This window comes from Apteryx rowi, unplaced genomic scaffold, assembly GCF_003343035.1.
Source record: "Apteryx rowi isolate R43461 unplaced genomic scaffold, aptRow1 scaffold_5, whole genome shotgun sequence".
Lineage (NCBI taxonomy): Eukaryota > Metazoa > Chordata > Aves > Apterygiformes > Apterygidae > Apteryx > Apteryx rowi.
Genome location: NW_020450760.1, coordinates 1159892 through 1231581, shown reverse-complemented (window position 1 = coordinate 1231581; position 71690 = coordinate 1159892). Strand labels below are relative to the sequence as shown.

The 71690-nt window shown below is 46.4% G+C and overlaps 1 protein-coding gene across 1 annotated transcript; it reads left to right on the top strand.

Annotated features, from left to right (window-relative positions):
- Nucleotides 1–33532: 33532 nt before the first annotated feature.
- On the top strand, nucleotides 33533–62452 carry EXOC3L4 (exocyst complex component 3 like 4). Its single transcript, XM_026079444.1, has 12 exons — nucleotides 33533–33613; nucleotides 38347–38746; nucleotides 42900–43551; nucleotides 45674–45791; nucleotides 47314–47439; nucleotides 48762–48862; nucleotides 50842–50937; nucleotides 55033–55147; nucleotides 57881–58003; nucleotides 58728–58880; nucleotides 60223–60344; nucleotides 62290–62452. Exons 1-12 carry the CDS (start codon nucleotides 33533–33535, stop codon nucleotides 62450–62452), a joined length of 2250 nt encoding a protein of 749 aa, XP_025935229.1.
- The last annotated feature ends 9238 nt before the right edge of the window (nucleotides 62453–71690 follow it).

Genomic DNA, 71690 nt, shown 5'->3' with positions numbered 1-71690 from the left:
CAGTCTCAGAAACGCTTGTAAGGTAGAAGACCTGGAGAGATCTGGCAGATCCACACACTGTGTGGAGGGGGGTTATGTTGCACTGTGAGTGACATGAGAAGCATGTTATGGTGAGATTTGAACAGCAAGGCTTTTATGGTTTGGTGAATTGCCTCTCTTTCCAGTAGGCTGAGCCAATACCCTGCTCCAGTGAGCTCAAATTAAGGTTGTGCAAATAACTGATTTTTTCAGCTTGGCTCACAAATCAAAATATTTTAAGAAAACAGATTCAGAGCAACCTGAAACACTCATTTTTATTTTCCTTTTGGGCTGATGCAGACTGGTTTGAACCACCCATCCCTTTGCTTCCCTTCAGTGACACTGCAGAAATATTAATGTATGGAAGGATTTGGTTTTGGGATCCTTGAATAAAGAAAAAAAAAAAGAGAGAGAAAGAGAGAAAGAAAGAGGGCTGTCTTCCCCCTCCCTGCAAATAAGTCCTGGAGGGTGCCCTCTCTGTGCTCTTCATGGCACATAGTTGATGTCTTGAGACTCTTGAACACATTAAGATTTTACTGTGCAGATCAGACTCAGGAACACTAGAGCCAGAACTAAACTCACAGAAACATAGAAGGTAATGGTAATCTTGTAGAGTGCCTGGTGAACTGGAGAAATCAAGACTGAACCCACACCTAGAAGTTGGCCCTACTCTCTCTAATCCAAAAACTGATGGATTTGCACTGACTTGACCCAGGAGTCCTTGCAGGGAAGTCGGCAATTACACAAGAGCACGTGGTGTAAGGAGATCAGAACTGGGCCACCTAAGGAAGGGAGCACATTAGTACTGGGCAAGAAACCAACCCAAGTTTCTGCTTTGTAACAAATACCTATTTAAAAATCTCAAGAGCAGACCAGATTTGGAAAGCAAATTTTGCAAGGAAGAATTTTAGAACATTCATTTTGATATAAAAAACAGATTTCAGAACAAGGCATTTCTGAACCATTCCCCATCCCCAGCTATTCCATTTCACTAACATCTGTTTGACTATCAAAATCCTATCAGTTAAAAAAAATATATTCCTGCCAAATATTTCTTTTTTTCTGGTGGGAAATTGTCTATTGGCAATTTTTCAGGCTGGTTTAATGCTATGTTTTATTTGCTGTTCTATATAACGAATCAACAGCACAATTGGGAACCCATGACGAATGCACACCTATGACTTAGTCAACAGGAAGATGTTATTAGAAAGAGGGAAAAACAGGTAAAAGCTTTGTATTAGCAGAAGTTGTGTGTTTTTTTTTTTAATGGAGTTGGAGGATATGGACAACTTGATTTAAAAAAACTAATTAAAACAAAATTCTCTATTTGAGAAAACACCCTTTAATGAACTCGCCCTGGAAAATTTGCTTTAAACAACTCCTTTAAAATATAATTGAGTTTTGCCCTCCTCTGAATGTCTATGAGTATCTTCAGCATGGGAAGAACCAAACTGTTAATTGAGTGCACCAATGAAGCAGTGAAGCAGACTGCACCAAGTGCTGCTACATGTTTAAAAAAAAAAAAAAAGTTTTTCCTCTTCTCTGAAATGGCTTTTCAGTTCTAATTGTTCTGAATTCTATTGGAAAAAACAAGACCAAATACTCACCTCTTTTAGAAAGCTCTTTGAGGTCTCTCAAAGAAGAAAAAGCCCTACAAATGCTATTTTGATTATTTTCAAACAAGTGTGATATCTACCATGTCAGCAGGCCCTCATATCCTCATGAAAGACTGGCTTCAGCTGCAGTTTTCCATCCATGTCGCTTAAGGGTTGAAAAGGGACAGTTTCTTCTCACCATTCAAGTAATGGCAATGGTTGCTTGAAACTAAGGGAACAAAATGTTTTTTTTTCTCCAAAGTCATAGTCTGGTGTGGTAACATGGTGTGGGGAGGAAAAACCTCTTTAATCATTTCCCGTAAAGCTTGATATGTAGTCCAGTTGCAAAAGACCCTTTAGAGGCCCTGTTTAACCCCATGCCCTTCATCACCTCTTCTCCCAAACGCAACTGGAGATGCACGCTCCTGCACGGGCAGCCATCCTGGAGCACCTTTACAGCACCTCCCTTCCCCTCCGGCAGCTTTAATTGCCGTCCATCTTCACTCTGGGTGTTGGGACACCAACAGAACTTACTGTCCCATCTCACCCTGGATCTTCCAGTTCATTGCTCACTGTGTCGGGGACCATTGATGGACCCAACAGCAGCATCGGCTCTGCCCCTGCAGGACTGCTCCCTGCTGGCGAGGGCTCACCCCAACACTGGGAGTGCCTTACGATCTGTTTCTGCTCTGAAGTCTACCATATGCTACAGCAGCACAGTCTGAGTTACAGATAAAGAATTTCAAATTATAGATGGAAGAAAAATATTTAGCAAAGTTATGTAACTAAAGTTCAGAAATAGCCTGTTGCCATCTGGTTGTGCTATTTTGAAGACCAAAAATAACCCTCAAGTCTTTTTAAAGCTAACTATACTGTTTGCAAACTCAGCCAAATTTTTTTTTTATGAAATCTCAAATTTCACATGCTTAATTTACCCCAGGAATTATTTGAACCAGCTTTGCCTGTACACAAACCATATGAAATTATACAACTTCATTCCATGTATGCCATGCATGTTTTAAAAGCACTGTCAGATTCCTATAAAAGTGGGTGCACAATGTCAGGAGACAGAAGAAAAAGTCAAACATGCTATAGATTAATTTTTCCTGAATTTATTTTTGAGTCTATAGCTTTGCGCCTGCAGTTATTTGTGAAATAAAGATTTAAGTAGCTGGCTATGCATGCAGTTAAAATAAAGACGTCTTCACAGCCCCATTTCAGGGAGAAACTGTTTTGGCAACCCATGGCCATGAGACGCAAGCCACCATGTGGGCAGCCCGCTCCCATGCACAGAACAGATCTCGGATAGGAGCACTAGAAACAAATTAGAGCAACTGAGGAGAAATGTGTGAAATGAAGTGCTGCATTCACAGTGTGCTTGATGGTTAAACACCTAGCAATTCAGCCAGTAGGACAACTCAAAAGGTGGGAGCAGTAGCTTTTGGTTTTGAAGAATTCTTTACAGAAATCTCTAGTCTCAGTCCTTGTGGTAGGGCAAATTTTGTGGCAAGAAAGTGTGACACTGAAAAAATGGTTCTGCTGGACTGGACTAAGCTCCTGGTCCCCAACACCTTGTGTCTTGGCTTTCAAAGGGGTCAAACCTTATAAACCAAACTAAATAAAACCAAATAAACTCCCATGAGCCTCAGGTGGGCTCCATCAGAATAACGTACCATGAAAGACCTAACCCTCAGGCAGGCACTGAGACAGGCACTCCCCAAGCAGGGAGCTCCCCACCACAGTCGCACGTACCCAGGCACCGGGCCACCTCAACACCTGCCTACTCACTAGGCTGACCATGCCAGGCTCCAGCCCGTCATCCCTCACCACTGAGAAAAGGAGCAGAAGCAGGGTGAACACACACACTGACGGTGGATACGGGACAGGACATTAGGCAGTGGTTATTTTTACAGCCTTCGCTGCAATTAAAATGCCAGCCTCTAGCCATTATGATTGCTAAAGAAACTGCAATTGGTGTGGCCAGCTTTGCAGAGAGCCTGAAACAGCACCAAGATGTGACCTCCCCCATTAAACAGGATAATTTCCTGGCATTTGCACTATTTGACATGTCAGCACTGGAAGGGAACCATCACTGTGAAACCCACCCAGACTCCCCGCAGCAGGAGAGCGCCCTGAGCTGCAGGGCCTCATCATTAACAAGGTGCCGTGAGGTGAGATTATCCAACCTATGTCATTCCCACATAACCCTCTTAGATCTATATTTAATTATCACTACTAACTATTAAAATTACAAATAAATCCCAAGAAATCATATAGCTGCAATATAATCTCAAAAAAAGTTTAGTATCAGTTTAGTGAGTGACCTGTATGAAAACCTTTAATATTCAATATTGATCGTGTATCATTCTCTAGTATACAGAAAAAAATAAAGCAATGTTTTCAAATGGAGCCTAATTCAATCTGGTTTGAACAGGGGCCCCGAGGCAGGGATGAATGGCAGCACCTACCTGGTGTGTCCCCTGAGCAGTGACCTACCATGGCAGTGCTGAGATTATTACTTCCACAGCCAACGTACCATGGAAAGACTGTTTCCCTTCATCCATTTTTAAGTGTGCTGCCTTTCAGTCACATTACATGAGGCTGATTTTTTCTGATTTGCCTCCTCTACAGGTTGACATTATTCATCTATTTCCTGCATGCTTAGCCTGTTTTCGGACTTGCCTTCTGAGGTAGGGAAACAACCTGGGACACAGGGCAGTCTCCCAGCACAAACCTTCGCCACCTCTGGAGACATCATTTACTTCATTCATGGTCTCCAGAGGCTGGGCCTAGAAGGAAAACCATTGTGAAGCAGACCTGGAATAACCCCATTTACCTTCAGGCAGCTGGTTGAGATGCTTGTTTAGGAAGCACAGTTGCAGAACTGCACACGCAGTTGTAGGCAAACACTGAATATGAGTTATTTAATAGCATGATTATAGTCTTACTCTCTGGGAGTGAGCTGTTAGCTAACAGTCAGGAATTCATAGGGTTGTTTCCTCACTGGAAAAACTGAGGATCCAACTCAGATGTGTCTCTGGTGCAATTCTGTTCATTTATGGCAACTGAGTACAAAGCTTAGTTTTGTCAAGCATGAAAGAATATAAATGGAAAAAGAGCAGTTTTCTTGCTCGCATTTTCCAAAGGTGCTCTTTTCTGTGGTAGCTTACAGCTATCTAAATGGAGGCTGCTGCCCCCCTGCCTTCCCCTGGTCTCAGGCCCCACTTGTGCTGTCCTGCCTGCCCCCAAGTCCACGGTCTGACCAAGTCACAAGGGGTTTGTGAAAGATGCAGAAAGGGTGCCTGGATGCCACGGGAGCATCAGTGGCAGCTATTGGAAACCATGCTCCGTTAGCAAGCCTGGGTTCCCGTCGAGCCTAGCACTGGTTGTCAGCAGGATTCCTTCTTTGGCTTTCTATGTTGTTCAACCACAAGAGGCTATAACCAATTAATCCCTCTGACCTCACACTTGTGATCCCAGAGAAAAGTCCTGCTACTTGCTGCTTCCCCAGGTTTAGGCTCTCACCTGTCTGATTGACTTGCAAGGTTGCTTCTGCTGGTTTGGTCTCTGCCATCCCGTTACAGGGCGTAATTGCACTATGCACTTAGAGGGCAAAGAGGTCTCTGCACTTTCATGAGCTCTACCTCTCTGTGGTTAAAGATCAAAGACCCACTTGACTGTGGCCATTATAAACCCTGCAGTGCAATATTTTTTCCTGCCTCATTTTCCACGTCTCTTTGGCAGTCTAACATCCTGCCCAGTGTTTCCCTGTTATGGCCGCCCAGAGAGCAGGGGTGAGCTATCCACAGCAATGTGCTGTTCCATTTTCTCCCTGGGTTGTCACAGTTAATAAAGTATAAGCATCTTAAATTAATCTTCCAAAGAGCCATTAGCTAGCCTCTGTCAACACTGAATTTCATCCTAGTCCTATTTGGTCTCTAGCTAACCTAAGCATAGAGCTTTGCCAGCTCTGTCCTTACCCTCCTTTGCAGGTCACAAATAAATGCGATGAATATGAGTCTGTGTGACACTCGCTCTCACTCTCCTGCGATCCTGAGCATCACCCACTCGTTCTCACTGTGTGCACAGGTCAGCCATGTTCTCAGCCCTGATCTTCTGAGGGCAATTTCTGCTCACCCTCCCCCCCACCCCCACTAGCCTCTTGTACAGCAACATTTTAGTTAGTTCACTGAATAAGTTTTTTGGCCCACTCTATATGTTTGACATATTATGCTGTTCCAAACCGAAACATGCTGAGGTCAGTCGATAGTTCCAGCTAGAAAAAAAAGCCCACTTTTTAAAAAGATTCCAAAGCTTTACATCAGCATTTCTAAAGAAAAAGCTTCAGAATAGCATTTTTGGTTTGAAAGTGACTTTTTTTTTTGGGGGGGGGGGGGAGAGAAGAGAGGGAGAAAGTCAAAAGGTTAATAACCAAATTGTCAGACAGAAATTTTCGTTCCACAGTCTTTCTCCATATCATGCAGCCTACACAGTACATCACCGTATAGGAGGGAGAGTGAAGAATCTGAGCTTCCCATAAAAAAACAAAAAAAATTTAATCAAAAATTGACAAGGCACTTACATGCTCCTGAAGCACCACCTTCCCAGTAGAGGCTTCATTGCTAGTTGTGGCTATTAAAGCTTTTCTGGGAATATATCTGTCAGCCCAGGACATGGTTTGCCATCAAAACCAGAACAGCAAAGAACTCTGCAAGAAACCCAAATACAAGTCGCTGTCCCAGCTTGGGTAGAGGAAGGATTTGTACCACAGCCTCCCATACAGAAAATCCCCACCATAACCAGTCTGCTGTCTGGGGGCAGGCTCTTCTGAGGCCCACTCCCAGTGCAGATAGGCATGCCGTGCGATGTCCCCTTCCCTTGACTGCTCTGGGGTGCCCAGACCAGAAGCAGAATTGCCCTACACTGCCTCGACAGCCAACAGAGAAAAACTGAGTCACCCCTCAAGGGACCTCTCTCTTCATTGATTATACAAGGCAACTCCTCTACCTCTGAGATCTCAGCCTGGTGCCTGACTCCCGCTTTTTTTCTTCTAGATGAAAGACTCTATATTTGGCTGCACTGGTGTAAACAAATTACTTCTTCAACCTAGTGTACCAAGAGGTTCCACTCAGTGCCGGGTCCTCTTCATTATTTACCACTCCCCCCAGCATCTGTAAACTGTCAAGGTTTTCTTAGCAAGCTATAGAGAATGTTAAATGGGACAGGGCGAAGCTCCAGCCCTACACAACTTTACTCATAATGTAGTTATCAACATGATTTTTCAGAGAATTTTCAACTCAAAGGCAGCAGCAGCCACTATTTGCGATCTCTGACCAGGGAACTGGAGCTTCAGAGAAAGCATCTCTGGAGAAAGTCTCTTCAGACTGCCCTCATGGTGAGGAAGAAGGGTCCCACCCATTGTCTAAACTGTCATTGGGACAGTTTGGGGATTTTTTGCTTATGCTTCCCAAAGTAATGGAATATCTGGAAGGATCCAAGTGTTCAGCCTCCAATCTAAGCATGAAATCTAAGTTGTCCTGGGACTGGTTTGGGAAACGTGGCATATTTGGCAGGCTATACTCATGGAAAAGGTTGCAGGAAAAGTCTAGCTCAAAGCAGGTTTCACATGGTGGGAACTTGAAGTCCCAGGGGGATATTTGGGGAAGATGGGAAAGAGGAGGAGATGCTGACATTTCATTTTCTAACAGTAGAAGCACTGAGAATTAGAGATGTTTTCAATTCTGGGATGCTCCAGGATTCTGCATTCCCTTGCTTACCTCATGCATTTCACTTTGCTTTGCAGCATCTGAAGAGGGCCTCTCATGGGAGTCTGATGGCTTTCTGCTGCCCCCCCCCCTTTTTTTTTTAAGAGTTAGATGGAAGCAGTAGTCTTCCTCACTCATCAGCCAAAAAACTATAGGCAGTTAGCCCTATGAGGGGACAGTAACATGACAAGGAGATTGGAAGGCCAGCTTCTAAGCATGTACCACAGGCTTCTCATTCAAGGAAGCCTCCTATGGCATTCCACAGGACCTCTAGAAACTGAAGAGGAAGAGGAAGAGGTGAGCTCACATCTCAAAGAAGCTCTGGGTTATCTGAGACTGTCCTTGCAGCTTTGGCTGAGCAGGGAGCAGCTGCACAGCCAGTTACCAAACTCCTTGCTCACCTGGGGCTATTAAAAGCTTGAAAGAGGTAAGAACCTTCCTGGAAGCTGTGGTCTTGCAAGTAAAACAACTTGAGGAGGAAAGTTTTTGGGGCTCCTTTCTGGTATCTTGGCATTTACATTGCCTACATGTCAATATGAGAAGGATTTAATTTCTCCTGCTTGGTATGGAGGAAGAAAGCCTGGCTGCTGTTTGTGGTTAGGAGACTCCAGCGAAGTTTCCCAACTGATCAGCAGGCTTTGGGAAAAGGGTTTCTAGACAGGATAGAGAAGCAAAATAGGCTCTTAAGAGAGGGAGCATTCTTGGTTCCCTGTCACTGGCTCCAGCCTGGTGTGTGTGGAGGAAGTTCCCCTGCAGACTGTTTGGTGGCCCTGGCATGGGCATCACGCACACACTGGCTGGGAGCTAATTGCACAGGGCTCATTCAATTGTCTCAGCCTGGACCTCGCCCACAGGCTGGCCGGGAGCCTGGTCCCCAGAGCCTGCTCTGTTTCCTTTGTGAGGACCTTGCCCACAGTCAAGCGAGGAACCCAGTTCCCAAGGCCTGGGTGCAGCTGATTTCGTCTCAGCACAGGCCTCTCCCACATGCTGTCAGGCAACTGTAGGGCAGGCACACTCTGCCTGCCACCTCCCAGAGGCAGCACTACAGCTGTCTGTCCTTCCAGCCACCCTCAGAAAGCCTAACCGCACTCTGCTTCCGAGAAAAGCCTCCACACCCACGAATAACATGATAAACAGTTAACGGACGCAGAAACATTGACTACAAAGGACACCAGAAGTCTTTACTGTGGGCTGGTGGCAATGCTAGAGAGTTTGCCCTGAGCTGTCAAAGACGGGATCTTGTTTGCTGCCACGTGCTCAGGAACTTGGGAACATCCCCGCTCCAATGGCTGCTTAAAAAAAAAGCCTCTTCGGAGACAGCCTTGATATCACTCCTCCTCGAGAGCCGTAGCAAAGCTGGTAGGTAGAGCATGCAGCAGAGTGCCTTGATTGCCTCTGTGAGAGTACATGTTGAAGAAATATGCAAAGGGAAAAAAGTTGGACTCATGCCCTGTTCTGATTCTTTGTGTGTGAGGCTGGAACTGTTTTGTTTTCTACTTTTTCTTATATAAAAAAAAATTAAAAAAAAAAATCAAACATCAAGTTGTGTTTTGGCAGAGGTCTCCTCAGAAGAACTAGAGAAGTGGAGTGGGAGGTTTTGCAGCTTCTAGTGAACAGGGGAGAGGAGGAGGTGTTGAACTGCAAAGATTTTCTCTTCCAACTGTTGGTTAGGAATGGGAGTTAGATAAATGTTAGCTAAATACAGACTGCTTAAAACATTTTGTAGGAAAAGCAGTTCTACTCAAAATTCGTCAGTTTTTACTTGCACTGTCATAATACTATTAGCTCTCCAGTGAAGGAAAAACAAACAGGGTAGACAAGACCTGAATTGCTAATATAAAAACAAGAAACAAAACAATTTTCATATCATCCTCACACAACCAAGATGACGACCAAGTGCCCATTTCTCCTTTGCCTTGCATGTTCTTTACTACTTCTTCCTCCTACCATAAGTGTAAGAGAAAGAAGCACATGGGACTTCCACTTTAAGCACAGTGCATGAACCCTCACTCTCCTCGCACTCCCAGTACACAGGACCCAGGGGGATTTCCAGCCTTGCTAGTGGCAATGGTCTGGGAGATAAAAGCACATAGGTGAGGCAAAATTGTTTTTTCAGCTCTAGACCCTAGATAGAGGACAAGGTTTCCAACTCAACCTGTCAGAAAATATTACCAAGGCAGAGGAAGCAGCTTGCCATCATTTATTTCCAATCTTTGGTTGTCCTCTACTGACCCGTCTTAATCAAACTTTGTCTTGGCCAGAAATCAGGATCTTGAAGAGCAAGCCTGGAGCATTAGACTCATTACAGATAGGTTTCCAGACCGTATCTACGGAGACACCAGCTGGAAAATCAGCTCGAGTCATAGGAGAGATGGAAAGAGTACTGATATGCTCAGCATGAGAGTGCAGATGGCCAGGAGCAGATTGCATCAAACAGGAGAACAAGGAAGCGATGATCATCCCAGGAAGCCCAGCTGGAGCAGGAGGAAGAACTGCCCTGACTCAGAGCCACACTCTGCAAAAAGCCGCAACATGTGCAAGACTCCTGACATGGATTATACTGTTGAAAATCATCCAGCACTATCCCTGAATGACAAAGCACGATGAAGATGATAGAGACAAGTGTTATCATGTCCTCAGAGACTTTGTTATAGCAAGGTTTACAACAGAACACCCTTCAGGGGCAAGGTGGCTGTGCAAGTAAGGCTAGACAAAGATGAAATAAGCAGTATTACTGGGCTGTAAGGAATTGGTCCATGCATTAGAACTAGAGACCACAACTTTGCCAACAAAATCAAGTTATGTTTAAAATAATTCTTACTACTTCCCAAGAAAAGTTTAAAAATACAACATGTACATTCCCAGGTCAACTTTTTTCAACTGTATAGTGTTTGTGTGGGCATAAGGCAGGTCTGGGCAGCATTGCCAGAAAGCCAAATGTTTCCCCTCCCCCCAGTATTTTTTAATTAAAAAAAATAGAACAAACAAACAAGAGAACTTGAACTTCAACCAAACCTCTTATTCACATTGAATCCAGTTCTTGATAATATATGCCAAGCTCACACATATGAATACTGCAAAGTGTATTACGATTTCCTGAGAACAGAGGGGAAAAACAGGGAAAAAGTGTCAGCGTACCATAAGAGAAGTCCTCACGAAAATAAACGGGCTGCTCTGAATGTCCTCACTACCAACAGATAAGAGAAGAAAAATCCTAACAAAAAGTGCATACCAAAGGAACCTGCAAAAGACTGGCTAACGATAAAGACTTATAGGTTGTAACTAACAACAACTTATAGTTGCAACTACAGCGACTCAGTCAAGACTGACATGGAAATATTCTTTCTAGCTATGAAAGACAAAGAATATTAAGCAGACTTTTTATTATGTTAAACAGATATCACTTGAAACAAAACATGCCTTTAATCAGCAGAAAGATTGAATTTGATATTAATCATGAGCAAATATCACCTTAGATGATTTCAAAACAGTTATCGACAAACTAAAGACTCACAGAGCAACAGACCAGGATAAAATTACTACCATTTTTCAAGCAGTTCTGTTAAGAAAGCTTCAAAACACTGCTACATCTCCTCAGATGAGCCTGTGAAAGGAATCTACCCCTAAGAATTNGGGGGAGAAAGAAGTTCAAAATTTCCTAAACAATGAGATTTAAACTACTGTAACAACTGGGATGGAAACATGGTGTTGCCTGTTCCAAGGCAATTCTTTTCGCTTAATAGCACTAAACAGAACCTGCAGTGCTGTCAAGAACAGGCTTCCAATACAGCTTGGGTTTTATTCTATTATTCTTGCACTGACCATATTTTCACATCATTCAAAGGAATGAAAGAATAGCAGCTATGATGTGTCCGTATTATATTAGCTTTCAGAAGATCTTCGACAAAGCAGACAGATATTCTCAGACATCATAGCAGTCACACTGGTCCTGTAGTCACTGAAGGTCCATTTAGCTCTATATCCTGGCTTCAATAGCAGACCACAGCAGACATTTAGAGTAAGAACGCAGGAACGGAGCATGTGTACAGTGATTTTTTTTCCCCCAGTATACTTTCCTCACATTCCCCACCCAAAAATTTTGTGGCTCAAGGGTTTATTGAGCCAGGAGATCATCTTTGTGTTTAGTTGCCTTTAATGGATTTTTCATTTTCCATGTCTATCTACTCATTTTGTGAGCCCAGGTAAGCTTTTGTCAGCTTTAACAGCCCCAGGAATGCAATTCACAGCCGAATTGTGTGTTGTGGAAAAAGCTACCCTTTCCGGCATTTTGAACCAGCCATGTGACAATTACACTTGATGATCCTTAGTTCTTGTACCATAAGAAAAAGTGAGTGATCAACTCATACTCAGCTCTTTCATTGTCTCTCATGACTTCCTACACCTCTCTTACATTCCTCTCATTTATCTCTTTCAGGATGAAGGTTTTGTTCTGCTAGAAATCTTTAGTTATCTAAATCTTCTAGAGCCCTCATACAAATATCAAATGCAATCTCCCTTCATGAATTAAGAAGCGTTCAGTGCTACCATTGGATATAAGAAATAAATGTTCCTCCTTCCCAGAGCTGGAATCAATATTCACTTCTTTAAGAGAACCAACCTTTGGCTTGGGAACTGCAGTTCCAGGTATGGACAGCATGGCCAGAAATGTGGGCTTGTCTAACAATTATCTCCCAAGTACCCTGAGAAACAGAATGCAACAGCATACAGACAGCCTGCTTTGAAGAAGTTAGCAGTAAATGGATATTAAAATCAGAGGAAATAAAAGTCAGTATATCCTAAGATGATACCATCTCCTAGAAATATGATCCCTGAGAATTTCTGGTGGATTTACTTACCTAGGCAACAGCTTTCATAAGTTTGGTGGCTTCATCCACAATATAGTGGATAACACCCTTTTAGAAGATCAGCAAGGAAATTCCAGCACCATCAGCATGAGGCTGCAGCTCTTCAGCAATACTGCACTAAGCATAGGTCAGAGTCTTAGAAGAGAGGTAAGTTTAGCCAACAGCAGTTAAAAAGCTTTTATTATGAATGCCTGCACCAGATGTTTGGAATAAAATGGCCAGACATAATGAAAAATGCTGTAGTCTTACTGTGCAAAAGTCCACCCACAGCTGTACAAACAGCACAGGAGAGGAGAACTTACCCAGGGTACACTCTACAGAAGTTGGACTACAGGATCTCTGAACAAACTATGTTTTAGGCAAACCCCAAAGAAAGTTAACCCAATGTAATCCCTTCAATATGGAAACAACTAAAGCAGTGATCTTCCAAGGGAGTAGTTCATGAAAATCCAAAGAATTGGTCCATTATGGGGCCAGCTGGCAGGGACAAACTTTGCCTCCTGCACCTAGCAAGCGAGACATGCGTCAGAATGACCTCAAGATGGACTGGAACTTACCAGGAGTATCAGGACCAAACTGATCTCAAATATCATGATCCCTGTGATACGAGCAAGGCCCTTAGACACTGCCTGTTTTTTCTGGCTTGCTATAACCTCCTTATTACAGCTTTCAGGCTTTGCCATACCTCAGGCCTGTATCCTGTCTCACAACACTACCATTAGTGATGCGGTAATAAAAAGTCTTAGCTGTTCAAGCTGCTACTTAAACCCATGTAGTCAAAAAGCCTCATTTTATATTAAAAAAGCAGTATATTAAATGTAATCTTAAAAAGCAACCTTTTTGCTTTTGAATAAGTGCATCAACATTACTTTGATTTGCGTCACATGGTATATAGCATTACTCTTAGGAAAGCAAAAGGATACAAGTTTTAAGACATTTTCTATTTGAGGCTTATATAATTTCATAAGGTAACATTGCTAGACAACTTTATGCAATAATTTACAGACTTGTAAGCTTTTTTAATAGCAATCCAAAATTATTGTCTCTTAACGTTCTTTGACTTTAGAGGAGCCTTGCCAGTTTACATCAGCCAGGAAATCTGTTTTGGGCTCATTCACAGAACATCTTAAGAATCTCTGGCAAAACACTGGCTTGAGCAAAAGAGGAAGAAGTTACTCAGAGTGAAATGAACTCAAAAGTAAACATATAGACAGCAATAAGAAAAATTCAAGGGTAATCCAGTTTTCATGGGGAGGGGCAGGCATCAAAGTGCCCACAACTTGACATTTCAGCCTCCTTGTGTCTGTTGACACACACAGACAAAATTGTCTGCAAATAGCCCTGGGACTGACAGTTTCTTCGTCAGTGCAACGGGTCCATTGTAGCAGCCTGAATGGGACATAAATCAAAATGGTTCCAGCACCAAAAACAGATTGTTATTTTTTTTTTTCCTCTGAATGATGTGACCTTGCTCTAAAATAAGTAGATAGCGCACTTGGTCTGGCATTTCTTACTCATAGCAGCACAGTGGCAGAAACCTACTATGGCCACATCTCCACTGTTGGTTTTACAGATCTTCGGGAGAGAGGAAAATAATTGTACAGGGCTCTAGAGCACAACTTACCTGAAGGGAGACCTCAAAGCCCAGTTATAAAAACCTGAGGCTTTCTTACATGGTCTGACATGAAGGAAGCAAGCAGACCTGCGAGGGGAGCAGCAAAGCCACCCTCGCAGCAGTCATTGCAGCACACTAGCAAGTCTACAGCAAGCTTCAAGTGAGGAACTACAGCTCAGACCCAGCCAGGTTTGAAGCACTTCTGTGCATCAAGTACAGTAGTTCCAGTATTGTCAGCCCCAGGAGTATAAAAATCATAAGTTCTCAGAGAATCAGCAGATTAAAGAAAAACATAGGCTCCTCCTAGTCTTGCCTAATAACTTCAGGCCCCCTCCAACTTCAGGTTACTGCAGGGAAGATGTCTTCCCTGCTGGAGAAGCTCCTGCCACACCTCTGCCCCAGCAAGGCTATCCACAGACCAGGAGGCCAAGGCACAGCTCAGCCTGGAGTCACTTTCTCAAGTGACTCTTTGCTCCAGCTGCCCTGTCACACATGAGAGCTTTAGCAGCTTCATACACTTGTGCACACCCACACTTAATCTCTGTCCACCCTCCCTCCAGCTTCCCCTGCTCCTCAAGAGGGTCTTTGCCTGACCTCCAAGGTGAGGACCTTTTGGTAAGGGCCTTCCTTTAACCCAGCACTGCCAGCCCATAAAGGGGAGAGCAGATAAACCCATTGCTTACAGCAGATGAGACCCAAGTACACCCACTCCATGCTCCTCCTGCCAGTAGGATGCATGCCTGCTGGGGCTGCAACAGCCCCAGGAGAGATGCAAGAAATCCTCTTCCCCAGGAGCCTGCATGGGTTTCACAGGGGCAGTCCTGGAGTATCCTAAGGGCCTTCCAGCTTCTCCCCCTCAGAAATCAGAGCAAATCATTCACCAGGGGGTGGGGTAGGGCTGGGCTCTCTCCCAAACCACACATTCAAGACGTCACAGGTGCCTCTTTGGCTAGTTTGCTTTAGCAATGCTGCACACAGCTGTGGAGAAAATAGCAGGCTCTGCACTGATCATAATTAATGAGTTTTGTTAGATTGCATGCTTCAGCTGGAAATCATCAGCTGATCAGCAACATTTATTTACCATTAATGTCAATTAAAAAATAACCCTAAGAAGCTCTCAGTGACACAGAGAAAATCCTGGAGGTATTTCACCCGTTCTGTATCACTCCTCACTCTCCAAAAATAATGTGGCTTTAATGAGCCCTCTTCAGCGGGGCCCTTGGTTGCCTGCTCTCAGTTTATATTGTGGCATTTTAAGGGTGTCCCTTGCAATGAGAACAACGATTTCTTGTTGGGAAGAAATGAGGTGTGAAGTCCCTCAGCAGGGTTGTTTCACAGGTTACCTGCACAGCAGAGACCTCTGTCAGCAAATCAAGGCCTTCTGCTCATCATAGCCAGCCTCCATCCCAGAGGCCAGAAACATCACTGCCTTGTGTGACAGCTTTGGACACGTCTGTGTTACACAGCCTGTTCCCTGCTTTGTGAGATGGAATAAATCACTAAACAGAGAGAGTCAAACTTCCTTTGTTTGCCTCCCACATCGCTGCTTTGAATCACCATCTGGATGGTGTGTCGTGCCTCTTAGTGCTGTAATGACACACCGAGCCGGGAACCTAAACCGGGATCACTGAGAAGCATTCACAAGTGGCGGGAGGAGGCACCATTACTCAAATGAGTCATAATTTAAGATTTTTTTTCCCTTGAATTACTATGTGATCCTCGCAAAGTAAATATAAAGAATTTTCTCTGTCTCTTTTTTTTTAAGCCCACGTTTTTCCCAGAGAGACCAAGCCCCCACAGTCGACCGTCTCCCAGGCACATACTGAGACTGCGCTGGAGGTACCGCAGGTTGCTCCTCTCTTCTGCTAGGCTCTTCCTGTAACGATGCAGCTGGACTGGAGGCTCTCCGCATGCAACCAAAGATAATCCACAAGTAACGCAGTGCCGCAAAGTGCACAGCAGTCGTGAGAGGCTGGAGCATCTCACAGGTGCTGCCACTGCCGCTGGTAAGGAGTCAAACGCCTGAGGTTTTGAAATAGATGCGGGCTGCAAATGGAGACTGACAGCCTTGCATTTGCAAATCTCATTCAGAAACACTGAAGCAACTCTCACAAAACCCTTCTTGCCTCAGACTTTCATTGAAGACTGGAAAAAGAAACAGAGGTGGGAAGGAGAGTTCACACAGTCACTGCTATTGCCTTTTGCTAGCCTGTTTCTCCAAAACAGATAGAAAAGATAAAGGGAGCTCTATGGGGAAGAGATTTGCACTGAATAGTATTTCTGAGTCGCTGATCAGTGAAGAAAACAGAGGGCCTCAGAGCTTCTTGCTTACTTTAAAGAAAAAACTGCTTTTAGGCAAAGCAGTTACTTAAAGTACAATATCTTTTTATTATGCCATTGAGGACTTGATACTAATGCTTACAAACTTTTCTTTGATGAGATTATCACTCAGCTGTTTTAAACAGCTTTGTCTGATACAAGAATCCTTAAACCAGACACCCCTCTCATTTAAAAGATGACTGCAGGGAGGAGAGGGGCCAAACTGTGGAAATGCACCACAAAGTCTCAGGGGTGAGACCCTCCTCCCCAACATGAGGGCTGGGATGAGTTGCCCCTTGGGAGATCCCCAGCCCTGTGACTGCAGGAGCTGGCACATCTCTGGACTGGGGCCAAGCGCAGCCAAGGTGGGAGGTGAGCAGGGAGCCCCAGAGGTAACTGCCTCTCAAGGCATGTAGAAATGCAATAGTGCAAGGCTACCTGAGCTGGGTTTCATTAGCTGTTAGCTAGGCTATTTATAGGAACAGAGTTTACTAATTTAAAAGTAACTGGGAAATCTCTGCATTCGCTGTGCTCTCTTTGGGACTGCAACACAGATGCACTACTAGCAAGAGGTAGCTGTGTTAAGGTAATAACAGTCTCAGGCTGTGAGTGAGGTTGGGATGTAGGAAGATATCATTTCTTTTATTATACCAGCTGATATGTTGGAAAAACTGGACAAACTCTCACCCAGAAAGAGTCTGTGTATGCTACAGCTTGTCTTTTTCAGCTGTGTTAATTTATCTGACAGGGGATGGAGGGTCCAGAGGTTGTTGAGCGCACTTGCCATTTGGTACTGCTTTAGCTGTGTTGAATTAAAACAGTGTCTCTAAAGCAGTATAACCCATTCATCAGGTAACTCTATGTATGATATAAAGGTGTCTTTTGATATAATTTTTTCCTGAACATTGAAGGACACGTTCCCTGTCTTGTACAGTAGAGGAACTGGGGGCACCAAGTGAAACTTGTAGCAGGAAGCTTCAAAAGAAAGCAAAAGTGGTTCTTCAGACATCGGGTGACCAACATGTGGAACATTTTGCTGCATGACGTTTTGGATGCTGAACATGCACACACATTCAAGCGGGACAAGTTAATGGAAAAGAAATCCCCTGAGGGTTTCTACACGCACACTACAAACCACATTTAGCTCAGGAAGCCCCTGAGTTGAAAAAGGTTGAAAGTTAGAGGAGTATCTCACATGTTTGCTTTCTTCTTACTCTCTTCTCTAGGCACCTGTTAATGACTACTCTCAGAGACAGGATGCTGGGCTGGTTGGATCTCTGGTCATATTCTGCATGGCCACATTTATACTCTTTTAAAATAAGCCACGCTGATCTAAACCATCTTTACACCTATATGACAGTGTGTGTTCATTGGGATCAAAATAAACTACGTGGGACCTGTGTAAAGGAAAGGCTGAAGAATACGGATATTAAAAACAAGAAGTGCAAAGACCCAGCTCCCAAGAACAGTCACACCATGGAGAGCAAAGCTTTCTCTGGATGATTCCCTCTGCTCCAATGCGGAGGGCGGCAGCTCTCCCCTCACCAGTCCCTGAATGAGACTCATATGTGGGAACATAAAAGTATTAACTAGAAAAGGAACAAGTCCCTTTTGGGCTGTGGGCCCGTCGTTCCCCACTCTGCACAGGCAGGCTTGTTTGTTTGCACAGTGAATTTTGTACTTGTTTCTCTTGGAGTACTGAATCCAGGGGAGAGAAGCAGAGGGGCGGACTGATGCACCGAGCCCAACCATACAGCTATTCCTCAGCCATAAACGCTGTCAAAATAAAGTATCAAGCTGCTTTTTTGCATATTTTGAAAATGGGTAACAACAAGCATTTTCCATGTTCTGTCTCCTGTCTTGCTCCTGCTTACTAAATACAGCTACACTCTCCCTGTCTGGGCACTTACCCCATATGGAGCACTAGAAGGAGCATCACTCGGTCCATGCCCCCTCAAGGGGCCTATCCTGCCCAGGGATGACAGACCCTGCTTGGCCATCCCCCCACCGGCAGGAAACAGGCCAGGAGTGGGGGTTACAGGGGGCTGCTGTGCCAGAGGCAGCCTCACTGGGATAATGGGCTGCCTGGAGCATCCCTACGGGGATCCCAGCATACCCCCAGCAGCCAGGGAGGGGAAAGAGGCATCCGAGCAAGCACTTCACTCCCCATCTGCCTGGGCATGGGAGACACGGAGCGGCCAGCCCAGGGGTGAACAGCATGTCCCTGGTTCCTGCCAAACCGCCCTGAGTCCGGACAAAAACAGCAGGAGGCAGTGGGGGAAGAAACCCCACGGGTAAGCTACGAGTGTGCTCAGGTCTCAGACCACTGATCCTCTTTAGAGACAGCTCATCAAAACTAAAGAATGATGGTATTTAAGTGCTAACCAGTGCCTGGGCAGGGGGACATGGTCAAGTAAGGCTGACCTGCAGGGTGTAGTGGAGGAAGCCAGAAAATGCATATTCTAGTGTCAGAGTTGCACAGGTTTGTCCCTGCATTGTGATGAGTCTCACCAAGACCACTAACTGTGAGTGAAGGCACACGGTGCTCAGCACGTCCTGGGATCAGGCTGCTTCACGCAAAGAGATGAAAACCACTCAGCAATAGGCAGTCAGTCACAAGAAAGCATCTTCCTGGGGGCTGTTGACATTATTATTCTAGATCAAGAAGCAAATCCTACGTGTTAGTTACTTAGTAGATGAAGTTACCATGCCAACTCATATGCTACCTTTTTTTTTATTATTATTATTATTGCAAGAGTAGGCAGCGCTCCCTTGAGATTTCACAAAAGGGGAGGAAAAATGTCAAAGTGCCAAGAATATAACGGAATTTCTAGTCTCAACCCTCTTCCCCATAGATCTGTTTTTCAGCGCACATCCCTCTCCTTTTCATGGCAACAGCGAGCCTAAGCCAAGAGATTCTCTGAATGGTAATTTAATGGGCAACCCACAATATTGTGGTGCTACGCTTCAGTAATCCACAGCTCTCTGCCCCCGCTTTGCACACTTTTCAGGGAACTAATGCAAGGTACTGGTGCTAAATGTAGTCTTCTCCCAACCTCTCCTTGACTTCTCTGCACTTCTTTCTTTGCTCACTGTTTCTTTCCTGTCTTCCCATCTATCTTCTTTTCCTCTGCTGGAAAGCATTTTATTTTAGCTAGCTACCTTAATTTGTTTCTCCTTTGTCTTTGCTTTTTTTTCTTCTCAAGACATGCTATATTCCTGCCTTCTCCCTTATTTGATTCTGCCCCTTCTGATCTCCCTTACCTTCAAGTGCCCCCTGCTAACACAAGGACCCCACAGTGGAGCAGACATAAGTGCCTGTGGCACGATGCCGGGATGTGGTTGGTTGTCCATATCATTAACAATTTCAGATAAGCACAAGTTCAACATAAACACAAGAAAGCCTTTGTCTGCCAAAACAGGAGTGCTGCTGTGCCCAGCCTTGTTGGCTGCTGTAGGCAGAGCTGAAAGTCTGCCTAAATTTCGTGCACTTTGCTTTTTCCTTTGGGACTAAAAGCTACCCAGCTTCAAGAAGTGGGGGATGTTGCAGCCTCTTCTGGGGGAGATCAGGTCACGCTGGAAGTATGAAAAGAGAAGGGTTGCTAGGAAGAGGTTCGAGGAACAGAGTCAGGCTCTACACCCTGCCAAAGGAGAGACCCAAAATTTCATGTCCGCTAGGGTGGGTATGGGGGTGTAAACCCCCAGTGGTCGTACCAGTGTGGTGGCATAACTCGACCTACCGCAGGGTTGGCTCACATCTGTGGCCCAACTCCCACATTGCTTATCAGCTGCTTGGTCCTTAGGTAGCCCCAAAATAACACTCACTTACTGCAAGACCAGGGAGCACTGGGGACTTACATGCACAGAAGGGCAGAGGATGGGGCAGGTGCAAGGCGGTTCCCTTAGAAGTGGATGCCTGACTATGTGCAGTTTGCCCCTCCTGAGTAAACACTCAAAACATCTTGGCTTTTTACAGGTTATTAATAGCCAGCTCTCTGCAGCTCAGCCACCCCTGGTCCGGCCTCTGCTCATCCTCCCTGCTCTGCACCCGGACCCTGCGGGGCCAGGAGGTGGCACAGCCCACAGATGTGATGCTCACTGGCCCCGGCAGCACAGATGCCTGCATGCTGCCAAGCCACCTTGCTCCCCCAGCCATTCCCTTCCCAAGATAAAGCAGATAGTGAGGGGCACTGTGCATCCCTTTCCAGGGCCCGTGGGAGCACTGGGCTCCCCAGGAAACACAGAGTGGGCTGCCGTGGTGGTGCAGTGCTGTGTCCGTTGCATGGTCCTGTGCTCCAACATCTGTGAGGGCTGGCCTGCCCTGGGGCAGAGGCTGCAGTGCTACATTAATGCATCGTCCGGGCTGTGGGGACGGAGCGTCCGCTTGTTATTCTCTGGGAACAGGGCAGGGTGTGACCTTCAGCTTCCCACACCTCTTCTGGGAAGCTGTGTACGAGCTTGTCAGTTGAGGATCACAGCTTTTAAGAGTCTATGGAAAAAAAGGTACATTCAGATAAATGCAGTCACTCCTGGCATTGCCTCCTGGCATCAGCCCTTGAGTTTTTGGCACAGCTCTCAGCTGGAACGGTGCAGGAGTGACTTGTGCCCATACACTTGACTGTTCGTTGTGTCAACATTGCCGTTTATTTGGAAGACACACAGTGACGAGAAGGAAAGGAAGCAGGCGCAGATGCTCTCCGGCTGCAGGTGAGTGATGGGGTGAGCTGGCAAGCTGCTAGCGCTTGCCATGGCAGGGGGGTCTGCGGGGGGTCTGCACACTCGCCATCACAGTAGGAGACATGGCCAGAGGGACGCCAGCCACTGCATTCAGTTCTTCATCCGGACTCACATCCCTTGTTGTATGAGGTCATTTGAATCCAGGATATACCTTCATTGCCTATGAGCTAGCGCTACCTCATAATAAGGAAAAGAACAGATACCTGCACACATTTTGAATCCCATTTTCCTGAAGTTCTCCATGTAAACCAAAAAACAGAGGCACAGACCTTTGTACCAAGTAAAGGTTCCTTTAGGACTTGCCTTGCAGCATTTTACGCTGCTTATCTACTCACAGTCCTGGTCAATTAAGTTCAAGGATGTGATGTGGGTCATGACTCAACAGCTGGCTGCAGGCAGCACCAAACAGGATACATTAATTTTTCCTGGTCAACTTCCAAGGCCAAGTCCCAGCTCTTATCTTATTAACTATCTTGGCTCTTGACCATTGTATTCGAACGTGATCAAGTTTAATGAAGACCAGCCATCCAAAGGCACTCCTCAGTTTTTCACAGATGGTGTAGCAGGTAAAGGTGAACAGTTAAACGCAGTTCTGATATTACTCTGTGTATGCTGATGCTTGGCTTTTGTGCTCAGGTTTCACAGATCTGTTTGACCTTTTCTGTTAAATTTGGACCCTACAACATCCACACATGAAAGCCTGATTTAATGATGCATAATGGGGCTTCCAAATAGTGCCCAGTGGTAGCCAGTTCTGCTCCCAGTGAGGTTGGTGGGCTTGAGATGAATCCTAACTCACTTCACACCATCTGCTCCCCCCAAAACGTAAGAGAAATTTTAGAAGTAGCAAGCTCAAGCAGGAGCAATCCTTAGACTTTGGAGAGGTTACTCACAGGAACAGGGACTATTCCTATGTTTTAATGCTGTTGAAGGGGTGGAGAGAGGGAAGCTGCAGTTCTAGAAATTACACAAGTGCAATTACTGATTTGCCTGTAATGACCCAAATTGTGGTTTGTGGGGGGGGTTATTTTCATCTCTGCACAGTGTCTTAGCATGGTGGGTAGTACAATGCAAGGCAGTGTGTAGTAAATCTGAAACTGTACGGTACTTGCACTGAATAACTCAGAGCTCATAATCACAGCTTGGCAAGAGGATGAATTGCATTTCAAAATGTGATGTTGAAAAAAATAACAACAAAAAACGAGAGAAGTTTAATAGGGAAATTTGAAAAGGCTTGTTGGTTATATTCTTTCAGTCAATAATATAGTAGAAAGAAGTGTTTAATAGGTCAAAGAAGAGGAAAAAAATGATGTTCCTCTGTGATGTGGTACAAAGATAATCACCATGAGGCCAAACATTTTTCAGCATCAATTTAGCAGATGAAGCCAGAGAGAAAATTAAAATGCAGGAGATAAATGTGCAATAGCCTCAGAAGCAATACAAACCTGGCTTCTTTGTTTATCCTTTGATTTTTATCAGGCTGAGGAAGGCATTTGTATTTGGATTTTAAATGGGATGCACCAATTCAATTGCTATTTTGAAGAAATACAGAGGGAGGATTCATACTCCTTTCTCCCTTAGTGTCATGTTTTCCCATCCTTATTCTCCCTTTCCAATAAAAGAACTCTCAAATGGCTGATTAGAAAACAAAGAATTCAGGAAAATGAAAGGATGGTCTTGGAGTTTTGTTAGTTAAAACAAATTTGCGTTTATTTACTGAAGCTATGTTCTGGAGATTTGCTACAAATGGCCTAAAACCAAGTTTTCTGCTTAAGAGAGAGCTGAAACCTGATTCAGGTCAGAATTGCATGGTTTCAGCACCTATGGATTCCTACAAAAACTAAATTGTGTGGAAAAGTAAAACAAGAAACTCTGAGAGGGAATGTAGTCTCTTTCCATGTACATGCCAGGGCTGTGGGGGGTGTTCTCAGGAATAGTCAGCCTGCTGATGGAAGTGATCTAAGCCACCTGGAAGCCACTCCTAGGTTTGGGCTAGATTCTCCAAATAGCTTCAGCTGGGGGGAAAAACAGTATTATTTTAGGGCTGGGCTTGGTGAAGTTGCTAGAGGGGTAGTCTCTGTTTTTGGGTGGTGTTTGGGGGAAAGGGGCATTCAGTCTCCCTGTGGAGACATGATGCCCTGGTGGTGCTGAGCTTTCATCCACCAAGAGGTGCCAGGGAGACAGACCAGGGAGCAGCCTGCAGGAGAAAGGGTGACCTCACTCTCTCCTAGCACTGTTTTTTTGTGAATGAAGCCACTTTAGGCAGGCTGAGCAATGCTCCCCGAAGAGTGACCCATAGCAAAGCCAAACTCAGCCATGGCACAAGTGAAGGAGACGATGGCATTGGGAGCTTCATCCATAGCCCAGCTTTCCAACAGATCCTTAGCTCCCAGGGGGTGAATTTGGTTCAGTCATAGGAGAGATTTGAACCAGAGTTTTCTCCATACCAAGGCTATGTTGTGGCTTGTATGGAGTGCATCCTCAAAACTGTGTTGATGGTGTCAGGTCAAATTAAACCACATCTGGCAAAAAAAGAAGAAAGGCTGACAAGGTTTCCCCAGCTCTAGGAGGTGGTACAGACTGATGCAGGTTGCTCGACCTTGGCCACGCAGCAATGTGTTGAGGGCCATGCCATCCCCGCCAGCAGTGCATGGAGGAGCCTGTGCACTGCAGTAGGACATCCTGGCCATGCTGGCTCTGCAGAGGGGGGGCAAAGGGGTCCAGGGCAGGCTGTCAAGCTCTGCTCTGGGCAAGCGCTGGAGTCTGTTCTCAGCTGTCAGGATGTAAGGACCCTGGGTAGGTGGCCTCGTGAGGCTTCTGTGCTGCTCCCCCTACCTGAGTGCTGGATTTCCTCCCCTTCCAGGGGACAAAGAAGAAAGCTGGGCCATAAACCTGTTCCCATGACATTTTTTTTTTTAATTCCTGCAGAACTTTCTGGGAAGGGACAGGCTGAGTTCCAGACCCCGGGAAAAGTAGAAGATTTCTCACCAATGTAAATTGGAGAGGAAAATCAAAATGATTTTCACGCTTTGGTCCTTCTCGCCCTGCCAGCCCTAAAGCATTGCAGAAGGAAGAAAACAGACAGAAACGGGTAGGAGGGCAAAGCATTCACTGCAAGAGCTCATATGAAGGGATATTTGAGAGTCTGTGGTTGTTTGCTGTTCACACACATGCATGTATGTGAATTGCATACCCGTCTATGTGCATGTGCATGCACACATACACACGCACAGAGGTTAAAATCACAGCACACACTGGGATGACACAGTGGCACCTCAAGATATGTGGCACCCCAGCCCCAAATGACAAACAAGCCAGTGCGAGGCTGAGCCAGGCTCTTTTTCCATCCAATGGCTCCTCTGAAGGCCTTTTGCTCAAATACAAACATATGGGCTCTTACACATATGGTAGTGAAGACCGAGCTGGTAATCACTCAGCTCGCAGGGTAGGGAAGGTGAGATGCAGGCTTCCTCATGCTGACGCTCCCTCCCCGCTCCCTCCTGGCAATGCCAGCATGGTCCAGGTGAGAGGAGAGGCTGCGTGTTTCTCATTCATCGTGTACCGTTTTAGTTTCGGTAACTAAGCTGTTCAGCAAGGGGTGAGGAGAGGCCAGGTGTGTGACAGAGACAAGTAAGCTCTCAGTAAAAGCTGAAGCCTCTGTTTTCAAAGTTGGAAGAAAGTTTTGTCTCTGTAGGTCCAAAGCTGCCAGAGTTTTGATACTGGATCAGATAAAAGCAATTAAGAAGATCATTTACTTTCTGGGTTTGGCTCCAACGTAGGGAGGCTTTTGCAGGAGCACCTTGGGAGACAGACGATGTTACCCACACACCCAACGGCAGCTCTGGCACCCCGGGGGCACAAACCCGCCGCTGAGGTGAATACAAAGCCAAACAATATCTCCTCCTTTCACCTCAGATAAGTCACAGATTCATGCTAATGCATGTAAAAATTCAGACCCAGAGTGAGCACCAGGCTCCGCCAGGCTGCCAGCCCCACTGCTGCAGCTGGTTGTCTGAGGGCTCTGCACCCTCCTGCAGGTGCAAGGTTGTGATGTTTCCCCAAGAGTTCGTCCAAGGCCACAAAAAGCTGGTTCCCAAGGAGGGGTCTGTATCTCCGGTCCTGGGCTTTATGTTTGCCCTGCGAGCTCGGCTCCTGCCACATCCAGCTAAGCCGCTCCTCAGACCAGGGCTGCTCCAGCAGCCCGCAGGATGGCAGGTGCTGTTAGCATCACTGGCAGCCACTATTTCTTTCTTACGCTTTTTTTATACCCATTTTTCTGCCAGAGACAGAGGGAGGAGGGGCAAAAATCCGCCAGCGCATGTGAATGATGCATTGTGTCCCCATCACCACTTTAAATCAAATTAAACTCTACAAAAAAAAGCTGCATTTTTATAACAGCACCTGTTATGCTACCGCAATTAGGGCTCCATTATAGCCCCACACATAAAGAGGTTTGAAAACATGGCTGTATAAATTCCCTCTGACTAAAAAAAAAAAAATTGGCAGTCAGCTGGTCCGTTTTGAAAGGGTTCATTATAAACACAACCGACAGATGCCTCTCAGGGCAGAGTACTTTGGGGGTGCTAAAATTATATACCTGAGCCACTCAAATATGAAGGTCAAATTCAGCCAGGGGTGAGCAAGAGCCGTTCCCGCTGGCTTCCTCGGGAGCTGCATGCACTTTGGTCACTCTCTGGAGGGATTCTGGCACCGTTTAATACTAGTCTGCACTTTTCCATAGGGATTATACGGAGCGTTGAAGAAAAGAAAGGACAAACTCCTTGGACTGGTCTACAACAGCATAATTAAACTGACTCCTGTCAACCGGAGGAGTTGTATGGCATTTTGCATCAGCAGAAAGGGTTTACAAATGCTCTAATAACCGCTTAGAACAGACAGCCTTCAGCAGTTTTAATAACCAGATAAAGCTTAACCAGTTCACTCCAAACAAAATAATGTCATGATTTCGGTATTATCCCGATGCAGACAAGCCAACAAGGTCCAACCAGCCTCCCTGTAATCGCCGCGCAGACTCTTTGCTGGCCAGGCAGAAATGATGCAGGACTCGCCACGAATTATGGGAAAGACGGAAACAGGTTGATGGATTGCAGCTGAAATACTTTAGGGCAATCCAACCGGAGAGAGCGGCCGGACTTTGACGGCTGCCCTGAACGTGGCTCAGTTGTAACCCCTGCCACTCTCTCGCCTCGGTGAGGCTCCTCTGCCATCGCAGGCCAGCAGCCCTTGCCGCCGCAGATTGCTAAGGGAATAATCTGCACCGACAAGCCCCTGCAGGCATTCATTGACACAATAGATTGTAACAGTTTCAAAAGATTTATGGATTTAGGGTTTATGGAGTCATTGATATGTGAATTAAGCACTGACTGACTGAGACTAACTCTTCAAAAGGAGTCATTATAATCTCTATAGAAATATAATGATTTCAGTGACAACATCTTCAGTGAAACTTCAAAAACACTTATTTAAAAAAAAATTAAGTACAAAAATATATATTTAAATAAAGTGCTAGTTCTCAGTTTTTTCCCAGCCTCCAAAGGTAAGGAAATATCAGCATTCAAGTGGTTCAGTCCTGGGGACAGACGTTCAGGCTTCACCTGCGCCCACCGGTGATGGGAGAAAACTGTGGACTTGTGCTGTTACATCGATAAGAGCCAGCCTGTACCTTTCTCCCTTCTCCATCAAACCAAGCCTGATATTAACTTGGAAAAAAAGTTTGGTCAGGAAAAAGAAGAGGCCTATGAGATTTCTTACAAGCTACTTTAAAGCTCTACTGTTTTTTTTTTTTTTTTCCCAAGGTCGTTATGCTTATGAGTACCCTGAAGCAACCTGGCAAGTTCCCGGGGGGAGCTCAGGGGACAGGGAGGGCTGGCGCCTGTGAGACCTGGGACGGGGAACCACCTACCCTCCCTTCGCCTCACTCTGAGGCAAGGACTCTGCTGCTCTGGTTTTTCAGATCTGCTTTCTGAAAGGTGCTGAATGCTGCCATTATAGGCATGAAGCAGCGAGGGCCTGAATTTATCCAATCCATTGTTTTCCCTTTTTTTAATAAAAACAAGACTACAGAGCCAGGCTGCAAATCCTGTATGACCCTATATCCTTGGGAATACAAGGAAATATTAATCTGGTATTGGTAGCCAATTTTCAAGCACAATAGGCTGGAAATTTTGGTGCAATAAAGCAAACCTTTACAATCAGAAAGGAAAAGCTCTTGCAGGCGATGACTTCCCCAGCTCTGCAGCAGGGGCAGCACAGAGCACTCCCAGCGCTCAAGCTTTGGCCCTTAATGACACATTAGCAACACTAGCCATCTAGCTGTGGTGACATACGCAGCAGGCAGGTGCCTTTGCTCCCAACCCGGTTTGCTCTTAGCCACCCGATTTAAATAACAGAGTGGTCTGATTTTGCTGGAATTGCTAAGCACAGACTGCTGGCCTAGGGGGAGCAATGACTCTGCAGCCACCTCAGGGTAAAAAACCTCTAGTGCCAAGTGCAAGGCCCCATCTCTGGGCGATGGCACTGCTTATCTGCCCCAGCACTGGTGGATGTCAGGTTAAATCCCACCGAAGCCACTGAGGTTGCACCACAGTGGAAAGCCACAGCGTTAAGCCGGTATTTTTACAACCCATAGGCCAGCACAATAATTTAGGTAATATCTGCAGACACTGTAATGCACAAAGTGCTTCTGCTCTTAGAGCTGTGTTGGCAGCTCCTGTGATGAAGGTGACGAAGGCACTTTGCTCAGTGGGATAGCAGAATCTTTTTGGAATCAATAAATGTACATGTAAATCTTGAGGATGCTCCACGGGCAGGGCCATGGACTCCAACCTCGGCCTTGCTGACCTGCGCTGAAGGTTAATGGCTAACAGCAGCAGAACAGGAATCGCTGGGTTTTGTGCCTCCATGACAAGCAATTACGGTCCAGTTACTCATCCTCTTGCCGCTACTTAAAAACAAACATAAGAAAATGCTCTGCAGACAGCACCACGATGTGTCTCTGATGGACCAGCTGCATGTCACTACGAGCAGAGCTGCTTTGTGGGGGACGTGAGGGGGCAGATGCACCTCTGTCCGAGCGCGGCATCCCATCCCATGTCCGGGCCGCATGGCACCGCTGCCTGGGGGAGGCGTGGGAAAAGCTGGGCAGTGCCTGTTCTCATTCACCTTCTCAGCAGTGTCAGCGCTTGCTGGCTTTTTGAAGAGGAGGAAATAGACTGTTTGTTCTTCATAAAACTAGGCTTGGCAAGTCCTTGCCATGCTGGTAAAACTTGCTTGCCAAGTTTTTTAATGGCCACAGACCCAGGTGAGGTTAAGAGGGGCCATCGGCTGGCAGCCATCCCCCTCTGCAGTTTTCCAGGAATTGAGTAGGGAGGGGAGGGTGGAACCGAGCTCTTTTTTTAATGCGATATATTTGGAAAATGTAGAAACACTCCTCCATTTGGCCACTGTTCGGTAACCGTACAAGAGTGGGAGATGCAATATTTACACTGCTTGGGAGGGTCCAGGCTTTTGCGCAGATAAGCAGTCTTCCACCTACGCAGACAAAAGCCAGAAACCTGTGTGGGCTCCCAACGTCCCGCGGGGACGGGGGGTCACCCCGCCAGCACATTGCTAGTGAGAAACGCCCATCCCAGCCTTGTGCTCCGTGATCCTGGCTGCTCCAGGCCAGGTGCTGGTCTTGGAGCGGATGGTGGCTGCAGGGTTTGTAGGTGAAAAGGCCAGAACTGGGCAACTGCAGAAACCTCATGCATGTAACGGCAAAGCTAAAAGAAGAAGGTTAGGCTGGGTGATGATTGGGGCTCATCCCAGCCAGAAAGGGTTTTTGTGCTTTTTCTCATCCATTCCCTGGCGTTTCCAGAGACGTCAGCACTCAGCTTTCTCTCATGCTGTGCTCACGGAGACCTATTTCAGATCATTCCTGGGAGAAGGGAAAGCAGATGTTGGTGTTGGTCCTTGAAAGGTGCCTAAGAAGGGTTACCACAGCACTAGGAGCTCTCATGAAAAATCCTCCTCGCCTACCTTTTTGGGACAAAACGAGTATACATTTGTTTTTTTCCTCAAAAGCAGCTGAGATGTAATGTTTATTAGCCATGGTGGCCTGCTTCCATGGCTGTAGAGAAACTGTACAAGCCCCCTGTCGCACCCCCCATGCCCCCGTGGTGGCTGTCAGCACCCTCCCCTCCCTGGCAGTGCTCTCATGCTTTGCAGAAATGCATCTTTCAAACACCTCTGCTCAAGCCTGGAGCCAGAATCCCCTTTTCAAAATCCAATCTCCAAATCACAAAATTGCCTCTTTCCTGCTAAAAGACTTTTCGGTTGAACAGTCTGCTGTCCCCCATCTCCCCCCCCCCAAAAAAAAAAAAAAAAACAGGAAGAAAAACATTGCAGGTGAACCAAAAAATCTCACTTGACTGCAAACCACCCCCTGCAGGAGGCAATATTTACATAGGCACACACAGCCTGAAGCATGCCGCTGTCTCATCCATCACCAGTGAAGCTGTTATGAATATCAGGCTGGCTTCTCCGCGGGAATAAATCACTGCAGCTCCAGGGTCTTCTCTACCTGCGCCGGCTGCAATTTCAGCCCCTGCACTTCACTCAGGGTAGACGAAATGCGCAGCAAGGGGGTGGGTGGCAGCACATCCAGCTAAGCCATGTCTGCAGGCGCTCTGAGCAGCCGGGAGAGCAGGCTGCCCTGAGTCCTGGCACGGGGCAGCGCTCCCCCGTGCCCTCAGCATCGGGTTTTTCTCCCAGCCCTTGGGCCTGAGGGAAGTGTCAGAGCAGTAGAGGGATGCAGGAGCTGTGCAGGGCACCAGGCCCAGCGCTGATCTCCCTGTGTCACCCTCCCTGTCCTTCATCCTCGGCCAATGATCGCTGCGCTTCCAGGGCCGTTTCCAAGCGCTCAACGTACATCAGCTGCAAGAAAAGAAGTAAGCAGAATACAACCAGATGGCAATAAACGAGTAATAAATGTGGAGAGCGGGAGAGGGAGTAAATAAGCCCCAGGCCAAATTTTCAGAAGGATGAGGACATAAAGAAGTAGTGTGAAAGGTTTACAGAGATTAGTGGACACAGGCCACCACTGGCAGGTATTGGCCAGAAACATCACCGCAATTTTGGACTGCAACTGCCCATCACACTGTGGCCGAGAGAATAAGAAACCCCTAGAAATATTCTCATAGATAGAGATCATCCAACACAGGTCATCCAGCACAGCTAGAGTCATCCACAGGCTGGGTCAGTTCATAAAGGAGGGTAAATTGAACTCCTCCGTTTCATGGATGGGGAACCTGAGGCATGGGGCACAGTAGGTCTGAGGAGTCTGCAAACGTGCTCCAACCAGAAGGTTTGCCCGGCGCGGGGCAGGTGTGGGCTGGCGAGCCGCATGCATGGGGCGCACGGGCTCCTCTAACACCGGCACTGGCCTCCTCTGCTTTCTCGAGCTTTCTGCAACCTTTTATCAGCGCTGTTCTTTCCCCCTTTCTCCAGCGAGAGGAGAAGGTCTACAGCTTTGTTTCCAGGTCATCTATCCTGCTGCACAATGAAGTTCAAGAGCACTTGTTAGCACTTGTCAGGATTTTCTTTGTTATTAGCACAGGACTGGCTTAAATTATGTCCTCCATTTTCATTTGGGATTGGAGCTCTGCAATTTCACCTGTGCTTGGCTTTCTACAGGGAAGCATTTCCCCTGATGCCAGTGGGACTGCTGCAAGCCAGCCCTGGCAGTTGCAGCTGAGTCGTGCAATGGATTTTTTTTTTTTTTTTTTTAAGTTTCAGTTTTGGGAGTCAGCTAAACACATGAGACTATGAGCTTTCTTCCCTGAATAGCTTCACAGTTCCAGAAAGAAAGCTTGGTAATGTGACCTGTGAGAATCTGCAAGCTTTAAAAAACAGAGGAAAAGGAAATGTAGGAAGTGTTCCCCACAATGTTCAACCTCATTTCATAGTGAAAGAAAACTTTCATATGATTGTAAGCTGCACTTTCGTGAGCAAATGTGCCTGAACACTTGTTGCCCCACCCCGCACCCATAACTTTTGTGGTTTTTGGTCATTTTCAGTGTCCCCGAACCCTGGGGTTTGCTGGCGTTGAGCAGGGGCTGGACTGCCTCCAGCTGCTGCTTTGGCTTCCTCCATGGGGCCAAGGGAGCTGGTCCCAGGGACCTCCATGGGGTCACTGCCCCTACAGGCACAGCAGCCAGGAGCTGTCCATCCCAACTGCTCCTCACAGATGCTTGTCCAAATCCACCTTAAAGTTCTGCAGTGATGCAGGTTCGACAGGCGGAAAACCACTGTCCTCTCCCCATTGCCAATGGAGGACAATTTATTCCCTGTCTTTTTTCAGCAGACCTCTACGGAGCTGAAACCTGTTGTGTGTCTTCTCTTCTGAAAACTTAAACCACCTCAGCTCTTTCAATTTCTCTTCCCAGGGCACATTTTCTAGATGCTTGTAAAGCTAGTCTGACTACCTGCATGACCGCAAATTTTTCTGTGAAATAAAACACTTGCCGTTCCTCTCCAGTCCCGTTTATAATATTTTTTATGAACTTGCAGTTTTGAAAAACTCTGCAAAAGCCAAGTGGATAAGCACACTTGCACATGGGATCATTTCACTGTTGCAAGGCTCAAAAATCATCAAGGGTAAAAGGATTTACTTCTATCTTGCTTGCGCAGCACATTAAGAAACACCAACAAGTTAGAGATTCTTGAAGCTTCAGTTAGGCCTTCCTTTCAGCCGGGCAGACCTTTTGGACACATCAACACACTACCACCCAAAGAAACTCAAAATATTACAGACCAGGCAGGAACCTAGTATTTATCTCTGTGAGCAGCCCTGGGCCAGGGAAGAGGGGATCCAAAAGGCATGTGAAAACGCACTCTGCGTTGCCAGCTGGCTCTAACAGCACCCCTGGAGGGACTGTGGTTGCAAGTAAGCCATCAGCAAGTGATAATTAGAGATTAGTAGCAACCATTTTTTAGATGACCAGACTTCTTAGCCTTCTCTTCCAATAATCTCAATAAAAAAAACTTTGTTTTAAGGAGGATCAGTTACATTTTCATTGAAAACTCACCCCAGCTATACACTTGAGTCCAGATTTGCTGGAATAAGGGGTAATCCACCATGTGAGGAGGAGCTGGCTTTGCACTGCAGGGAGATTTCAGTGCTTTTGATCCCGTGAGCCCTGCCACGGCAGGACAGCTGATAAGGGCTCTGCTTGTGGCCAGCATGGGTTACCCAGCAGGGCTGGTGTGGGTACTGCCCTGCACAGCCCACAGCAAGCTCTTCCAGAGCGGTCCTGCATCACCACGGCAGGACCAGCAGCAGGTGGATCTCTTGAGTGTTGGATCCCCTTAACACATTGAGCTACAAAGGGTGGCGGGGAAGCAGCTGTGAGCCATTGCTACTGCGGGATTGGAAACTGCTGAGTGAGATGCAGGAGAGACAGCTGGGGACATCTCCAGGTGCACCTCCTCTGCTCACGGATCTGGGACACAAGAGAGCACCCACTGGGACTGACCTCGTCCTGTGCTGGGCTCGCTCGCTGGCTTTGGGGAGAGGGCAGCAAAGAGGAGGCGCGGGTGCACCGAGTGCCAGGGGTAGGAGAGCACAAGTCGTGGCCGTGGGAACCCTTTCCATGGCCGTGCTACGGGAAGCAGGAAGAAATGTGCTTGACTCAAGGATGGATTTGCTGCGAGAAGGAAAAAAGAAAACTCACTTTCCTTGTAAACTGAGCAAACTGGATCTGGAATCAGGCTGGGTTGTCATGGAAACCCCCAAGGCCCACTCGATTGTCACTTTTTGCAACAGCACCATACTTTGTAACAGGAAAGCCATAAGTGTTTGAAAGCCTGTGAAGTGGGAGCTCGGGTTGTGTTTACAAAGCCCTTCAGAAAGTGCACAAAGAACCTCTGTTCTGCCCCAGTCCTGGCCAGGCTCCCACCCTCTGCCAACATTTCCAGAAATATCCAGGTATTTAGGGACATGCAGCTTGCATTTCATTCTCTGTTTCCTGCCTAAAGCCTGGATCTCTCCCACCACAGCAGCATCCCCATCATCCTAGCATCTGGACATCAGCAATTCCTCACTGTTAGCAGCTATCAGTGATTGAGCTAATTGTGATAAGCTAGAGTGAAAATACTTTGATACCTCTGCATGATGAAGTAAGAGTCAGAATAAAGGAGCCAAGTTCATACAGCCAAGCAGCTGAGAACAAGTCTGGTTTTCCGTGAAAACCATGCTACATGTTACTTATGGGATGTAGCTTGCAAGTACTGGCTGCTAGATTGTGGCAGCTGCTTCCCACAAGATCCCTGGCCTGGCTGCATTGGTGCTTTCACCGGATTTGCTAGCTCTGTCTGACTCATTAGTTCTCAGTTTATTTTTGCCTCCTTTTCTTTGAGCTATCTTGGTGGGAAGGGCCCCGTTAAGCCTGGTCACTCCAACCTGCTGCAAGAGGCTGCTTACCTTGGGCTGGGAGCATCAATATCTGAACCTCCAGACACACTGATGCTTAATCTGTTCTCATGACTGTGCCTGGAGGCCCAAAAGGAAATTAGGCTGGTGCTGCTGGGTGGAAGGTAATTTCACAGCGCTTCTTCCAGATGGCAAGATCTTTTGGGGAACATGTGTTCCTGTTGACTGCAGGGCCGAGCAACAGTATCAAGAGCTGTGTGTTGGCTGAGGTATGAAGGCTGGCACAGCCAGGATGTTGTGCTGCTCTTGCTATATCAATAGGTGGATTAGCAATTGCTGAAGAGGAGACAACCTGAAGCATCACCTGGGGAGAAGAGCTGATGGCCATCGAAGATTTGCTTTTCCTTTCAGTTCACTCATCTACTTCAAAATAAGAGCATAGCTGTGAGCTCAACAGCAGAGGACTGCACCTTTCTCATGACTGGGAGGTGAGGAAGAGTCTCACAGGTCTGCTAAACCTTGCAGGGGTAGCTTGAATGCGCCATGGCTCATTGGGGATGGGGTGGTATCCATGTGGTACCCATTGTACCCATGGCACTAAGGACTATGAGCTCTTCAGTGCAAAGTCCTCTGAACACTCACCAGCTCCGCTGTGGGACTGCTGATAGAAAATGTGTATAAAAAGAAAGGGCTGTTAATGAAGGCTTGTAAGGAAGCAAGACTTCTCAAGCAATTTTTTCTCTGGGTGCTATGGAGAGTAGGAAGGGATAAATATGTTACAGCATAACCAGGCTTCACCTTTTTGTTGACCCTTACAACAATCTGTTTTTTCCTTTGAAGTCCCAGCTCCTGGAGTTAGATTTCGGAGACCCTCAAATTTCACTTTTAAACAACATTAACCCTCACAGCTAGCTTGAGCGTTATGACCTTCTACCAAAGCTGATGGCAAATGGAAAATAACTCCATACCATAGTAAATTTTTAAACTCTTATGACTTTCTGGGGCCAAACTCATGGAGTCAGTATTGCTACAGCCCCTGAAGGTATTTCCAGGAGTGGGTGGTTTGAGAGCTGGTGGCAGGGGAGAGCAATGATGTAAGCCGTGGGGTGCAGAGCTCCCCCAGGGCTTGTTTTTTTTAGCAGGCCCACATGCCCTGCCACTGGTCATGTTTTAAGAGTAGTTGGCGGCTCCCAGGAAGCCTGGGTCAGCCGGCACCAGCACCGTGGCAAGGCAGACCTGCTGCAGCAGACGAGTGGGATGGCCACTGGGCTGGGGTGAGCCTGGCAGTGCACAGCAAAGCCCAGTAAATGGCTGGTGGGGGAGGAAATTAGAGACCTGGCTGGAAAGAGGATTGTTTGGATTTTGTGTCGCATGGGGCTTTCCACACCGTGGCATGCCCTCTGGTTATGCGCACACCAGCATGCCCCTTTGTAAAAGGCTACCTGCCCTCTGTGCACGTTGTCACCTTGCCAAGGTAGCTGAAGCATAACCAATAGCAATTTTCCTTAGCACAGCAGGGGTGTCTCCTATTTAAATATGGCTTTGAAAAGCTTGGTGCTGGGCCCTGCAGCCTGGGGCCATGCAGCTGAGGGAGACTGCTGGGCAGGAGCTCCTCTGCACCTCAGTGTGAGCACCCCAGGAGATGCTCTGCCCAGTCCCTGATTCACCATCAGGGGGTCTTCCCACCTATCTACTCTTTGTTCCTCCTTGTTTCTCCTTATCATAATTATTCCCATCCCACATGATTTCTATCTCCTGGACATAAAGCTCTCCTAGCCTAAGGTAAGTTTTTAAGTCAATTGTTCTTCTCTGTGCAGCACAAAGTCCAAACTCCACAGGATTTTATCAAACTGTCGTATTAAACCTTTACTAGACCTTCCCCCCTCCCCTCTCACACAGATAGGTGAGGTGTTGGCAGGCTCATAGAGCAAACACGCTCATTGTCTTTGGCACTATGGTTACGTGGCACCTCCTGATTTACCCTTCTTGCTTTACGCTGGTGCCTCTGCTAACTGGAAGTGTGCCATCTCCCCAGCCTGGTGCTCAGGCACACAGGCACTGCAGGCTCCCAAGGGTTAGATCACTTAAACGGCCCAGTAACCAGCCAAGTGACTGTGTTTAACGCAGTTTAAACCTTCCAGGCACCTGCATATTTTTGTTCCTCTGCTTTGAATTCCCTCTGATGTGCCCAAATGCTCCTGGGATGGAAGAATCCATGGCCATCATCCCTGTAGAAATAAGTGCCACCAGACAAGTACAGAGAGGAGAGGTGAATATGTAACAGCAGGACGCACAGTGCTCCTGGTTCCTTACCCAAGTCTGTCAACCATTACATAGACCAAGCTGTCCGTGACCTCTGGAAATGGGGCAGAACGGTGTTGATGGGAGTTGAAATGTAGCAGTTTCCATGCGGCAGCTCTAAGCTGCTTTTGAACCCTCGTATTCAAACCCTGCTGGGCTTCACACCATGCGGGGCAAAACCAGGTGCCAAATTTCTTCTCCCTGAGGCTGAACTGGGACTGCTGAGCTGCAGCAATGGGGCTCAGTGTCCGACTGAGGAGGAGCGCAGCTTGTCGCTGTGCACTTCTATCCGTCAAAGCCCCCCATTTCACCTTCAGTGCTGAGGTTACCTTGCCGTCTATATGGTAAATAATTAACCTGAATTCTTGGAACTTGCCTGCTATTTTTCCCCTGCCTCTTCCCTTCCTTTAAATGCCCAGGTCATAACGAAAGTGAAAGAGTGCCTGAGCCTCTGTGGGGAACAAAGAGGGAAAGCTGCTGGAGAAGAGGAGTGGATGGGCCCTTCTTCCATCTCCAACAAACCCTTTTTCAGAAGGCCAGGAAGGATGGAGGGAGGCTCCCTGCCCAGAGAGAGATCCTCTGAGGGTGCTGGTGTGCAGCCAGGGGCTCCTGCGAGCTGAGACAGGTGAGTTTGTGTCGGAGCCACTTGGCTGGGCTTCCCTGCAAACCGGGGCAGCCTTTCTGCCAGCAAGCATGCTCAGGAGGGACTTCTACTCAGCCGACCACCACCTGACGGCTCTCGTAGGACTTCAGAGGGCTCTGTGCCCGGCAGAGGTTTGGGAAACCTGAGCTGGACTATGCAGTGCCCCTGGATTTCTTGCACAATTTCAGTTTCTCAGTTTCTGTGGCTCATGTCTGGTTTATTCTGGCTTCCTGCGGAGAGGATCGGTTTGGTCATCACCTGGGTCTGTATCTCCTCTTCCCTTGTCCTGTGGGTTAATTCCTCCTTCTCTGACTTCCTCCCTCAAATAACTTACATGCTTAATTGCTGCTCTTGTTCCACTCAGGCCACACACCCACTGTACAGAATTTGAACTAGTAAATCAGTCCCTTTCCTACTGAAATCCTTGGAAAATGGGGTGCCCTTCTCTCCATTCCCACACTGCTGTATGGGCTGTGGTGAGGTGGGCTCCTGAGGAAGGCAAGCCAAGAGATAAGAATAATTCAGTATTTCCTCTGAGAAGCTGCGATGCAGGATCTGAGCCCCATTGTGCAAGGAGCTCATCAAACTGATGGGAAACCACAGTCTTTGCAGTTTATAACCTAGGGAATAAATGTGCACAAGAGGGTAAAAATCTGGCCAAACTCTGATCAGGGAAGGCTGAGATGTATTTCCAGAGTCCCAGCATGTCTGTTCACTATAATCATATTTCAATCCCCTGCTCCTGCAAGCTGGACAGACCTGAAACAGGCGGTTCCTGGGTGACCTCAAGGAATAGCTGTTTCTAATGATTCAAACTGATTGCTGAGCTGCCTTGAGCTCACTGTGGGGAAATGGCATTTACCATCGTTAGAGCTCTGCAATGCGCAATGTTCCCCAGACCGGGCTATGTTAGCTGGTGACCTGGTTTCAGCTCTGTGCAAGGGAGGGGAAGGGAGGCAAAACCTTTCCCACTGCCCCCTTCCCAGACACCCAGGCCAGAGTTCAGGGTGGGGAGGGAGCTAGTCTGTTTACAGCAGACAAGGAGCTGAACAAGTGTAGGGGAACCAACTCCCACCTAGGTGCTTACTGAGGCACAGTCATTTTTAGAAATCTGAATGCATGCACCTCTGCAGGGAAGCACTGGGCTCCTAGGTGCACAGGGCCCTGTGGCATCCCCCACTGCTCGTGCAGGGGCTTTCTTGGCCCTCGAGATAGCCATTCACAGCATTACATGATGGAGCAATCTGAAGAAAGGAGCGAGGCAACACTGGGGCCTGTTAACACAATGTTGGGAAGTTGTTTGCAATATCCTTGGTGTGGACAAGGGTCTGTGAAACTCTGCAACAAAGACTCAGGCTGTTGCCAGGGTCTCCTCTCTTTGCCCTTGAAGTGCTCTGAGGTAGGATGAGTGATATGAACCTTTGCTGCATCGTGCAGCCTCCCTCACTGTAACCATGACGATTCAGAGTGCAGAGATTGCTTTGATTTGGGGTGGAAGGGGCTAGAGGCGAACAGGGAGGCTTTGCTCAGCCCCCTGCATCAGTGCAGTGCAATGGCCACGGTGGACCGTCCACCCTGTGAGCCCCGTTCCAGCAGCTGCAGGTCAGGGCTGGCCTCGGGCAGAAGCAGCAGCACAGCCCAAAGTTGCCATGTCTGCATTAGAAAGTGGGAACACCCCAGTGGGTTACCTATCCCAAGTAGGGTTATCCTTATTACATGGCTTGAAATCCGTCTGGAAGGAAGATAGCAAAAACATGTGTTGTTACCAACAGAAATGGTATTGTTTTAATTGATTTCAGCATCCCTGACCTTCAGTGATTCCTTGATGCTGAAGAAACAGCTGGTCACTAGCCTGATTTAAGGAGGTGGACTAGAGCCTTCCAGAGCTAAAAGCAGGCCAGCACCTAGTTTCTGTGGGTAGAGATACCTATAACAGACTTGCTCTGTCCTTGGATTAAGCAGGATGGACAAAGACTTTCAGTCCAAGACCAACTTTGGAGACACAGTAATAGTCTATTAGGTTTCTCTCATCTAATTCTGCTGTTTTGTTCATTTTAGTCATTACCATCAACATTTTTGGAAAACCTGTTGTTGAAAGACAAGATGAATAGAAATAAGGAGTTACATCCAACAAGTGTAACATCAGAACCAGCCTCTCCAACAAACAGTACCGGGAAGGAAAAGATGGATGTTGCTTCAGAATTGAATAGCCCGACTTCGCACAGCCATGACATAGGGATCTTTGAAAGAGGAATTAAAACAATGTTAAGCATCCGGAAGTCAAAACAAAACCTGAACAAAGATAAAGAAAAGGAATCTACTGGCACTTTGAGAGGCATGCGTCTTTCTTTTAGATTCACCAAGAGCTATGAGCAGGACAAAACCACGATCTGTAACGACATGGAGGAGATTGGAGAGAAGATAGAATTAGAGCCCATTAAAGGAAAACCTCTTTCAGGTAAGAAGAGAAAACAACAATGCGATTTTCTTGGCAGGACAAATGCAACCTCCAAGCAGTTTACACTTTGCAAGTTTGGGCCCAACAGAGGTGCTAAAGAAATGAGCATCCCGTTAGAGACACTTGGTCTCAGCCTGAGTGCAGGTCACCTGTCATTGAACAGGCTGTTCTGTGGCCTCCACTGTTAATTTAACTGTATCAGTCAGCCTACCTGCAATCAGCATATCAACAAGTCAGTCCACATATGTATCAGTCACCAATCTGCTGAGCCCAGTTTGGGAACTTTTGGTCTGAGAAGAAGAAACTGTGCAGAAGTGCAATGCGGACTATTCCTATACTATAGCTGGCATTGCACTTCTGGATAGTTTCTGCTCTTCAGCTGTCAGACTGATGGTCTCCAGACTGTACTGTATAGGTTATTGCAAGGCCTTGATAAATTGTCCTGTTAAGTCATGTTTTTAAATAAAAAATAAGGATGATATGCACAAGGACTGGCTGTGAGAAATGCAGTGAATCAACCATATTCACAGAACCAAAATGACTGGGGGCCACTGTTGCTGAATACAGACTATTTTGTAAATAAGTATTGTCAATTAGTCTAGTTGGATTTGGGAGGAAGGGCTCCTCCATGACGGGAAATTATTTGGTTGTTTGGATGTGATCTGGGCCAGCTCAGAACCTTGCTTCCTAATCTGAGACACTGACTTGCAAAGGGACCTCCACAGGTGCTTTTGCTCTCTTACACTTTCTTTCCATCTATTCCTCTCACGACAGTGGTGTTGCAAGTATTGTTTTCTCCCCCTTCCCCCAAGCTGGCTCACTGTCATACATTTTGTCAGCATTAGATAATGGGTCATGGTCAAATCATAATAACTACTATCAGCTTAGCTCTCACCTTTCCCCAGGTGTGAACAGAGTGCAATGCCTTTGAACCTGATTTGAGCAATGTTCTCATCTGCTTTTTCAAGGCAGAGGTATTACATTGCATTCAGGAGACAGACTGAGATGAGTCAATATGGCTTGACCTTTCATCAGCCTAAATTCCTAGAGAAGAAAAGCTCTGGGTCTACTGTGTAGCATGCCATGGGGAATAGATAGAAGGGCTGATGTTATCCCATTGCTATAACACGTTCCTCTGCACCGTAAAGTTATTTACAGCTTCACACTGATACCCTGTGAGGTCAGTAAGCTGGATCTGAGCCCATCTCTTCAGCTTTGCTAGTCCGTTCAAAAGGTCATAGATCAGGAGCAATACAAAATGGTAGGAGAAACTCTTTTTAATCTCCTGCAATACACAAGCTGGTGAATTGCACGAGTAAGACCTGTCCTGTGCCCAATAACTAGTGATTGGCCTAGACTAGAACAACTCTTTCAGAAACACATCCCATCCTGAGATAAATATGGTGAGTGATGGAGACTCCACCATATGCCCCATTAAGCTATATAATGGTTAATTACTTTTCAATTGTTTTTCTTCAATTACCAGCTGGCTGATCTTGTATTGCTAAGTTAAAGATCCATTTAGCACCCAATATCACCTCCTTGAATAATTATCCTAGATGGTGATTAAATGGCATTTTCACTTTGATATGCTGAACAGAATGTATTCCTTTAGTCTCTCATTGTAAGCACTTGGGCAAAAACAGGTTTTGTATTTATTTATCTAGAAGAGATTAAGTTAATTGGTACAATCTCCCTTCCCTCTGAGTGTAGTGCAGCTGTAGCACCATATAGGCACTCACAAACTCTGTGCATTATATGCTACATCAATAGTTGGGTTATTTGGTGTTTTTCAGTCTTCATAAGGATACCCCCACACTGCACAGATTATCTGGTGCATTGGGTATAAAATCTGTGTGCAGATAAGCCCAAAGGCATACATTCTGGGTTATGAACCATTCCTTCATCTCTTCTTTGAGTGCTCTCCAACCTTTCCATATCATTTTGTGTGGGCACACCAGAAACTGTGGCCACACATGCCTAAATAATACCCCTTCCCTCCTCTTTAAGATTTGTTTTACACACAGTATCATGGTTGGATCTCCTGATCAGAGTATCTGTTACCGTGCAGGAGATGGTGAGGGCTGCCTGTGGCCTCTCAGAAGCTAACAGTGCTCTTGGATTCCCTCAACCCACAGCAAATACCTCTTACATTACTGGCAAAGGGGCTGTTGATCTTGCTGTGGCAAGGTTTTGGAAAAGAAATGGAAAACTCAGTAGTTCTCAGCCACTTTGGGGGTTTGAGGTGCTTCTCCCCCAGCCTCAGCCAACAACCAGCCAATACCCTTTAGTTCAACCCCTGCCAGCACTGCAGCCTGAGGAGACACAACACCAGCTCCAGCACAACCCATCACTCTTTGAAGGCTGATGTGGGGGGGGGGGATTTATCAAGGCAAACCAAACAAAGGAAGTGCCCAGGCCCCACGTGAGACCTGAGTGCCAGGAAAAAGCACACGTGTTTGGATCCCCCCTCCCAGTGCACACACCTTCCCAGACCATGCAGGGACAGCAGTGTCCACCGCTTGGAAAACAAATGCTGCCGGTGAGAGGCAGCACCTGGCATTTGTCTGTAGGTTTATACTCAGGCTGGAAATGATCAGCTCACAAGATCCAGAACTGCCCTAGGCCAGTGAACTCCACATACCATGCAAACTTTGATATTTCTCCGTTTCCTCCACTGGCTTCCTGGGTGTTGCATTCCTGACACCTCAGGGACTTCCTGAAACCGTGGCTGCTCCCACATTGCCTCCTCAATGTCCTCCCACATAGGGGCACCGATTGCTTTTCCATTCCCACCTTCCCCTCTTTCTGCTTCCCAAGACATGGCTTCTTTATGCCATGCTCCCCTTTTTCTTCATGCACGGAGATGCCTGGGCCTTGGGCCCCATCCCAGAGCCCCTTCTCTCTCCCCAGCCAAGGGGAGATTGCAGATGGCAATAACTGCAGAACTGAGAAGCTGTGGCTTCTGATCCTCCAGCCCCTCTTTTTGGTTGAGAGGGGGCTAAGGGCCATAGCCATTTAAAGACATCCCAAAATGTCTGGAACAGATAAGAGGCATCTTTCAGAAGCTATCTGCTGTGCTAGGCACGGGCTGGAAAAGCCCTTTCCAGCCCATTTGCTGGAAAATCACTAATCTAATCAGTGATTTGGGCCCTGGGCTGGAAAGGGCAGCCAGTCACATATGGGCCAGTCACTGGTTTGTTGCCTCAGCTCAAGGAAGCGCTTGAGCAATTTGGCCCCTGCATCTCAAGGAGTCCTTGTAATACAAATCACTAGTGATAATCTCTGTAGTAATCCAGGAGCCAGTTAGTCATGACTTGACTCAGGGATGTCTTTCAGAAGAACTCAGAATAGATAAGGTAGAGGGCACAAAATCAGGACAGGAGGGGAGCCCTGGGTTTGCCCAAGGTTACGTCTGAAATATGAATGTTCCCAGAATGTATCAGAAGCATCCCCACAGCAGCATCTGCTTTCCCAGAGCCTTGGTCTCTGTAGAGGATGTCCTGGTGGGTAGATTGGGAGCTCAGAAGGCCCGAGGGGGGACATGTGCTGCTGTGCTCCCTCCAGCTGGACCCCTGACCACCCTTCCTGCCTTCTCCAGCAACATGCAGAATTGCTCTTGCAGCCAGAGAAAGCAGGGGCCCGGCTGTTCTGGAGTCACTGTTGCAGGAGCACTACTGTGCAAGGCACTCTGGTATGCTGAGAAACGAGCATCACAGCTAACAGAAAACCCCGCTGTGAAGGTATATCAGCATCTGCCTCGGCTGCCAGTTCCACCTCAGTCGCAAACTAAAAGAGGGACAGAGCCAGACTCAGTTTTATGCAGCCCGAGACCTCAATGCCCTCTGTGCAGCCCTCATCAGACATTGCTTGAGGTTTTCCTTCAGGGCTATGGGGTTTTTTTATTTAGTATTTCCTATCTCCCAAACCAGTTATTTAAAGACATATGGCTTTGACTTTGCAGTGATTGTATTTCCACTGCTTTCTTCTTCTGTGTCCAAGAGGACTTGGAAATACCAGAGAGGATCAGTCCTGCATGCACTGCTGGGATCTGCCTACTCAGACCAGTCCTGCAAGCCCCCCTGTTGGGGATCTTCTGTTGTTACAGGCCTGTCAAGCATCTAATATCTACTTTGCCCTCTTTTTTCTGCAGTAATGGAAATAAATGAACTTATTCAAAACCGGCAACTTTTGGAAGCATTCGCAAGCATCAAGCACTTGGAAGATGAGGTGATAGCTGAAAGGGATGCTGACAAATACAAAGATAACCCCCAAGAGTTTGCCAGGAAATCCAAGGATGTGGATTTGCTTTATAATTCCATCACGAGTACAATCCAGTCCATCGTGGTAGGAACACTGGAGCATCCCACTGTAGAGGAGACCATGCTGGCATCCTTGGTGACTTTAATTGCCAATGAAGAAGCAGCTCATCCTAATCCAAGCAACACCGCTGGTCCTGGGTCAGACTTGCTTGGCACACCCAGAAAGTGGAGGGAGGAGTGGAGGGAAGCTATCAACGAGAGCGCTAGAAAGAGAGTCATGAGCATACCCATGGCATCAAAGGAAGAAGAGAGTTCTTGGCTTGATCTCCACTTGGGTTTCCTCAGGAAAAACCTGAGTGAAGATTTACTGAAAGTCAAGTTTGCAGTAAAGAAGTGTTATCCAGAGGACTATAGGGTGTGTAACACATACGTGGAGGCTTTTCACAAGGCCATTGCTTCCCACTTGCAAGATCTCTCCCAGAGACCCTTGGAATTCAATGAGCTCTACGCCTTGCTCGACTGGGTTGCTAACACCTACCTGAGGTAAGCTGCTGTTACGCACTTCACTGTCTTTGCCACATCCAGAGAATAACAGGGCCGCAGGATGCTTTGAAAGCACGTAGTTATTTTTGGTTTCCTGTGTGAGCAAAAGAGATGCAATCACTTATACAGCAGAGCCTGATAACTAACCTACTAATGGATGGGGACAAAAGTTTGTGGATAAAACTTGCGTTTCACAGATCTCAGTTACCCCGTTTCTCCCTCCCTCTCTAACTTGCTCTTCTCAAAAACCAGGAAGCTCCCCTTTCAAGTGCTGCATTGCAACTCTAATAATTCCTGCTCCCTCTGTGGAAATGTTTTGCAAGGTACAACAGCTGCTCGGTGACTTTTCCAGGCACAGTAAGTGGCCTGTGGGGGAGCCCTCCCTCCTTCCTGTTTCATTAAAACAGTGATGTATTTGGAAACAAGCCACTTTACCCCCACCCCCTGTGTTCACTGTTCAAGTCAACTTGAGGAGGTGCCAAAGCATCACTATATGAAATTAGCCACATTAAAACAAAGATTCTGGCTCAGATGTGCCCACTAGTTGAATGGCATATAAGTATTTTAGGACCTCTTAAAGCTGCCTGTAATTCAGTGGTGACCAAAATATTCTAGCAGCTGGACGGACAAACACATCAAAAATCAGGGCACTCTGAGTGTAAAGGCAGGAAATTTTCACAATAGAAAAAAACTTGTGATGCTGGACATTGCCTCCTTTTAGAGCCAAAGGAAACACCTAAGAGAGGCACCTGTAGAAGATCCAGATGTTGTGTGTCCTCAATTGTTCCCTGGTCACTTGTATTTAATTGCTAAGGCCTACACCGCAGCCCCAGCCCCAAAGAGCTCACAGAGAAAAATCCAGCAGAAATACACAGTGGGGAGGGAAGGAGAGAGACAACATGCACAGGAGGTGGGTTCATTCATAAGCACATGAGAACAACCATGTCAGGCCAAAATCACGTCCAGCCCTGCAGCTGGTCTCCGGGAATGGCCCAAACCAGATGCCTAAGGAAGGGACAAGCACAAACCAGGCAACACCCCTCAGCAGGATGAGCTTTTTTCTGCTGAGCTACCACTCTGCACCTGCCTGACCTTGTACAGTACAATCCTCATTTACCTTGGATCCAAACCTAACCACGTACTGGGTAGTGGTTTGAAGATGGGAACCCTGTGGGTGGCTAAGTGAAAGAACAGGCTGTTTACAGGATACTGCCTTTGCAGCTCTCTTCCTTGCTAACCAGGTGACTGCTTGCAATTTATGTCCCACATTAATCAAATTCATGAATATTTTCCTTTTTCTCCTCTCCACATTTATCACACTGAAAGATGCAATGCTTCTGTAGTCCGTGGACAGATTGCGGGGTAGCACATGCTATCAATTGTACAGGCTAATAGCAGGTTTCTTGCTATAGAGTGAGAAACACAAGCATTCCCTCCCTTCCCCTGCCTCCCCACTAATCAGCTGTCCTGATTTCATGGTAATCCAGAGGAAAGTGAGTGGTGAAGTCGCGTGTCAGCTGAGCGCGCTTGGGAGTCAGACTCCGTAGCTGAACGTCCACCCACCACTTCCATATGTGGGGGAAACGCTGCGCTGCAATTCCCCGTGTCCCAAGCACGTGCGTGCTTACCAGACGCTGCCCTTCGCACTCTGACCTCCTCCAGGATCTCGCCTTGTTATGGATAACACAGAGGGAAAAATAATAGACTAACAAAAGCTGTGATGTGATACAAGAGCAGAGCAAGGGAGACTGGCTATCTCCAAAGCAGCACACTGTTGGAGGAATTACCCTGAAAGGCATTTCACGAGCTCATAGTCAAATGAATCAGCTTCATGTTGTTTATTTAAAAAAGTAAATTCTCATAGCACTTTTCATGTCCAAACAACTCAGAAGTCTCATGATTTCTAAGGTGGGCTGGAACCTTAGATCATTTTGATTTTGAATAATTAGGATTTTGAATAGCGAGGAAAGATTTTCTTGTTAAAGCTTGAAAACAAGCATCACAGTTTAAGCTTTAAGTATATTTCTCACAGCTTAATAATTATGTAGCTCATGCCACATGAATATTCCATCAGTTTACTCACACTCCAAGGCAAATAATTTGTTCATTTGAATCTTTCCAGTGAACTCCTCCTAGGTCACCCTGATCTCAAACCAGAAGTTAAAACAGAAAACCTCTCCCTGTTGTTAACACCAGCTGATTGGGATAAACTGAAAAACAACTACATTAATTCTGTAAAGGTAAGATTTTTGACCTTGTTATCACATGTCTGTCACACAGGAGACAGGAACTCCAGCCTGTGAGACAGAGGTTTCTGATCTCTGTATTGTGATTTCTAGTCCTGTGAGATGTTGAGCCCTGTCAGCGCCCACTGGTGTGGAGCACTCAGCGTTGGGAAGGATGACTTTTTAATCAAAAGCAGAGAAGTCCTGAACACTGAGTTTTGGACCAAAGCAACCATCTAAATGCTGGGCCTGAACCTGATAGTTACAGGCACAGAGACCCAAAGTAACTGTACCAGGCTCATACAGTATGATTTAGGTCTACCAAAAGTTCAGAGCTGTGCTTCATCAGATTAAACACAAAGAGGATATCTGTAGCAAAATATTGTTAAGTTAGAAATATTAACTGCTAGTTTTAGAGCGTGTAAGATTCTTTGGCACATCTGAACCATACGTGTGCTATGGGCAGACAATTTTGTGTACAGCTGGGCATCTCTCCACCAGAGAACGTCCCCGTGGTTCAGGGCCTTCGAGGAAGCCCCATCAGCAGATGTCTTTCTGCCTGTCCTTGGCTGGGACTCTGGGTAAGCCTCTCTGAGGACCATGCCCAGCAGCTGTATTTGCTTCCTGACACTGCAAAGCCTAGCTACTTTCCTGGGTCCTTGAAGGGCTCAGACTTATTTTTGAAAATCATTTCTGAAACAAGGCACTTTTCAAGGTGAGCCCAAGATATCCAGACCAATAAAATTGGTATTGCTCCATCATGCTAGTAAGGAGCATTTTATTTCACCAGCAACAAGACTGATTTATCATCTGGGACTGAACAGTGCTCCCACTTACACAAGTAGCTGTAGAGCCAGAAAGGACTGGTTGGGTCTTTTATCCTGACCTTGTGCATAATGCCTGCTGGAGTAATTTGCAATCACGCAACGAAACAGCTGACTGAGCCAGAGTGTAGCTGTAGACAGGCAGTCCAGATCTGCTGAAGTAAATTACTCTGAGGATTAAATACCTTCCCTGCAAAGGAATAGCACACATTTCCCTGTCAGGGAAGTTATTCTCCCTTGATTTGGGAGCAACGCCTTCTCACACAGTACAGCTCTCCTAATTTTTCCCTTAGATCCCGTGTAGTCCAAAAGCATCTGGAACAAGACCTTTGATTCTGCTTATCTTTTTGCACTGCACACGTGAGTCTTGCCTGTGTGTCAGTTAAGCAAAATGCAGGATGCCGGCTCCATGCCTATAATTTTGGACATGCTGCAGGCCCTCATTTGCCTCCCATGGAGCAGTCAGCACGGGGAAGCCCAGAGGAAAGGAAAAATCCTTGGTTACAACGTGCCGAACTCACATCAGAGAGCATGTGGCCCACAAAGAGCCTGGGGGAGGCCAAGGGTACTTTGCACTGCCACGATCCGGTCATCCAAGGACTCCCCTGCGGACCCACTTCTGCTTTCCCATACACTGTTTTACATGGCGTAGCCTTACTCATGCTTGGTTTTTATCCTGAGCAGCATATTTTCTTCCTACGTTTAACATTTAGGGGAAAATCAAAAGCTATTTTGGAAACATCCTGAAACTGGAGATCACAGAAAAGTGGGAGAAGGAAGTTCAGCCGGAAGTGGAGGAAAACCTATACAACTCATCACTGTCCCTTGATATTCAAACGGTATGTAATTAGCTTGTGTAAAGTGTACGGTTCTCTTTGATTCCAAGGAAACTGAAACGTTATCTTCTGGTATGTAGGTACTGCCTCCTGTGATAATTTATGTTAGTCACGCACTCATAGAATACATTAGCAGAGAAAATGCTGTTTATTACAACTTTTAGCTCTACCGTTTGCCTTCTAGCTGCAAATTAAACCTGCTGTCAATTGTGTCAGCAACATAATAGGCAACTGATTTTAGAGTCTTTAAATCTCTTTGATTAGAAAGAAGAAAGAAAGAAAAAAAGACAGAAAGAAAAGGTTTGTTAGAAAAGCCCCTTCACTGAAAGAGCGCTTTGTCCCAGGGCGGTGGCAGCCTCAGAAAGGCCGTAGGCAGTGACAGCCACTCCAACTTAAAGAGTACAAAAAAACAAAAGCTCCTGCTAGCTTTAGGGACTACAGGGTAATAAATCCAGGAGGGGTTTGGATTCATTTTCCTCACTTTTCAAAGGGTTGAGTCATTTCAATTAAATAATACCAAAAAAAAAAGAGGGAAAAAAAGAAAGAAAGAAAATCAGAGAGTTTTGCCTGCTGCCATGACTCATTTTCCATAGATGAATATTATACGATTTTTGATCACTAAGAAGGCAAATCTGAATTGGATTAGCGGATGGGTAGGATGTCACAGGAAGCGCTAGAGCGAGATCGTAACTGGCCCAGCTTTTCAGCGGCAGACGAAGCAGTGTGGACGGGATTGGGAAGGGCCAGGGCGGACAAGCTGCAGAAGAGCAGGGGGGAAGAGGTCCGGACACCAGCAAGATTTCGGGGATCCCTCATGGGATCGCTGCAGAGCTCCTGAGCAGGGGCGGCAAGGCCACGAGTGGTTGTGCAGGACCCCACTGGGATGATGGTTATAGCTGCCCACAGCACAGGTGCCTGGAAGAGAGAGGGTACAGCTCCCCCTCATTCGCCCCAGCTACCCCCTAGGTGTTATTTTGGGGATTGTGCCCTCCTGCAAATCTCCAGAAAGAGAACAACCTCATCAGGGCAGCTCAGGGCTCCAGTCGACAATGCTTATAACTCATGCTCAGACAGCACAAAGCTACTGGTACATTAGACATGAATGATTATGCCACAAATCAGTTTGTGCCTCTTGGCCCATTTTGGATTATTATTTTTAAAACTGCCAGAGAATAATGAAAAACGTCTGGCAACAAGTCTGCTTTTCCTCCTTTGTTAGGCGAGTCATTAATGTTTTTATTAACCAAAGCTGCATGAGATCATTGCAAAGGAGGCTTCTCCCATGCTTGTGCCATTCACTGGAGTTTTGCCTTGCCCTTTTCTAGATCATTGCAGAGCACATGAAGGCATCCAGAGCAATCAGCAGAAGCCTGGAAATGAAAACGCTTGAGCTCTGCCTGGCAGAACTGCATGAATTCATACCAAGGTCATCACTGCTCTGGTCAACACATTCCTTCCAAATGAGTACCATGTTTGTGAGAAAAACAGGGTAAAGGTCCACACACTGGGCCAAATGCTGGCATCGGGCAGGCATGGGTCTGCTCCTAGGAGAATTAGAGATCACAATAAGCCCAATAATGAGCAAGCTGCAAAACAACTTAGAGTCATAAACAGACCCGGTTGGGAGTCTTGCGAGTTGCAAAGTTTGGTGCCAGAGCTCCAGGAAGAAGCTGCTGGCTGGAGAGGGATTTCTGCCACATCTGCTCAGGACACTCACTGTGCTGGACACTGGTCACTCATCGTGCCAGCCATGAGCAAGCAGCACTTGATGGGGACACAGGCCCAGGCACTGCTTTGGTGACAGCATTGACTAAATATCCCCTTCTGAGGCTGCTGGTTTAGGAGGCAAGTCCTGTCTGTAGGGTTATCATCTCATGGATCCCATGACTATAGGCAGAGAAATGGCTGATCAGACCTTCGTCATTACCTCACTGTTACACCCAGGTCCAGAACACAAATCATGTATCGAGGCTGCCTTCTGAATCTTTTTAAAATTTACTCAGTTCCAGAAGGACACAGTACCCTGCCTCTTTGCTGAAATAATATTTTTCTGCTTGGGAGCAGTCCCTGAGTTATGGTTCCAGACCTTAAACCTTGTCACATGCTTTAGGGATGCTCCCAGGAAAGGTTTTTAGCTCATAGATGAAATAGTCCTTTCCTCATCTTGGGACAGCTGCAAGCTACCTCCTCCACAGCTGCTTGGTTGTGTTTCAAGGGGAGTCGTACCCACTCTCTGGAGCAGCACTTTGGAGAAAAGAAAGGACATTCAGCATGAATCAACTCCAAAGTGAGACTAAAAATAATTCTGCATTAACCTTTGAAATTTCACACCTCCGGAAGGCGCTGAGTGGGTAGTTTGCTAATAGACGTTTTACAGAATTGAGTGTGGGGGAGCATGAACGCTGCTTTCTGAGAACGTGAAGTAGTGGAATGACAGGTATTTAAGATATGTGAAAGGCAATGCTTTCCCGTTTGAAAGCTCATCTTTAATATCGCGACTAGCTAAGCTTGTCTCCAGGATCCTGGGTAAACAGGGCCATTCAAACTAGCTATTTGGCTTTGAAGCCTTCTTGATTTTTTAGAAGAAATGCGGTACTTGCTGATGTTGCTTTCTTTTCTTTTTGTATAACAAAATTGGTGTAAAGTACAAGCCTTCTACAAGGGCAGCAAAAGCATCCAGGTGGAAGGGTCACTGAAACTTAAGCTTTCTCTTAAACAACAAAGGCAAAAGCAAGTGGCTAAGGCCAGCCTGAGCAGATTGCTTTGGATCGATAGAGAAACTGAGCACCAGAGACTCAAAAAACCCCTGCCAGAGCAGGCACCCTCCTGCAGTCTGTATGGACCTGACTGTAAGATGGCTGTCAAAACCATAAAAGCTGCAGTACACAGAAAACAGATACCTAATATATCATGCTAAGAATAAAGGGGGAAAGTGTAGGTGTGTTGCCTCATTCATATTCATCTTCTGTTGTAAAAGGAGCCCTGAGTTAAATCTCTTCATTGTGTGCTTAAGAGGGCATGTATTATGTTGCCCCAAAAGCCAGAGAAATGACTGGCCAAATTTATGAGACTGAGTATCACTAATGCGCTTAATCGCTTAGAGTGAAGAAAGTCACAAATTTCACCCAGGAACTTTCATGTATAAAGATTACTGGAATCTCTCCAAAACTGTGCTGCTTACACATTCAAGTGAGCACATACTAAACCAATAATTATCTACTATATATTCCCCTCTAATGCACATGCATGTTAAGACAACTGAAAAAAATATCTGCATACACAGAGGACAGATTGGGCCAGCAGTGAATGTCTTTTGACATTCCCATGTACACAGAATATGAATAATTCTGTTCTGGCTTGTTTCTGGTGCTACCGCAGTTAGTCTTACCTGCATTTCTGTTGCAGATTTGGGGAGGAATTTATGGAGTGGAACACTTCCCGAGACAGTCCAATATTTGCGCCCTATTTTGCTGCCTACATCAACAGCTTCCATGACCTGGTGTAAGTCTGCTCTTCCCTCGTTAAGCTGCTGTGTTTCTGGGAGGGATTTGGGTGGGTTTCAGTGTATCACAAGGAAAAACCAAACAGTGCCATGCTGGAGTCAACAGAAAAGAACGTCCTTTGGTGTAATTGCAGGGAAAGAAATGAGTTATACCAAGGATGGATTTGGCTTTTTAGGAATGGGTCTGCATTGCTGGTCAAGTGCAGATCAGAGCTCATTTTCTAGTCCACCCTTATCTCCCACTGGTGGTATTTAGGCAGCACAGACTCAGGGACAAGCGTATACAAATGGGACTGAACGTGGCCCAAGCCCTCATACATGCCAAGTGGCTTGGGTCTGAAATGTGCCCTGCAGCCCCATCTGCCAGCAATACCCCAAGCTCATGTATTCTTAGGTGCAGTGTGGATGCTTTGGGCAATCTGTGGTGCGGACAGGAAGCGTGGGGACTGTTGGATGCTGCATGCACATGCTCTGTCTCTAGCCCATGCTTCACCTCACGGTGGGGATGTCCCCTAAGAGATTCAGAGTTAAAAAAAAAAAAAATGGGGGGAATAAGAATGAAGAAACAGAAGCAGGGAAGGATATGGTGCTTGAATGAAAGCTTTCGACTCATTTTCAGCCTGTCTTTTTCAGCTTCAGAGGGAATTCTTTCATCTCTTGTTTTTGAGATGAGCAATATAAAACCAGCAGCACAGTCTCGCTGCTGCTTTTGACACTGGTCTGGAGGAAATTCTGTGAAAGCACTCAACCTGAAAATAAACCCTTGCCATAACTGCTGGCAGTAGCAATTTCTAGGGCTTTACATACGTTAAGAATTAGCTATTTAACGCCGTGCTTTCAAAAGGCTTCTGATACATGGGTATGCCCACCAGCTCTATCTAGCTAGAGTGTCTACTTCCAGGAGAGGGCGCTCTCCTCATATGGAGGAAGGTACCAGGCAGTGAGCGTCCAGGGGTCTGGTCCTTCAGCCTAGTACTGTGGCACAAGGCAACCCTGCAGCTTCCAGCCCCACAGCTGCCGCTGCCCAGGGTCTGCCGGCACAGCTGCCACGGCCCTTCGGTGCCAGTGCCATGAGGAACTGGGGACACTGATATTGTACCTGCCCTAGGAAGACGTTGTGCAGAGACATCAGGACACAGCCCACTGAGACTACCTGGGTAGCTTTGCACCAGCCCTGTCTACAGCTACAAATGGTTTGTGCAAAACCTGCCCCAGAGGACCTTCAAAAACAGGGCCAACGTTGTATCCCCATTTACCCAATGCCTCAGAAAAGGCTCCAGTCCCACCATCCCAGAGGTGACAAAAGATGGGGGCACATCAAATCCCAGCAGGTCTGTGTGATGTCCCTGGGACCACAACAGGTCAGGAGGTTTCCCACGGGCTGCAGGTGGTAGCTGGGCTGTAAGAGAGGTAAGGACCAAGCCCAGGGGTGCTTCGGCTTCTGGGGCAGTCCCTGCCATGCAGATGTGCTGCTTCGGTGGCCAACCTGGCCAGCAAACGTGCTGCTAGTGCATGGGAGCACATGCTGCTCTGGGCCCCAGGAAATGGTTTGTCATTGAGCCTCTGAAAAAGGTGGTCATCTCCACTCAGGAGGTGCTTGCTCCCGGGGGTGAGCCAGCACCTCCCTGGGGGGGGTCTGCAGCCAGTGACCCAGCCCCAGGACTGGCCCACCAGAAGGACCAGCCTTTGGCCTCTCAGTCCCAGCTGGGCTGGAGAGCAGGGGGTGGCACCCTGGCCAGCCCCTCTCTGGCAACCCTCGGCCATCCCTCCTCTTTCTGCCCTGATTGAAAATGTTATCTCCAGCTTACGGCCCTGCATTGCTGCCTGGCACCACCAGTGACAAGGGGATATATGCCGTATATTGGTCAGGCTGGTGCAGAGGGTTTTGTGTTGCGGCTGTTCCTGTTCCCGCAGGGTATTGTTGCTCCAACCCTCAGTAAGCACTACCATCAGAAAGTCTCTAGATGGCACGGTCTCTCCAGAAATGCTGTTCTCTCCCCGCTGTCACTGAGCAGCTGACCCCAGCATTTTTCTCTGTCCAAGTCCTGCCTCCTTAGGAAGTTGCTCTCTAATTCCCTGCTGAGGAGTTGTAAGGTGGCAAAGGGAGAAGCCAACACAAGGCATGGAGTTGACAGGTACTCCTGTGCTCAATTAGCTCCATGGGTTTATTCCTGCATCGAATTAAATATAACAACTGTGGTGTTGGGTTACTGGGATGGGACAAGCAAGACCACACACCTAGCTGCCCCACAGCATGATTTTAGGGATGCTGGATGCAAACTTCAGGTGTTCAGCATTAGCATGGCTTTAGTTATGGATTTGAGCACCCAGCTTGGGACAAGAGGTTTGTTTTTGCATGTTTTGAAGTCAATTGATTCAGCTGGGAGTAGAGCAAGGCCTTTCCTCTGCAAAGCAGAAACAGAAAGGAGTATCCAAACCCCCTGCTCAGCCTGTGTCTGCACTAGCCTCTTCCCGACAAAATGCTCTCTCACCATCACCTTTCCATTTTCCCCAGGAGAACTGATAGAGGGCAGGAATTTCCTGACAAAACCCTTTTATCAGAAAGCACTTGTTTGTGAAATTCAAACCTTTATGCAGGAACTTTAGCTCCAGTGAAACTGTAATCAAGAAAGACCCCGGGAACTGTGAGCCCCCACACAACTGGACCAGGAACCAGCAGCTCCCATATGGCCCAGCTGCCGTGTCCTCTGAGATGGGCACCTGGGTTTGGGTTGGTTTCCACACAAAGCTTCACAAGATCAGAAGTCCTCCCAGGTGCCCAGTAGGAGAACAACTGAAATCATGGATACATGCATAGGATGGGGAAACTGTGTGCCTGTTTCAACTAGAAATTAGAATTTCTTTGGGATTTCTTCACTTGTTCTTTGGAGATCGTACTTAATAGACCTTAAGTTTCTCATTCCTTGGTTAATCCAACTACTCCAATTGGTGTTAATCCACCAAGAGTATGGAAAATTTTTATGCTTCACATTTCTCTCTAATTTTGGAGCAGTTTAGTTAATCTGGGCAGTCTCAGCACTGAGCATGTAAACTAGTAACCAAGCAGCAACAGGGAACTGTAGTAACAGTGCTCTGTAGTAACTGTTTATGGAGACACTGATACCTCGCAGTATATGTGGTACCTCCAAGGGAGCGGAGCCTTCTTCCGCAGGGAGATCTCACGCGGAGAGAGGGTGCACACTGAGCTACACTGCCAAGCCCAGGCTGGGATGGCACAAGCAGGGACGTGTTGGGGAGTGAATCAGTCTACCAGCAAGATAACGCAGGGGCTGAGGTCCCCAGGAAAGCCGCACCTGACAGGCTGAAAGCGCAGGTTTGCATGGGCAGAAGCCCCGATAGCAGCTTGCAGCGTGGTCTTTGGGATCTCTGCTGCTTGGATGCTGCTGCCTCAGTGGAGCGTGTTACAGAAGAACAACGACATAAAGTGAGAACAGTCAGGAGCCTGTAAATGCCCTGACAGTCTATACATATTGCCGAGGATTTCATTAATTACTCAGAACTTGTATTTTTTTCCTCATTGGACAGTGTGAAACCTTCCAGAACTACACACTTTTCCTAGGCACCTCCATGAATTTCCACCCCTAGAATTCACCATTCACGTCACTGCCGATAAGATACTGAATAGAGTGAGTCAGCCTGCCTCTTGGGCAGGGGAGTTTAACAGTTTTTTTTCCCTTCACTGGCTTCATTTACTTGTCTTTTACACCGTAAGTCCGTTGGTGCAGGGACCTTTCTCAGGCGTTTGGAGAACATTTAGCAGAAGTGTTACTGCAAGTAAAAAAGTAACAGGCCTGAGTTATTACTCCTCATGGTTGAACTGCCCTATCTGATGAGGAAATAGGTGTTTTCTTGAGCACAGTTATTCAGTTCTGAGTCATTTTCAGTGCACAGGATTGTGTAAAAAGAGTCATTATTTGGACCCATGAAATCTTGCAAGAGGAAGTACAGGCGATATGCAAGTTTGTACTAAAAATACCCAAGATACCAATCTGGCTAAATTGCTTACAGCAGGATAATAGTTCACTTTCTAACATTAAATCAGCGGTGTTCTCTCTCTCTCTCTCTCTCTCTAGGTCAGGCTTACAAACAGTGTTTAAAGTCAACACTGAGGAACTGCAAAATGTTTTGGCAGCTTTGACAAAGAACTTCAGAAACAATTTTTTAAATAAATTAAGAACGAAAACACAGGTAAGAGGATCTTGGCCAGCTTATTCCCTAAACATAAGCAGTATGTGCAGCACCACTGCAGAAACAGAGGGCTATTGGCCCTTTCTTGTCTCTCCAACTAGACCTCATTTTACAGTGTATGAAATTATGGTATCTTCAAAATGCATCATGCTAACTTCAGTACAGATCCTCCTTAATCCAAAGTCACACTTCCAGTATCCTGGGAGTTTTTCACTATAAACAGTGATATATTAGTCAAGCTGTTTATTTTAGCATAACAGCAACCGAAAGAAAAGTATATTTAGTGGCTTCCGGCATCTTGGCCAAACCAGTGGGGGGAAACTTCACCTCTAGTGAAGCACCAGGGAAATCAATTTCGGTGAGACATTTTTCCTTCCATCAAAAGATTTGGATTTTTTAGGACTTCTGATTTCTGTTATTTATTCATAGATCTGCCACCATGGTCTGTTATTAACTCCTGCCCAGAAGCTATATGACAGCCTCTTCAGATAGAATAGAGTTTATATTCTGGTAGAGAGATTTTTCCAGTATGTTTTCATGGTGAAAAAAGGACTAATTCTTTCATCATGAGGAAGATAAAACTCTGGTATCAGCTGGGCTGGGCAAACTTGTGGTAAGAGACCTAAAAGGCAAGGTGTTATGATGCAGTTTGTGCTTCCCAAGTGCTATAGACAAGGCTTCCCACGCTCAGCCAGCTGGGGGTCCACCAGCTCTAGCTAGGACAGCAAGAAAGACGGGGGAAATTAAGGTTTTGGTGCCACCTCTTTTAACTAGTTCTAACTCACTTTCTAAATCACCAAGCATGACTTTCAGAAGCAGAAACAGTCATGCAAGAGCCCTGCTCTGATCTAAGCTAAGCCCCTTGGCCAAAGGGACTTTCCATTGACTCCAGTGTTTTGAATCGGAGCCTAAGGGGCAGGCACAGAAGGAGTCGAGCCAAGGCATTGGGCAAGAGGGCTGCAACACTGTGAGAGCTGAGAGGCAAAGCACTTATAAATGGTCTTTCAGAAGGCTGGCAGCACTGTGCAAAGGCATGGGTGGGAAATAATTGGGAAGATTGCAAGGAGCACAGACAGGATTGACAGCAATCCTGAGAGCTAAGCTGAGAAAAGTACAAAGGAGATATGCCAGAGAAGGGATATTTTGAACGTAATCCCTAGGACAATCCCTTTTGGTTCCAGCAGAAGTCTTTACCAAATGATGGTGTGTTTCAACATGGAGGCAGTTTAATTCTAAAGAGTCAGCAAGCAAAAGAAGTCCAGCAGTCAATGCACATACTTGATCAGAGTAGCTTGTACCCAGGGTACATGTGAAAAGGTGCAGTCACTCCCAGGTCATCACTGACCAAAAAGTGCCAAGTTGGGGATGTTCCCAGTTGCCACTTCCGCCCCACAACATCAGAGCAATGAGCAGAAGGAAAATCCATGTGAGACCTCGCTCAGATGCTCAGATCTGCAGGGAGAAGGGAGAGACCCCTGCAAGTCCCATGAGAACAGGAGCTTGTTTTCCTGGTGGAGAAGGCTGGAGGGATGGTAGATTACTGGGATAATTTTTGACATGTTCAATACCATATAACATTTCATGTCCATAGCTGTTGCAAACCAGTGTGCCACTACAGACCTCATATATGGCTGCAAGCCACAACCTGCTCTACCCATGCCTGGATTTCCCCCAATTAACATTCACATCTATTTCTTCATCCATATGGTATGGATACAAGTTTATTTGCCTAAAAAAATCTAGTTGGTAGATTACAAGAAATGAGCTGTCCCAAGTAAGCCTTTAATCCAACAAAGTTTTAGTGAAAGCCTGCTAACCAGAATGCTCAGCACTGGCCTTGTTAGCTAGCCTGCTGTTATCATACCTCGCTGAAAAGTAGCTGTGTGTAACTCCCAGTGAGGAGTAAGACAGATTTGTTAAGATATTTAGGTTTAAGATCTCTTTGATATTTAGAACAAGACTGTTAAGATATTTAGATTTAAGATATTTTATAAATATGCAAGGAGATGGCTAGCATCAGAACACCATCTAGGCTTTTGCATGAAACAGCACTTGGACCTGAGATTACAGCGCGTCTCCTCCTTGGGTGGGTGTCCGGTTAATCCTAAAGTGTCTCCTGCTCCATGGAACAGCCCCAGTAGGAGTGATGCTTCCCATGCCTGCACCAGGGCACTCGTGCAGAAAGCAGAGATGTTGGTCTGAATTCCCTCGCATAAAGAGAGAAATCAAACCCGGCTCCCTGCACTCTTGTTAGGCATCAGAAACAGAGAGCTGCTGCTTGAAAGCTCTCATCTCTCAAGCTGTTACGAAGAAAACATTAACCATTATTGCTCTGCGTGCGGATTGGGTGCACATTTAGTGCTCTGACTATGTGTCTTGGCTCAAGCTCCTCAGAGCAAGCAGGCAGACGGGTACTTCTGGCTAGTAGATTAGTTAGAGGCATGGCCAATGATCTTTGTCAAGGAGATCAAAGGCTCCCAGGGAATTTGGGCATCTCCTGACTTAGGCAGGTGTTTTTCAGGGTCACAGTTAGGATTTAGCTGCTTGGTTTTTACCTAGGTCCCACCTTCTAGTCAAATGGCCTATTAGGATCCAGCCATTAATCATTTTGGGGAATCCCTCATGTGACCTTGTGTGTGTGCCTGGACACCAGGGCTTTCTCTGGGTCTCATTAAACAGCATTAACAATAGTCTGAATATTACCAGTGACATCAGTTAATTGGTCTTTTTCAGCCACTCTTTAAGAAAATCCTCACCAAAGATTGGATTTTAGCTACTGAGAAGCCGGATTTGCTAGCGTCCACCGTGTCACAGTTCTCCGAACACCTACAGCACACGAAGGAGCCTGTTGGGCAGGTAGGAGGCTGTTCCAGTGCCCCGTGCACAGCACAGCAAACCAAGATCCTGCTGCGAGAGAAGTCATAGTTTCACTGCCAGGCTGCAGCCTGGCCTGGAAATGCTCCTCATCAACAACAGCAGCTATTTATAAAAGTGTGGACTGTTGACACCAGTATTATCTTACTTTCACATGAGAATAAATAACATCCTTGTTTTCTGTAGTTTAAATAGGGGAACTGGTTTCATTAAAGAGGAACAAAAAGCTTCTGTGAACATTACCGCTGAGCTTTGTAGTTCCATAAATTGCAGGCTTATATGCTTATATACCTTTATGTGTTCCTTCCACATCTGTACAGTTGTGAAATAAATGGGTATGTAACAATAGCTCTATATTTAAAATCTGCAAGCATCATCAAAACCTACTATTAAAAAGTCCCAAATATCCCCTTTTACTAGGGGGGACCCAAATTGCCAACATCTAATTGTGGGCCATTTCCGGGAAAAGTCATTTCATGGTTTCCCTGTGCTCATTGCCTTAGTCCTGTGCCTCGAAAGTGGGGACATGGCTCCCATGCTAAGCCATTTGGCACTGGCCTTGTGCAGCGTGTGCTGGCCAGTGCACAACATTCGTGCATCTCCTTTACACCCACTGCTGTTACTCAAGACTTGAGGGCTTCCCCTGCCCTCTCTCTCTGCCATAAACTTCCCTGAGATTTGTTACAAGTTTTGCTTTTTTAAACAGGAACTTCTATGTGACATTCATAAGTACGTGGTGCGGGAATACATCACGCAGGTCATCAAACCAAGACGGAAAATGAAAAGAGAGACGCGGCAACAAGTGAGCGAAAGGATGAACCAGGAAGCCAAAATCCTTAATAATATGCTCATAGATCAGGTATGTGAGTTCCCTTCGTGCACCCTTGGGGTGCACCTTTCCTGGAGGTATCACGTCCCCATGGGCACATCAGCCACTTGGCTTCCAGGGGAACTGCAAGAGCATGGCTCCCGTGGAGTGCAGCCTCACGTAATTGAGAAGTGCTTAAAACAGAGCAAACAAGGGGGTTCCTGCAGGGGAAGTGACCGTGTGGATTCAGCAGCTACTCTGCAGTACTGTGCAGAGTGTATGCATTGTGTATGCATTTAGCTCATGGCTCCCTGATTGCACTGCCTGGTGTTTTAATGCACTTTCAGGCCCACAGGCACTTTATGTGGAATAGCTGAAGTGCTATAGGATCATACCCATCCTGTATACTTGAACATGGGCCTGTTTCCTTAAGCCATTGGATGCAACTTGCCTCTATAAGGTTCCTACCGTAGGTACAGCTCATAGTGATAAACAGTGAGAAAATCAGGCAGGGTACAGTCTTCATACTGTGTGATGGGGAGAAAATTGCTGCTGTTTGAGTGTTTTGTGGCTAGGCAACATCAGTCTGGGATTTTCAGTGGAGCCAAGGTTGAATTCAGTACAGCTCCCATTCGACCTTGAAGAAAGTCAGGCGTCTAGGGCTTTCAGGCACAAAATCCCAGCAGGATGGTTACGTAGCCAAAGTTGGCATATGAGCTGCTTTCGAGTGCTGCAGCCAGCCCAGGGTGGCCCAGGATGAGACACCTTCCTTGCTGGCTTCCTGACTCCCTGCGGGCAGCCTGTCCGGGCTCCCCGTGAGCGCTGCTGCCCAGGTAACCTCCCAGCAGCGAGCGTGGGCACAGTCCTGCACTCCGCTTTTAGGGGCCACTAATGCCTTGGGCTCTTTCCCATCATGTTTCCAGCAACAGTTCCCAGACAACAGCTCACAGCCCCCAGTGCTGCTGCAGCAGCTACCAGTGGGGTCATTTGTGCAATAGTTATGCTGGCTTTTTGGGATGCATAAGAAAACTTCTCTGTAAGTAGGGCCTCAGGTAGGAAATGTTGAAGAAAATTTCCCCACCAACTTGGATGTAGCTGCGGTGGGGTTGGAGGACTGCGGAGCTTTCCCTCTATCATGGGCCTGGGAAGAGCTAATAGGGGTTACTTTTCTCCTGATTGCCCTCTCTTCTTTGGTAACTCTGCCCCTACTTTGCACACTATGCAACAACAACAACAACAAAGAAACTGTAAACAGCACAACAGCACTGTTTTATAACAGCAAAAATAACCTTCTGCCAAAGCTCTGTGCTGCTTTACCATGAGTGTGGACAAAAAGGCATTTTCCAGGTGTCATGCTTTCCACCAAAGTCACCGTATATGTAACTGTTTGTAGGGGTCTGCTTCCGACTGGCTCCTTCCTGCCATACATCACATCGCAAACATAGTTGGGGAGAAGAAAAAAGACAAAATCAAGGAGTACGTTATGGAACTATGTCAGGATTATCCAGATATCAGGTATGTGAAACTGCCCCAGCAGCTCTGTCCTGGACAACACCAGTTCACTCCTGTGCCTTGGCCAAGCTCATGAGCTTCTCTGACCTGGACATATCAGCGTGTTAGAGGCTATTCCTCAATGCAAGGGGCCAGGAATAGGGGAAATACTCTTATTCTTCATGCTCAGTGGCTGTATTCCTTCTCTTTTTTTTCCCCCCATCTGATAGATCCTATAATACACACAAGTTAATTCAAAAACCTTTTCATTTTATTGCTCCAAATAAGTCTCGTTTCACTTTAAAGCTCCAGGCTGCTTTTCAGTAAATTACCAGTATTTGCACAGCTTGCCAGTTTGCAGGCCTCCGCTTTGGCGCAAATATTTTGTCTCCTGTTCCCCAGCTCAGACATCAAAGAGCAGTAGACATTGAAACAGTTCATCTGCAGCTTCTGAAAGGGACTCAACACAACCACTAAATTTTGCTGGAATAAATTGCAAATTCATTCTTTTGTACTTTCCATTTGCTGTTCCAAAGCATCTGCAAAACTTAAGATTACTGAAAAAATAAACAAGCTAATTAACTAGTTCTGTGCATGGATGAACGGCTGCATGCCAGAAGTCACCCCCTCTTCTACAGCTCTTCTGATGACCACTGAGAAAGAATATTAGTAGTACAGTTCGCAAGAAAATCCGTTTCATCAGAGTGATCTCAAAAAAGACCAGATGCATCTGCATTGGGTTACAGATTTACTGCTGGATAGCATTTATATAATCTGTAAACTGTAATTGTAAACAGTAAATTTAACAGGTTGCTCAGAATACTGAAATGGACCCTCAGATATTCAGAAAAAAATGACATTAAATCTATTTCCCTTTCCCAAAACTGAGGCTCAGAATGCTTCATATGTATATTTAAATTGAACAAATAAGATATGCTTTGGGTTCATCTGTGTGGGGAAATTCAACACATGGTCCTAAAAAAAAAGAATTATTCCTAAGTAATATTCTAGGTGAGCACATATATTCCACAAAAAGAATGCCTTGATCCCACTTGCCAGATTAAGCTGGTGAAGGAAGCAATGCCTGTTTTAGGAGGGATGGGGGCTAAATGAGGGCTGGTCAAAATTATCTATTTGGAAATAATTCTCCAGGCAGAAAAGCCATTTGCAGAGTCGGGATTTGTGGTACTTTTCATAATTTTCAAGCCAGGTTTAAAGGTTCATCCTTCTGCTTCATCTATTTCCTGCCTTTCCATTATTGAGCAACATCATTTTTCAACAATTAAGTTTGGAAAGCGAGGCGGAACCTGCCAGACCTGCATTGCTTCCTCTTCATGCCTTTGTTAACGCGTGCCTTGAGCTCTCAGAGATGTTGCTGAAGCTATATATACAGAGATTACTGGAACAGGGTGTGTTTTCACGTTCTTTTTCCTAGCTCTAATCTAATTAGTGCCTGTCAGCTTCCCAAATATTAGCACTTCCACTGTTTAACTCAAAATAATCATTAAATAAAAGGTCTGCAGCCTCTCGGGAAAACCTGCAAAAGACGGCGCGTGTGTTTACAGATGAAGGAGGGAATTCCCGCAGGCACAGACAGCAGAAAGGTGCTGTTTTCCATCTGGGGACAGGCAGGAGTCCAGCTCAGCTTGCTGGGCAGCCCCGGAGGCTGCAGACCTCCTTCCCTGGGGTCGTTCGCACCGTAACTCACTATTCCCCTACAGTGAAGGGATTCCTCCTGGATAAAGCATTGAACAGCAGGTCTGAGGCAGGATTTGCCTCCTTGCTCACCGGTGCCCCCAAAATGCCTCGCTCCTGCAAGCCCTCTGCTTGCTTGTGGGACGGAGGCTGGGAAGGGACGGGGACCCTCCAGGCACTTTGCCATTGCCTTGTCCTGTCACTGGTTGTCACTTATCTCTTGGCTGGCTTTTGCTCTCCATGAATGAGCATGGTCTTGTTTGGCTTTCCGCAGAAAGGAGCACATCCTAGCGGTTCTCGGACTCCGAGGCCTGGGGCGAGCCAAGAGACAGGCAATCATTCGGCAGAGATACCGCCTGCAGGAGAGCCCCGATGGTGGAGCCAGCAGCACACTCTTCGCTGAAATCGATGCTCCAACAATCATCAGCTGCTTCTAAAAGACAACCAAAACAGAAATCAAAGTCCCACCTCTTCCTTCGCTGCCTCTACATCATGATCCCAAATCCACTTTGTTCTTCTTCAAAAGCTTAACTGGTGTGGAGGATGGGCCTCTGAGCTCGAAAACCAAAGGCAACAGAGGAGCCAAGACACCAACATCCTCCAAATGCCTCCAAGCAGCAGCTCTAGCACTATGTCCTCCCTGGGCTGAATGCACCGCTTATATCAGTAGGAGGCTGCTTTGTTCTTTGGTCCAAGCTTGCGTCTCTTCTCAGCGAACAGGAGAGAATTGAAAGAAGTTCACTCAGGGCTGTATTATGGCCTAGGCTGTGTGTTGCATAGTTGTACAGCAACAGAGCAAGAGCCTCTTTCATAATTACCGTCTTTGAAGAACAGAGGAGCAGAGTTTGGGCTGTGATGTCGTAAAGACCAAGTCTTATTTCCTCCCTTGTGAACCAGCTGGTGGAGCTGGCATGACATAAAGTCAGTGACACTGTGATCTGATGCCACAGACCACTACCTGCCTGAAGAGGATACCAAACTCTTGGAGAGTAACCAAACCCCACAGCTGAGATATGCAGCGTATGGACCACTCCAAGACAGGTCCCCTGGCCCTTGTACCTTCTGGCATTTCAGCAGATTTTCCTCGCTCGTGGGCTGCCTTGCAAAACTTGGGTTTGACCCAAGACCTGCTCATGCCATCACATCCTTTCTGTGGGGACAGGTGTCTCAGGATCAGACATGTCATGCGTGGGGGGGAGGCAGGCTCCAGGTCTCCTCTGCCCTTGGGAAAAGGGTAGGTGGCAGGGGTGATTGTGGCAATTACCAGATCATTTGACTTCTCAGCTATTTCCAAGCAGAAAAGGCCCTTCTCATCACATGAACTGGAGTTGTGGACAATGGTCAAGCAGACCTGCAGAATGGGCCAGGGAGAGCAGACCTTTCTTTCCGCTGTGGGCAGGATTTCAGATTTGGCCCAAAATTTCCAACTGCAGAGCAGAAAGTAGGTGTTTTACTTGATGTTCCCTTAGTCCTTGTTCTTGTACATTTGAATGTATTTTAATGAAGCTGCTGCAATCTGTCTGCAATATGAAACTGTAAATGTTAAGCCTAGCAGGCATAGTGCTTTGGATCCAATCCTCACCTGATGTAAGCCAGCATCACCCCATTGACTGCAGTGGAACAACACTGGTTTAATGCTGTGAAGGGTCCAAAACATTACATCCAGCGCCTGCATGGGAGACTTTACAAAGAGACATCCAACGGCCTATGGCTGTACAGAGCTGATTTTATTTAACCCAATTTATCCTTTAGGTTGCCTCTGCAGGAATTAATCGAAGACTCTCTACAGAGATATGTTTAAGGACTATCAATTAATATAATAAATGTGGATGTGACGCAGTCCTGAACACTAATTTGTCTGCTGCAGACAGTGGGAGTTTAGAGCACCAACAGAGATTCTCTTATGCTTCCCTTACCCCAGTTTTCACCTGAACAAATTTCAGCCCATGTGAGCAGCAGGCACTGATGACAGGCCAAGGGAGGTGCTCTGATAGATAAGAAATGAAGAGTCTACCTTTAATACACAGACATTCATCACAAAACAAAATTTTATAAGGGATATGGTAGACTTGCTATCTCTACAGTCAAGATGAGGTGTTTTTCTAAAGAGGACGCTGAAGATCTGGTATAGATTGTGAGCTTGAGGCAGGAAATCCTGAGAGGAATTTTCTGCCTTACATCCTTCATCAAGTCAGACTAGCTGATCACAAAAATCCTTGCATGTCCTCAGCTCTGGAACTGTCTATATCTGCCGTAGAGAAGGAGAAGTGATGTAACATCTGCATTTCACATTAGGCATGCAGAGCTCTTCCGTGGGTGAATGTCACCTGCCACAGCTCCAGGGAGAAACTTGATTTGATGGGCAGTTAAACAGCTATCTGTTAAACAGCTGACAAACTCTGGCTCAGCCAGCATCTCCTTACAGAGACAGGGGTTTGACTGAGCCCTGGGTGTGTTCCTCCTGCTGCTGGTGGATCACGAGGGAGAGAGCCTGGGATGAAGACAGTCCCCTGCAAAGGACATCCAGGATACTCCTAACCCCAGTACGTCTGTGAGGAAAATCCCGAGCGTTCCATATCTATCTGGGAATGGCACCACCAAAGGGGTCTTGGCCAGGTTGTCTAGACCAAGCTTCAAAAGTTCCAGCTCCAGGCTGCCTCCACGGAGGTGCATGAAGGCTCAGCAACACTTGAAGCTCCCCCTCCTTGCCTGGGGATCTGAAGGCAAGTGGGGAGGCCAAACTTGTATTGCCTTTACTGGCATGGATCACCCCATCCCCTTGTGTGGGAGCTACATCTCCCAGCCTGGCAGAGGGAAGTGCATCAGAGCTGAGAGATTTATAGCTAGCATCAAAAGCATCAACTAGCTGGGGGAGACAAGAAAGGGAGTTAAATTTTGGCATCCTCAGTCTGAGACATCTAAGGATGCATTTTCAAAGACACACAGGATTTGGAGCACCCAGCCCAGTCAGGAGGAGTTTTGGTGTGTCAGAGTCTTTCCTTTGTCCTGTATGCATCTCTGATCCAAGCACCTCATGCAAGGCAGCTTCATCATGGAAATTATTTTCTCAATTGCATTAAAGGTATACTAGGTTGTCAACCTTACAGTTTTAATGTCTCTCTCCCGGAACTGTTGGTTTTTTTCAGGCTCCAGGTCCCTGGCCCTGGCATTAGATAAGGAGTTCAGCTTTCCTTTCCTAATAAAATCACGTGTAACCCTGAAGTTGCAGAGGAAAGCTGGGAACTATGACTTGCATTTTGTGCTCAGGCTCAAGAAAGAGCAGGCAAATGAAACCTGTGAGTGGTTGATTTTTATCAGAGCCTTTCTTGGGAGCTAGTCTGAGCTCTGGATGCTGCGCCCTGGCATCCTGGATCACAGCCTGCCTCTGAGCTCAGGGACAAGGCCGTGCAGAGGCACTGCCAGACCGCAGCAGCCTGAGGCTTGGGGAGGAGATCTGAGACACCTCTATGACAGCAGAGTCTATGAACGCCCTGAGGTTTGCTCAGGAGCAGGCCAGCACCCAACTGCAGGGGCAGTCCTAGGCTTGTCTGGTTTCTCAGGGGAGTCTTTGACCTCCATGAAGCCTCTGCTCTCCCCACTACTTGCTCTTGAGCAAACCAGTCTAACGCTCACCCCATCTGGTCAAGACTACTGCTCAGTCCATGTCCTGCTGCTGATGCCCACCTGAGCAGAGCCAGAGCCTCAGGGTGGTGGGAATCGTGTTGCTCCCCGGCAGGAGGGCTCTCAGCCTGGGCTGCGAGGCCAGCTCCTGGGGGACATCTGAGCAAGAAGGCTGCACTCTCCAAACCCATCTGCTGCCACATTCTGTGAAACGTCGAGTTTTTATTAGGACCATATTTCACATTCCAATAAAGTAAAAGTAAGGCCTCCTAGGGCTTTTATTGTGAAATATGTCGCTCTTGTAGGAAAGTGCCAAAGAGCTAAGTTATTCTATTAACTTCCTCTGTTTGTTGTTTCTCTGTGTTTTCCACCATTAGTCCTATGGCTACTGCAGCACACAGTTTTATTCTCCCATCCAGAAGACACAGCTCATGCTTATTCTGGACAAGCCCAAGCTACTGCATAACAGGGTTTGTAAATGTAGGTACATCCTCCAGTGAACAAGTTTTTCTCAAAAGTATCAAAGTAAAAGGAAGAGCAAAATTCTGGCCAGGTTTAGTTTCTCAGAGGTAAGCACTCTGCATTTCGGGGGGACATCTGGCACAGTTCACAGCACTGTGTGGGTGCTGACGGATATTCTTGTTTCAGAGGTCTTTCCTGTTTCACAATATGGTTTGTTTCTAATTTGGGGTGAAAAGCAGTACTTGCAGTACTCCTTGTCCAAGGAAGTAGAGCCTGCAACCAGGGTGGCTCACAGGCTGTGGGTCTCCATCCACGACAGACCTTTGGGTGCCATTATTTAAGCAATTTAGCTCAGTGATGTCATCTCCTCCTGGAAACCAAGTGCAGCTCTGTTGCTCACCACCAGGAGTTGGAAAAGCACCAGATCGGCTGTCTTCAGGCTTGCCCGCCCTTCTGCAGCCAGTCCTCCTGCAGAGGTGCGGGCTGCGACGGGTGGCCTCAGACCCAGTCCCTCTCCCGGGCAGTGCCTGTGCCTGCACACGGGACCCCCAGCCATCACTCCCTGTTTCCATGCCCCGCCACCAGCAGAGATACCCTGACTGATGTGCAGATATTGATTCAGCAGAATTTATGTTTCAGACACTGAATTTGACTCTTACACTAAATTGCTAAATATTCTGCAAGGAAAGGAAGTAACTGCTGCTTTAAGATGAGGAAAGTAGACTTATTCCAAGCAAGAAAGGAATAAAAACCAAGACAACGCAGTGAAAACACAAGAGGTTGTCCCTGAACTGAAAATCCTAATCAATATCAGTAACAATTTTCCAGACAAGGCCTTTTAACACAGCAGCAGCTATGTTTATCTCCCTGCAGTGTGGTTTTCTTTCAGCAAAGAACTCTCTAAATTGGTTTAAAATATTGAGGATGTTCTATGAGAAATGGATTGCAATATTACATCCACTTTGGAAGAAGGGAAATGTGTCTAACACCACCCAGCAAACACAGCCAGAAAGAAAGCAGGTGTGAGGATATTATTTGCATTATTGTCCGGTGTAGATTTGCTGCCCCAAAGGCAGTCAGTTTGGATCCCAGTGCATTGGTCTAACTAAAGCACATGCACAAGGTAAACACAGAGCTGCTCTGCTCAGCATCACTGTGCACATCCATCCGTTATCAAAATTTTTACATAATACTGTTGATGATGACAATAAACAGCATGAGGGTTGGCCCACCTCTCCCATAAAAGCTTTGCAAGAGATCAATCAGATTAACACAGCATTTATTAGATTTGAACTATTGACCTTAGCAATTATAAGAAAGCATAGGGAAAACAGAAAAGACCAGTGTAATCTCTCTGTGGCAAAAGTGGTTTAAGATTAACTTTTAGAGAAGAACTACCAGAAAAAATTCCTCTAGTCCCACTGCCGTATAACTGTAACTACTTCTCTGAGGAAACTGAGCAATTACAGACTTTGACTTTCTGTATTATCTCTGTCAAACAGACCACTGTAAATGTCCTCTGATATTCTTCCAATATAGCACTAGAAATTTATATAAATTCAGATAAAGTCATCCAAATGCATTATCCCAAAAAAAGGGCTAACATGTAAAGTAGAGAAACCTCCGGGAAAAAGCTGCTGTACTGTTTTTGCTGTCTTGTTACTATCTACATGTCAATTCTCAAAATATCCGTGTAAGATTTTTCTTAGATGCACACGTTGATACAGAGGTTACATTGCTTGCCAAACGGTGCGGCAAAGGTTAATGACAGGCCCAGGATGAGCACCCCAGTCCCTAGGTGTCTGACTGGGCTCAGTTTATGTTTGGAATAAACATGCCACATTTCAGCATGAAATTGTGTCTGGCAGTGTAAGCGGGTCTTTAGCCTGACTTCTGTAATGAGCTTGGGGTGGGCAAGCTGCCATGAACTTCATTATAGGATGAAGGATTATGCCTCGGTTCCCAGGACTGGGGGGAGACTGACATTAGATGAGAAGAAACTGCCTTTGTGTGAACAGTGTTGCACAATTAGAGAAGCAAATCAAGCTAGAATGTGCAAAAGGGAGTTTTTAATGTTTATAAGACATGCCAGGCAATCCTTCTGCTGCACTCAACCACTGGAAAGGCCTCAGCTGCTGTGCTGCAGTTAGAAGAAACGTGCAGATAATCCAGAGAAAGCCCAGAAAACAAGAATGACCTAGCAAACAATCAACAAAGAATGATAGGATTGCTTAACACTGGTCAGTGCAGGGCAGTGGTCTTCAACTTTTTTCAGTCTATGGATTAAAAAAGTATTTCCAGGAGAGGTACAGAGGGCAGACACAGTGATCTTCAAATCCATTCAAAAGTTGCTGCAAAAGGAAAGGAATAAAATACCCTCCATTTTCTGTCAAGGTAAGAGAAGAAGAAATGAGTTTCTGCTACAGCAGGAGAGATTCAGATTAGATATAGCAAAAACGGTCCTAGTGATAAAGAGGCTAAAGCACTAGGGACAGTGTGGTATCTCTAGAATTAGTGTTTTTTAGCAACAGGCCAGACAACTATCTGCTAGTGATCTGTTGGCATTGTTGGTCCTGCTTGGCGGTAGAGAACAGCCCAGAGGACCTGCTGGATCTCTCCAGCAGTTCTACAGGACCCTGCAAACACTGGAGATGCAGCGAGTTTGTGACACAAGCCACTGGGCTACTAACACTGACAAGAGGTGACACTAATGCTGTGGTTTGCTAGTGTCATACTGATGCTAAGGACCGTGGAGCCACAACCAGCCAGTCCCCAGGCACTGCTTTCCTTTCAGACACCGACAGATAACAAGGAGCTGTGCCCACAGTGACACAGAGCACCCAGGGCAAACCCAGGACTGGAGAGTGTTTCTCCCTTTTTCATGCACATTTCAAATGGGGCAGTACAGGTAATTCCAGAATGGAAATTAAAGAAAATAAAAGTAATGATAAAAGTCTGGCATCTTGAGCAAGGGACAAAATGCTAGATGAGGGAGCTCACAACTTTCCAGAACTTTTTGTGAAACTTGGGAAAAATATTTCTTGAAGGAATTGCAGTAGGAGCAGAATCTCATTGAGTACATAACAGGCAGTAATGAAATTAATCATCAGGAATTCATTAGGAGGGACAAGGCCAAAAAGTTCAATGGCTTTTATCTCAAAAAGGATGTCACTTGCACGCATGGACCATCATCATCTTCTAGCGTCCCTGATTAGAGTGCTAGAATGCATCACACATGCTTTCATCTTGAGAGCCCTTTAAAGGAACAGGCCTTGAGCCGTTAAAAGCACTAGCGAACACCCGTAATGAGCTTTCCCTTGGCGATCTCAAGGCTGAATCCACCCCTTGTGAGTTCTTGCTAAGCAGCTGGTTAGTCATCCTCTGAAACAAAGACCATTCCCTGGAATAACACATGTATTATATTAAATGAAACATGTGGAAAGAAATAACGGCCCCTCAAGGGCCAAGATAGATTTGTCCATGATAAAAAGTTATCCCAGCAAGCTCCGGTTAGGACTATTATTCGGAAATACAATTGCTTGCAGCTGCCAGTGGATGCACAAGACACTACACTGGCTCAGGGAGCTTCGTTTGGATGTGATGAACTGGGTCCTTGAGAGGTGGGACAAAGGGCAAAGGGGAGACAGCAAGAAACAGGGAAGGCGGGCATGAAGCACTCTTTGTGCTGCTCGTCCCATCCACCTTCTTCCCAGAGTTAACATAAAGCTCAGTCCTCCACTTGCCTCTATTTCCACCAGGAGATCACAGCCTGGAGGAAGGTGATGGGGGATGCAAGCATCCACACAACTCTGGTCCGGCATCCCTTCCTATACCAACAGTGCCTCTGGAGCTTCAGACCTGATGTGCAGCATCACATGTGCAACTCTTCTCTGCAATTCCTTTTTTATTTTAAAAGGCCTCTCTCTTCCTTTCCTTTTTTCAAATGAAGTTTGTTCATCTATTCACTACTAAACAGCACAAAGCCAAATTCAGATACAAGAAAAAATAAATCAGTGGGATATTTTACCAGGTTGTGGCCTAGTGTTTATCCCAATTACTCTGTCCAAAGGGAAAAACCACTCTGCAGAAGAAGATCCTGCATTTGCAATTCTGGCCAGTATCTCTGAGGCCCCCTCCCAAGTGGGACGTGTCCTCTGACATGGTGACACTTGGGGCTGTGGCTAAGAATATGTCACAGCAAGAAAGTGCTTACTAGACAGCCCGCAGATATGCGATCCCACACTTGACATCTCTGAGCTACCATGAAGAGAGCTGCCCAGCAGCACACGGCAGGGTGCTGCTTGCCTCCTCCCACGGGACCTGGACACCACATCTCCCCTGCTTTTGGCCCTGACCCTTGGGTCTGGCATTTCTCATTTCTGTTGAAATGCCCTTTACAAGCAACTAAACGCTGAAACATCTCAAGGTTGTGTCTCTTGAGTGCATTAATAAAAAAGGACTTGTTTTGCTTGCAGCAGTGTAAGGATACTTGAATGGGTGTCTGTCTTTGCTATTAAACATCTAAAGCAAGAGATGATCTTGATTTAACAAAACTGATGACAGACAAGTAGCAAAACTCACAATAATATTGTTCAATTTCCCAGAATTATTTGCAATCCATTGCAAGTGACGACTCTGATTTCTCCACAATCAGTTAATCATGGACTTTAGTATATAGATTTAGATTCCATTGTTTTATTCATAAGACAAAAAATGAATTAACTGCTGTTTTTGCAGCTCAATTTCTGAGAAAATGTTTTCATGTGGTGTACTAAATAGGATCCTCAAAGGAATATTCTTTTCCGTAGTTAAAAAAAAGTGTATCTAATATTATATGCAACAGCCCTTTCAGCCTCTCATAAATGAAGCTGCTCATTTGTAATGCAGGCAGAAGAAGTTAGAAGTGCACAGATCAGGGTTACCTTTAAACACTGCATCCAAAATACTGTCTTTAAATAGAAATCAGAATATTGTTTTTGATATCTGTTGCTGATCTTTATTTATTTCAGTGTATATCCTTTGTTCTATGTAGGGAATGTTAGAAATACTGTGGCAACTTCATGCCAGGCAGAAGCACTTTGTGAATGATCTGTGTCTGGCCTTTGCGAAAATGGGACAACTCCCACAAGAGCAAATATGTACAAACTATGTAACCCATGCCAGTAGGACAGGCGCTTCCGGGACAGATGGAGGCAAAGAAAAATGTTATAATCCTGAAGACTTACTTAACAGGATTCTTTAGATGTTTGTTGGGGGAAAAGGACTAATTTTTTGAAAGATCAGTGGGAATTACAGTCCTCAGATCTGTAAATCTCAACCAGGAACATGCTTTTATTTATTAAAAGATAAAGAACCTTTCTGTACTGCCAGTAAATTCAACAACAAAAACTCTGTTGATTTCAACAGTGCAGAATGAGGGACAAATTTATTCCTGGCTCAGAGGATTTGAAATGCAAGCTATTGAATCCTCACAGCCACTTGGATTTCCCCTGGAAACTTCCCTCTGTATTGCTAGCCAAGCCTGAGTTTGCTTGGACACATGAGAAAACCCCAGCAGGATAGAGCCTGGGAACAGCAATGGGCAAACTCTGA

Coding starts and splice junctions, on each gene's coding strand:
- EXOC3L4 (XM_026079444.1), top strand. CDS start 33,533: ATGGCAAGATCTTTTGGGGAACATGTGTTCCTGTTGACTGCAGGGCCG. Junction 33,614..38,346: donor AGAGCTGTGTGTTGGCTGAG/GTATGAAGGCTG, acceptor TGTTCATTTTAG/TCATTACCATCAACATTTTT. Junction 58,004..58,727: donor CGAAGGAGCCTGTTGGGCAG/GTAGGAGGCTGT, acceptor TTTTTTAAACAG/GAACTTCTATGTGACATTCA.